Consider the following 72,089-nt stretch of genomic DNA (forward strand, 5'->3'; position numbering starts at 1 on the left):
AGCAAGGGGAAACTACGGCCGTAATTTTTTCCCGTGGGCATGCAGCTTTACTGTATGGTTAAATAATGATGGCGTCCTCTTGCGTAAAATATTCCGGAAGTAAAATAGTCCCCCATTCGGATCTCCGGGCGAAGACTACTCAAGAGGATATCGTTATCAGGAGAAAGAAAACTGGCGTTCTACGGATCGGAGCGTGGAATATCATATCCCTTAATCGGGCAGGTAGGTTAGAAATTTTAAAAAGGGTAATGGATAGGTTAGAGTTAGATATAATGGGAATTAGTGAAGTTCGGTGGCAGGAGGAACAAGATATCTGGTCAGGTGACTACAGGGTTATAAACACAAAATCAAATAGGGGTAATGCAGGGGTAGGTTTAATAATGAATAGGAAAATAGGAATGCGGGTAAGCCACTACAAACAGCGTAGTGAACGCATTATTGTGGCCAAGATAGGTACGAAGCCCACGCCTACTACAGTAGTACAAGTTTATATGCCAACCAGCTCTGCAGATGACGAAGAGATTGAAGAAATGTATGATGAAATAAAAGAAATTATTCAGGTAGTGAAGGGAGACGAAAATTTAATAGTCATGGGTGACTGGAATTCGTCAGTAGGAAAAGGGAGAGAAGGAAATGTAGTAGGTGAATATGGATTGAGGGTAAGAAATGAAAGAGGAAGCCACCTGGTAGAATTTTGCACAGAGCACAACTTAATCATAGCTAACACTTGGTTCAAGAATCATGAAAGAAGGTTGTATACATGGAAGAAGGCAGGAGATACTGACAGGCTTCAGATGGATTATATAATGGTAAGACAAAGATTTAGGAACCAGGTTTTAAATTGTAAGACATTTCCAGGGGCAGATGTGGATTCTGACCACAATCTATTGGTTCTGACCTGTAGATTAAAACTGAAGAAACTACAAAAAGATGGGAATTTAAGGAGATGGGACCTGGATAAACTGAAAGAACCAGAGGTTGTAGAGAGTTTCAGGGAGAGCACAAGGGAACAATTGACAGGAATGGGAGAACGAAATACGGTAGAAGAGGAATGGGTAGCTTTCAGGGATGAAGTAGTGAAGGCAGCAGAGGATCAAGTAGGTAAAAAGACGAGGGCTAGTAGAAATCCTTGGGTGACAGAAGAAATACTGAATTTAATTGATGAAAGGAGAAAATACAAAAATACAGTAAATGAACCAGGCAAAAAGGAATACAAACGTCTCAAAAATGAGATCGACAAGAAGTGCAAAATGGCTAAGCAGGCATGGCTAGAGGACAAATGTAGGGATGTAGAGGCTTATCTCACTAGGGGTAAGATAGATGCTGCCTACTGGAAAATTAAATAGACCTTTGGAGAAAAGAGAACCACTTGTATGAATATCAAGAGCTCAGATGGAAACGCGGTTCTAAGCAAAGAAGGGAAAGCAGATAGGTGGAAGGAGTATATAGAGGGTCTATACAAGGGTGATGTACTTGAGGACAATATTATTGAAATGGAAGAGGTTGTAGATGAATATGAAATGTAAAATATAATACTGCGTGAAGAGTTTGACAGAGCACAGAAAGACCAGAGTCGAAACAAGACCCCGGGAGAGGACAACATTCAATTAGAACTACTGACAGCCTTGGGAGAGCCAGTCCTGACGAAACGCTACCATCTGGTGAGCAAGATGTGTGAAACAGGCGAAATACCCTCAGACTTCAAGAAGAATATAATAATTCCAATCCCAAAGAAAGTAGGTGTTGACAAATGTGAAAATTACCGAACTATCAGTTTAATAAGTCACGGCTGCAAAATACTAACGCGGATTCTTTACAGACGAATGGAAAAACTAGTAGAAGCCGACCTTGGGGAAGATCCGTTTGGATTCCATAGAAATGTTGGGACACGTGAGGCAATACTGACCCTACGACTTATCTTAGAAGCTGGATTAAGGAAAGGCAAACCTACGTTTCTAGCATTTGTAGACTTAGAGAAAGCTTTTGACAATGTTGACTGGAATACTCTCTTTCAAATTCTGAAGGTGGCAGGGGTAAAATACAGGGAGCGAAAGGCTATTTACAATTTGTACAGAAACCAGATGGCATTTATAAGAGTGGAGGGGCATGAAAGGGAAGCAGTGGTTGGGAAGGGAGTGAGACAGGATTGTAGTCTCTCCCCGATGTTATTCAATCTGTATATTGAGCAAGAAGTGAAGGAAACAAAAGAAAAATTCGTAGTAGGTATTAAAATCCATGGAGAAGAAATAAAAACGTTGATGTTCGCCGATGACATTGTAATTCTGTCAGAAACAGCAAAGGACTTGGAAGAGCATTTGAATGGAATGGATAGTGTCTTGAAAGGAGGGTATAAGATGAACATCAACAAAGCAAAACGACGATAATGGAATGTAATCGAATTAAGTCTGGTGATGCTGAATGAATTAGATTAGGAAATGAGACACTTCAAGTAGTAAAGGAATTTTGCTATTTGAGGAGCAAAATAACTGATGATGGTCGAAGTAGAGAGGATATAAAATGTAAACTGGCAATGGCAAGGAAAGCGTTTCTGAAGAAGAGAAATTTGTTAACATCGAGTATTAATTTAAGTGCCAGGAAATCATTTCTGAAAGTATTTGTATGGAGTGTAGCCATGTATGGAAGTGAAACATGGACGATAAATAGTTTGGACAAGAAGAGAATAGAAACTTTTGAAATGTGGTGTTACAGAAGAATGCTGAAGATTAGATGGGTAGATCACATAACTAATGAGGAGGTATTGAATAGGATTGGGGGGAAGAGACATTTGTGGCAAAACTTGACTAGAAGTAGGGATCGGTTAGTAGGACATGTGTTGAGGCATCAAGGGGTCACCAATTTAGTATTGGAGGGCAGCGTGGAGAGTAAAAATCGTAGAGGGAGAACAAGAGATGAATATACTAAGCGGATTCAGAAGGATGTAGGTTGCAGTAGGTACTGGGAGATGAAGAAGCTTGCACAGGATAGTGTAGCATGGAGAGCTGCATCAAACCAGTCTCAGGACTGAAGACTACAACAACAACAACATACAAGAAAAGAAGTAAAATAGACTGTGGTAATTACGGAGTTACCAGCTTGCTGAATGAAATTTATAAGGTACTGTTTATCATTAGCCTCATAAAAATACAACCATTCATAGAGAACAACTTGCAGTAATACCAAGTTGGCTTTCCAACAAACCGAACGACAACAATCACATTTTTATTTAAGATACTTGTTTGAAGGCGGCCGCTGGTGGCCGAGCGGTTCTAGGCGCTTCAGTCTGGAACTGCGCGACCGCTACGGTCGCAGGTTCGAATCCTGCCTCAGGCATGGATGTGTGTGATGTCCTTAGGTTAGCTAGGTTTAAGGAGTTCTAAATTCTAGGGGATTGATGACCTGAGATGTTAAGTCCCATAGTGCTCAGAGCCATTTGAACCATTTGAACTTGTTTGAAAAGCAGTGTTTGTATAATTTCTACGTACTTACGACAGCATCCACCGCAATAGCCCATAAAATGCACTGCGTGACTTTAGAATCGATGACAGGCTAGTGATAATGGTGCAGACTTGTATGGATGGGTTTAGGGCGGAAGTTAGATTCAGAGAGATCACTTCAGAAACTTTTGAGATTGACGCAGCTCTCAGATAATGGCGTATTTTCTGTTCAGTGTCGTCTTAGAGAATTTACTAAGGGAAAGTAAGCAACCGGATTGGGCTGCAATACTGATGGTTGGTAGTTTGTATGGTCTCGCATACGCAGATGGTATAGTACGACTAAACGAATCATACAGTGAGTGGAAAGAAATCCACCACAGAAATATAGGCTCAGAATGTTGGCCTAAATGTGAATCAAGCCAAAACGGAATTCGTGCAAGTAGGAAGAAGGCAAGAGCAGGAAGAATTTCGTGGCATTGAGGACATAGGGTTCAAGAGAGTTCGCCATTTCAAATGCTTGGGATCTTGGCTTACCATTTACAATTACATAGAAATGGGCATCAAGGAAATGATAGTCTTACGAATTAAATGCGTGTATTCCTTCATGGAGACGCTAAGCTCAAAATCAGTATCAGCGAACACTGGCATGAGAATCCACAACACAGTGATCAGAAGTTGTGTACGGTCAAAATCCTGGTGCATGACTAAAGGAGGAAAGGGAAGACTATTGTTATTTTGAAAGAAGAGTAATGAGGTATACATGGGAAACAATCTTAGAGGTGGAGAAAAGAGGTGGAGGAAGGACGAGAATATCTCTTGCTTCGTGCAGCAACCAACAACTCTACAGAAGCTGAAGAGCAAAAGAACCCAATGGGGGGCTATGTAGCCCCTACACCAGAAACAAGAAAGGTGGAAAAGGCACTTGAGGGAAAACCAATCACAAGACACCCCATACGACGAGCAAGGCAGCGCTGAATGGGTAATGTGGTAATAAAAAACGTGACACTCCTTGGGACAGACGACCCCTGGAGGAACCGAACACAAAACTGGGAGCAATGGAGGCAGTTTGTGGAAGCAGCGAGTGGTATGAAGGACCTGTTATCGCTGAGTAAGTCACATGGTATTTCCCAGTAATCCATGGCCTAAATTCATCTTTGCACTGTAGTAATGGAACCTGCGAACTCCTTAAACTCGTTGTACACTCCACCAGTGCTAGCTCTGTTTTGGGAAGTTCCCTTGGACATCTCAGGTGCATAGACTCTAGCTGATTCTGACTGGAGGATCAGCTATTAGTCGTCATCTCTTTGATACTTTCTGATAGTCGTCTTAAACTTTATTAGATGATCATGGTACTTTTCACAAGGTTCAAACACTGGTGGAAGTTTCTTGTTTGTTCCTCCCCCTCCCCCCTCCCCCCCGCCCAGACTAACCATCAATGCACTAGATCTAGAAGGATTAAGGCTGAGAGGAAGCTGCGCAAAATCAGTGTCCACAATATGAGGCATTTTAACTGGGCTGCTCCTGGGTTCAGGTGGAACTGCCAATAAACGACATACGAAAAATATATTCATTTTACCCCTATAGGAAAGAGTTCCCTAATGAAAAATCACTGTAAACTCTTTGGGAGGATGCTATCATTAGAATGGAGAAGATTTTGTAGTCCGTGCAGACACAGCCTGGATATATTATTCTGAAGACCGCTTCAGTTCTGAGTGCTTTATTTATAAGCAAGATTGGTTTCGGAGCATTTTAGCTGCATCATCAGGTTCAATAATATCAAGCGATTCACTGATCGAAAGAAGGCAATGGGTCGACCCAGCACTCATAGTCAGCAAATTTCCCGCTATGAACGCAGGATTAACATGATCTGATATTGTTTCACCGATTGAGACAGCTAGAATGCTGCGAAACCGGTCGTGCTTGTAAGTAAAGAACTTACAGCTGAAGCGCTCTTATCTTAAAAATTAAATATCCTAAGAAAGTTTAGAGATATGGTGATAACGAATGTGTTGTAGCGTCCAGAAATCATTAACTAGACACTAGCATGAACAGCTAAGAGGTAAAGCTTTACGTATGCACAAAGAATTCTTTCGCATTTTCGGAAGTTCATAATTCTACGGTTTGTAAAATTTAAAGAAAGTAGCCAGTCATTGCATTACTTTTCAATATTATGAAGATTTGATATTCTTCAAGTTTTTTTCAGATAGCCATTCATATTACAATAATGTGGTGTGTGTGTGTGTGTGTGTGTGTGTGTGTGTGTGTGTGTGTGTGTGTGTGTGTGTTCCACATCACCTCCTGAACCAGCAGACTGATTTCAACTAAATTGATACACGTATCTCTTACTGTCAGGCAAGAATTGCTCTCATGGTAAGAACCTACTTATCATATTTCATAATATATGAGATCATAAACACTGAGATACGTGAAAAACTTCCGAGTTGCTCACGTCGTTTAAATTTGTTGCTTCTTTGCAACGTATTTCGCAGGTAGTATCCGTATATGCCGCTGAATGTACCTGCACAAATACGTGGTGAACATTAATAAAACCGACGAACAGCAGGTGCCGATCCCCGACTGGAAATGGAGGAAAAATGTTCCTATGAACAAGTGCCCAGAAAATCATCGTTGTCTCGGCAGATGGTGCTGGCGAATGACAGTCCCCCTGATCACATACTGTGTGTTCCTTGAGTGTCGCTGACTGTGTGACAGACGTAGCATACGGCGAACAGCAGAACTGTGCGGTATTCTTGTAACAAGCGGAGTTGCTGTTTCTGTACGGCAAAGTAGATGCAAACGATCGACAGGTAGCACAACTATATAAAAACAGGTATCCTCAGAGACACCAACCACATCAAACAACATTTCAAGCCCTTCTTGGGCCTTTATGTGATCACAGGAATTTCAGAGAGACGTACGTGCACGGACGCGGCGGACTATGCGTTCAAAAATTCCGAGGACTGGATGCTGCAGGATGTTGAGACGAATCCTAGTACAAGCTCCAAACAAGTAGCCTTTCAGCATATTGTAAACTGAAGTAAGATTTAGTGTATCCTGCATGACAACCGCTACTATTTCTGTCACCTGCAATTCCATGGAGGCCACTTTGAGCATCTGTTGGGACTTAGAAGCGATGCGGCTCTGTACTGTGTTCCGAAACGAACTGTTGTCATTGCACGTACACCTCCCATTTCCGGACACATGTTCATACGACCTTTTTCCTCCAATCCCAGTCAGGAATCCGTCCCTGCAGTTTGTCGGTTTCATTAATGTTCACACTGTATATCGTTGTACGACGCTAATGTCAAGAGATACCACGTCATGAACAATGCGTGAAAAATTGCCGCATCATGCATGAAATTTAATTTGTTTATTCTTTACTACTAATACACTCCTACAATCAAAATGGTTCAAATGGCTCCGAGCACTATGGTACTTAACATATGAGGACATCAGTCCCCTAGTACTTAGAACTACTTAAGCCTAAGTAACCTAAGGACATCACACACATCCATGCCCGAGGCAGGATTCGAACCTGTGACCGTAGCAGTCGCGCAGTTCCAGACTGAAGCGCATAGAACCGCTCGGCCACCGCGGCCGGCACTTCTACAATCAAGTGAGCTTAAGGAAATCGCCGACACCTGTCAGCGCTTTTGACTGGTTTCGCATGCGAAGCGCAAATGTCTGTAGGCGAAACCACTAGACGTCCCTACAGCTATGAAGTGATGTTGGCATAGAGACGTTTACAATATCACATTGTACATATTCGAAGCAGCTGCTCTTAAGCATCTATATATTATGCATATTTGTTTGTACGACTGATTCATAGTTTCAAAGGTGTTTTCAAAAATACATGAAAATTATATTACGCTATAAAGGCAGTTCATTCTTTTTCCATTTCTGATAGAAAATTGGCAAAATGAATATCCGGGCAATGCAGGGTTTGTCAGGTAGTTATGGATGCATGATCTGGAAAAAGTCTTAGGTTTCTGTCAATATTGTCTATTCATTAATATACAGCCTGGTCAACAAGGGTCCCAATCGGCTCCTCTGAGGCATACCTTGAGTCACTTCCACATCTGTCGATAACTCTCCATCCAAGATAGCGTGCCGTGACCTCCCAAGTAAGAACTCCTCGATCCAGTCGCAAAATTCGCTTGTGCCCCATACTATCTCACTTTAGATACTGAGTATAGTTATAGGTTAAGTGCTTTTCGGAAGTCAAGAACTATGAATATTGCTTCCATGTAACTGGTGTGTTTCGTACGATCAGCGTTTCCGAAATCTGTGCTGGTGTCTTGGAAGAGATGATTCTGTTATGGTTGAACACACAATATGTTCAAAAAAATAATACAGCTGTTGGTTATCATTTATATTGGACGGTAGTTTTGCGGAAGACTTCTTTCAGTTGTTTCTCAACGCCGCAGATAATATTTATTTCCCTCATATTTGCAACGGAGCAGTGATGAAATGAATGACACAAGACAGGGCCGGCCGCTGTGGCCGAGCGATTCTAGGCGCTTCAGTCCACAACCGCGCTGCTACTACGGTCGCAGATACGAATCCTGCCTCGGGCATGGATGTGTGTGATGTCTTTAGGTTAGTTAGGTCTAAGTAGCTTTAAGTCTAGGCGACTGATGACCTCCCTCAGTGCTTAGAGCCATTTGAAGCATTTTTTGAACACAATACAGGAAGACATCTGACAATGGAAATAATGATGAAACCCACCATGTATATAGTAAAATATATTGACTGACATAAATATGGAAGATACGTTAATGCATTTCAGGCTATTACAGGTAGCTGCGATTTTGTTCCAAAAAATTTTGCACGCGTCTCAGTCGTTTCAGCAGATTGCACAGGAAGCAGTTTTGAGTTTGGGGGCGGTGGCGCGCAGCTAGTAGGAGTCGTGCTCGCAGACGTAGGGCAGCGGCGTGGAGCAGGGCACGTCGTTGAAGGCGCCGTCGCGGCTCACCGTCACGCAGTTCTCGCCCAGGTGGTGCGCGTTGTCCGGCTGGCCCGGCATCCAGCGCACGTAGCCCGTGTCCTCCAGCAGGCCGCCTGCGGGCACACAAGCGTCACTCCTAACGGCTCGCCGCACTGGCCGCGTAGTCACAATGAACACATCTAGCGTCATGTATCCCACAGGGATCGATATTAGGTCCCAACATCTCCCCTGTTCTACTGTGCGTACAACAGGTATGCCGATAACCTCCAGCTATCATTTAGTCGACTTGGTACCAGCTATCGACAAAGCCAATACTCATCTGTGTAAATAAAGTCGGTATAGAATATACGAAGTGATTGATATTGACTTTTAAAAAACCCCAACTGGTGTAGATGACTATGAGACAAGTGTTTTCATATAAGACAATGGGGCCACAAATGTTGGGAAATACCATGTCTAAAATGTGGCTTCACCAGATGGCACATCCAGCGGTAGAGCCTGTCGATCCTATCCCCCCCCCCCCCCCCCCCCCCCGTAGCGGCAGTGCTGCATATCGCTTCGCTAGGGTACTCTATTTTCGTTCTTTCATTATCCTGTGTGACACGGTAGTAGTCGCGGTAGCGGTAATACAAGACTGCGATGAATCGCTTTACATTTACGGAAACAGAATTCCTTAGCGGAGCGATATGTAGCACTAGCCCCTTTCCAGCGACAAATCCAACCGCTGAAAGTGCGTCCGGTTTCGTCATTCGGTGACGTCACACGTCCAACGTTTGTCATCCAGTTTTGGGGTATATCCCGACATTTGCGAAGCCCCCAGGGTCTTATCTTAAATTACTTGTCCCAGCGCCGTCTATGCCGCTTCGGGGGTTTTTAAACGTTAATAAGAATCACCCTTTATGGTGAAAGCTTAGTCCGACTAAAACCCAAACTGCCCAGGATGGTCATTCTAGGATCATTAGCCTGAAATTTTGAGAATCCTGGCAATCTTTAATCCTAACTGGGACAAACATGAATATCTCCCCCTCAGCAAGGAGTCTACGAGCAGAGTTACAAAGTCTACCATAGGCTGCTGTAGACTACCATACGTAAGCTTAGACTACTGTATCTTTCATAGTAGGTTTCCTTAGTTAAGGTCGTACCCAAGTTACCTTTACGTTAGGTGTGTTGCATAAGTGTCGGGCGCTACCTCATAACGATCGCTTTCTTTACTTATGCAATCAGTATATTTATAGAATGCCCTAAAAATTGGAAGCGATGAACTGTCTAGAAACTGAGTGAGGATATATTAAGGGCCAGGTAACATATGGAACATTTTTGTTCTTCATTATCCTTCTGTCTGGTACTTACAAATAAACAGTATTTAGAGCAAAACTGAAACTGTCAATGTTTAATTCCGATTTTATTCGACAATTTTTGATCTGTAACATGAAACATAAGGAGGCTGTAGCAAAAATAAAGAGAAGCGTACAAATTGATCGTATAGCACTGGAAATCGCGGTTTCCTAAGCAAAAAGGAAAAAAATAGCAAAACAAAAATACCGGGTGATCAAAAAGTCAGTATAAATTTCGAAACTTAATAAACCACGGAATAATGTAGATAGAGAGGTAAACATTGACACACATGCCTGGAATGACATGGTGTTTTATTAGAACCTAAAAAAAACAACGAAGTATTACTAGACGCGTGAAAGATCTCTTGCGCGCGTCGTTTGGTGATGATCGTGTGCTCAGCCGCCACTTTCGTCATGCTTGGCCTTCCAGGTCCCCAGACCTCAGTCAGTGCGATTATTGGCTTTGGGGCTACCTGAAGCCACAAGTGTATCGTGATCGACCGACATCTCTAGGGATGCTGAAAGACAACATCCGACGCCAATGCCTCACCATAACTCCGGACATGCTTTACAGTGCTGTTCACAACATTATTCCTCGACTACAGCTATTGTTGAGGAATGATGGTGTACATATTGAGCATTTCCTGTAAAGAACATCAACTTTGCTTTGTCTTACTTTGTTATGCTAATTATTGCTATTCTGATCAGCTGAAGCGCCATCTGTCGGACATTTTTTGAACGTTTGTATTTTTTTTTTTTGTTCTAATAAAACTCCATGTCATTCCAAGCATGTGTGTCAATTTGTACCTCTCTATCTACATTATTCCGTGATTTATTTAGTATTGAAAGTTATACTGACTTTTTGATCACCCAGTATGTCAATCATCCCTTCAATACATCGTCAAAGTTACGTAACACATGTTACTCTTATTCATAAGCAAATTTCACATTTATCAACAATAAGGAAACTCTTGTCTTTGATCATGATAAAGAACCTTCTACCTAGTGCGAAATAATATATATATATATATATATATAATATATAATATATATATATATATATATATATATATATATATATATATATAATGTAACCAAAGCAGTCACTTTTGGTACAAGTACAATTTGCTTGCACAAATTTTGCAGACGGTAGAACGACACACACACACACACACACACACACATATATATATATATATATATATATATATATATATATATATATATATATATATATTTGTGCAGGCAAATTGCACTTGCATCAAAAGTAACTGCTTTGGTTACATAAAAGTACAGAAGTTGGGCGATCAACCAAATGTCGTTGCTCATAAAACTCAATTTATAGTCTCTAAGGATATAAAATACACAATGGACAGACAACCAACAAATGCAGCTCTAATTATGGGCAAAAGAAAAAAGAGGCAAAGAGAAGTCGTCGGCTACCATTTTCTCTCTTACACAGTCATTTATGTCTCTATCCCCATCAATGCTACCAATACGACCGGTAATCCTACTTCGTCGTTTAGGTAGTGTACCAAAAGTACCGAACCGCAGTTTTGGTAGAGGGCGACTCTGTCTAAGTGTAATAATGGATGAAAATACACTCCTGGAAATTGAAATAAGAACACCGTGAATTCATTGTCCCAGGAAGGGGAAACTTTATTGACACATTCCTGGGGTCAGATACATCACATGATCACACTGACAGAACCACAGGCACATAGACACAGGCAACAGAGCATGCACAATGTCGGCACTAGTACAGTGTATATCCACCTTTCGCAGCAATGTAGGCTGCTATTCTCCCATGGAGACGATCGTAGAGATGCTGGATGTAGTCCTGTGGAACGGCTTGCCATGCCATTTCCACCTGGCGCCTCAGATGGACCAGCGTTCGTGCTGGACGTGCAGACCGCGTGAGACAACACTTCATCCAGTCCCAAACATGCTCAATGGGGGACAGATCCGGAGATCTTGCTGGCCAGGGTAGTTGACTTACACCTTCTAGAGCACGTTGGGTGGCACGGGATACATGCGGACGTGCATTGTCCTGTTGGAACAGCAAGTTCCCTTGCCGGTCTAGGAATGGTAGAACGATTGGTTCGATGACGGGTTGGATGTACCGTGCACTATTCAGTGTCCCCTCGACGATCACCAGTGGTGTACGACCAGTGTAGGAGATCGCTCCCCACACTATGATGCCGGGTGTTGACCCTGTGTGCCTCGGTCGTATGCAGTCCTGATTGTGGCGCTCACCTGCACGGCGCCAAACACGCATACGACCATCATTGGCACCAAGGCAGAAGCGACTCTCATCGCTGAAGACGACACGTCTCCATTCGTCCCTCCATTCACGCCTGTCGCGACACCACTGGAGGCGGGCTGCACGATGTTGGGGCGTGAGCGGAAGACGGCCTAACGGTGTGCGGGACCGTAGCCCAGCTGCATGGAGACGGTTGCGAATGGTCCTCGCCGATACCCCAGGAGCAACAGTGTCCCTAATTTGCTGGGAAGTGGCGGTGCGGTCCCCTACGGCACTGCGTAGGATCCTACGGTCTTGGCGTGCATCCGTGCGTCGCTGCGGTCCGGTCCCAGGTCGACGGGCACGTGCACCTTCCGCCGACCACTGGCGACAACATCGATGTACTGTGGAGACCTCACGCCCCACGTGTTGAGCAATTCGGCGGTACGTCCACCCGGCCTCCCGCATGCCCACTATACGCCCTCGCTCAAAGTCCGTCAACTGCACATACGGTTCACGTCCACGCTGTCGCGGCATGCTACCAGTGTTAAAAACTGCGATGGAGCTCCGTATGCCACGGCAAACTGGCTGACACTGACGGCGGCGGTGCACAAATGCTGCGCAGCTAGCGCTATTCGACGGCCAACACCGCGGTTCCTGGTGTGTCCGCTGTGCCGTGCGTGTGATCATTGCTTGTACAGCCCTCTCGCAGTGTCCGGAGCAAGTATGGTGGGTCTGACACACCGATGTCAATGTGTTCTTTTTTCCAATTCCAGGAGTGTATAAACTGTATTGATCACATATTAATAATTAGCAAGAAAACATCAGCAACTCGTCTTACACTAAAAACACATGAAAAGGTCTTCCCTTTGTATCTTAAAATAATGGATGAAAATTTATATTAGGTTGACTACATGAAAGAAAATTTCTAAGAAGGTTTGGGTTGGGTTGTTTGGGAGACGAGACCAGACAACGAGGTTATCGGTCTCATCGGGTTATGGAAGAAAAGGGAAGGAAGTCGGTCGTGCCCTTTCAAAGCAACCATCGCGGCATTAGCCAGGAGCGATTTAGGGATATCACGGAAAACCTAAATCAGAATAGCCGGACGCGGGATTGAACCGTCGTCCTCCCGAATACGAGTCCAGTGTGCTAATCACTGCACCACCTCGCCCAGTTTTCCAAGACGATATAAGCAGCCTTCTACGCTTTATAAAAAAAACGAAAAGTTCACGCTTTGGGCCTGAAGAAAGTAAACGAGAATTAGTGCAAACACTTCCACTTCCAGTTGCCGATTACAGTGACGTCATCCCCCATGGTCTTCCTCTAGGTAGGTCACGGCGTTTGGAGGTGGTCATGAACCCGCATACAATGTACCACTTATTTCACCACCATATCCACAGCTAATCGTGTTTACGTGCAGACAAGCGTCAGCTTTACTGTAGGGATGACGATTATCGCTGAGACAACCGGTTTTCTGTTATATCGTTTTCCTTCCATGCCAGTTTAACCTGACTGTTAACCCGCTCAAAATAATCAGTTTCTGTAATAACAGATTTACGGTTCATATTCCTATTATTTCCTGTAATAAATGCGGAAATCGAACAGAGATTCACAAATTTTCACTCCTTCAGTTTCAAGACACATAGACAAAAAATATGAAATGAAAAGGTTAATAAAACTTAGTTCGTCCATCGTTCGCTGCTTTAATCTAAAAGTAATAAGTGGTTGAATACTACAAAAAATCACTAGTATTCTCCTCTTGATTCTAAGTTACTGAAACTCTGCTTAAAAGTCATATCGGGGACTGTACCACTGTTTGACCTTGCCAATGTTTAGTGCTAAATAGTGAAAACTGAGGTTGAAGAACTTTATTTTTAGTCTTAATTTTACCGTTCTCAAGGACTATAAGCAGATAAAAGCATATTATTTAGCCACACGCACGGATTAGGTACTTTCTATTTTTATTGTATACTATGAATGTACTCAATTTTTTTATTTATTACTGTTATCACAGTTTCCTTCCTCTTCTACTATTTCACAGAAATGTCAGGCATACCTTTAATCGTTCACACCATATTAAGCATTGTACTTCATTGTTATGTCACTTTGTAAAAATATTTCCAGACTAGGACTGATCCCTTTCTGCAATACACCGGATGTCCGCCGACGACAGCGAGAAGCTACCATATAGACAAATTAGGGTTAAGTCTTACACACGGCACGTACACTATGTGATCAAAAGTATCCGGACACCCCCAGTGAAAACATTGAAGCCATCGAGCAAAGGAATACCGTTCAAAGTGTCCTCCATGGACATAAGCGAAGCCTACGTGACCATCAGCCATCGAGCTGTCGGTGTAAACCACTTCATGGCATCGGTACATATCAAGAATCGAGAGGAAGTGACAGCGGAGACCCGCGGGGTTAACTGAGTCCTTAGGACCATGTGAAAGGTCCAGGCGAAGCCGCTGCCTAGTGTACACCACGGAGGTGCACGTGAGTGGACCTCGAATATAGGTAGTAAAGGCAAGGACTCTCGTTCGTATAGTAGGAATAGGACGCGAACGGCAATCGTAAGGCCTGACCTGGGCCGCAGATGCGGGAGATGAACAGCCGTGGGAGGGAAAAGGAGACGGTAATTCGAATGCGCAGAAGAACTACGAACGTGTGTAATGTAACTGGCGAGCAGTCGTGCACGCTTAACCTTCAATGAGGACGCTCGTCACCGGACTCGTCCTAAAAGCTACCGTCGCTAGTCTAACGCCACAGTGGTGCACTGGGTCGAGTAAACGCAATGCTGAGAGCGCCGCCGAACCATAAACCAGACTCCCATAGTCAAGGTTCTGTAGAGCTGCAGCAGCGTAGAGCGATCTGCACTCCAGTTGGTGTTGCTCAGGCAGCAGAGTGCATTGAGTGCTTAAGCTGACGAAGGTGAGGAAGCCAAGTCAAGAAGGCGTCGGAAACCATCCTGTGAATCGATATGCCTCCACTACAGTGAGTGGATCGTCATTAAGGTAGAGTTCTGGTCCCGGATGAACGGTACGACGCCGACAGAAGTGCATAAAACACGACTTTGCGGCTGCCTAGGCGCCGCTCACCAACACCAGTACTTGAGCAACAGTACGAAACGAAGAAGTCGTCTGCATACAGAGAAGGTGAGACGGACGGCCCTACAGCTGCTGCTAGGCCATTAATAGCCAATAAAATAGAGATACCCTGAATACAGAACACTGCGGGACTCCAGTCTCCTGGATATGGGGTGAACTATGGAAGGCTCCACCTGGACATGGAAAGTACGGAGCGACAGTAAATTTTGGATAAAAATCGGGAGCTGGCCCCGGTGACCCCACTCATACAATGTGGCAAGGATATGATGTCGCCAGGTCGTGTTGTAAGTTTTTCGTAAAAAAAAGGTGTTGTTTTCGTAAATCAAAAAAGACGGCAACAAGGTGTTGGCGTCGGGAAAAGGCTGTTTGGATGGCCGACACGAGGGACACGAGATCATCAGTGCAGTGGTAGAGCGACCCTGGCGGAAACCGCCCTGGCATGGAGCCAGTAGGCCACGTGACTCCAGGACCCGAACCAACCCAACCGCTGACACACCATACGTTCTAGCAGCTTACAAAGAACGATGGTGAGGCTGATGGGCCGATAGCTATCCACATCAAGCGAGTTTTTTTCCGGGTTTGAGCACTGGTATGATGGTGCTCTCCCACCATTGCGATGGAAAGACGCTATCACACTCGATCCGGTTGAAGAAGACGAGGAGATGTCGCTTCTAGTCAGACGAGAGATGTTTAATCATCTGACTGTGGATTCGATCTGGCCCAGGAGGTGTGTGGGGGCAATGTGCAAGGGCACTGAGAAGCTCTCACTCTGTAAAAGGGGCTTTATAGGTTTCACTGTGTCATATAGTGAACAAGAGGACTTTCCCTTCCTTCCATCCGCCATTTGAGAGTGCGAAAGGCTGGGGTGGGGATGTAATTCTCCGATGCAGAGGATCGAGCATAGTGCTCGGCAATCGCTTAAACGTCGGTAGATAACCCGCGTAGGTGGTAACGCCAGTGACAACTGTTAGGGTCTGGTACCCAAAAACACGTCCGATCTTCATCCAGACTTAGGAAGGTGACGTATGGATCCTATGGTCAAGACATACCTCTCCAAACACTCCTGTTTCCGTGTTTTTATAAGCTGGCGAACGCGGACACGGAGCCGTTTAACGGCTATTAGGTGCTCTAGGGAAGGGTGCCGCTTATACTGCTGTAGAGCTCGCCGACGCTCCTTAATTGCCTCAGCGTCTTTCGGCGACCGTCAAGGTACTGACTTTCGCTGGGGGCATCCAAAATAACGAGGGATCGCGTTTTCCACCGCAGAAACTATCGTTGTAGCGACCTGCTCAACCACAACATCGATTGCACCATGTGGGGGAGATTCAACGGTGACAGCAGAGGTGAAGGCTCCGCAGTCTGCCTTGTTAAAAGGCCATTGGGTAGGCGTCCATGTGCATGACGCTGAGGAAGTGACAGGAAGATGGTGAAGTGGTCACTACCACACAAGTCGTCATGTGCGCTCCAGTGGGCAGGTGGGAGAAGTCCTGGGCTGCAGAGGGGTAAATCAACGGCCGAGTAAGTGCCGTGAGCCACACTGAAAAGTATAGGGTGCCCAGTATTTAAGAGGCAGTGGTCGGACTGAGTAAAGTTTCGACATCCCTGCCTCTGCCAGTAAATACTGTGCTACTCCACAAGGGGTTATGGGCGTTAAAATCTCCCAAACGTAGGAAAGGTATAGGGAGTTAAGGAATCAGTGCAACCAATACGTGCAGGGGTACTGCACCATCTGGAGGAAGATATATATTGCAGACAGTTATTTCATGTGTCATCTGTACACTGACAGCCACAGCTTCAAGAGGAGTCTGAAGGGACACCACATACCAAGTTCAGGACATAGACGCCTACTCCACCTGACTCTTTATTATATTCGCTAGGGTTCCTGTAATATACCCTGTAGCCATGAAGGGCAAGGGTCCACATTGCTAGGAACCATGTTTCCTGGAGGTCAATGCAGAAAGCAGGTCTAAAGATTACCAACTACCATAGCTCAGCCAGGTGGTGAAAATAACCGCAGCAACTCCACTGCAGGATGACGTTATCGTGAGGCAGGGAAGGCATGAAACGCTCAATGAGGCAGTTTACGCCTCAGGGTCATCTGCTGCCACCGACTGAGTGCCTGTGCGATCGACATCTATTGTGTCTGAGGGCACAGAGAGATCTGGGTGCTCAGCGGATGCCAGAACCTCGACTTCATCCTCAGATGCAGAGCTTGTAGGTAGCATTGGTATGGGTGCCACTGCAAGGTCTGGGTTCTTGGAGGTATTCTTCCTTTTGGTTTTCACTCACTGCTTTTTTGGTTTTATTGGCTGGGAGGGCTCCTGAGTCAGTCTCAGAGACTGAGGAGGACAATGAAGCCCTATGACCAGCTTGGTGTGGTTGCTTCAGCCACTGGCAGGTGTCTGCCACTGGTAGGAACCTGGGAATGGCTTCTCTGGCTGAGAAGTGGGGACTGATGTCCCTGATTGTTTGGGGGGGGGGGCGAGTTGCTCCCATGGTAGATAGTTCAGGAGCCACAGGGAGGGAAGTGCTCCCCACCATCAAGGGTCTGATTGAGTCTGATGGCTCTTAGAGCCAACTGCACATGGCAGAATGGAAGGTGCTAGAACCATTGTCGTAGCGGCGGCATAAGTGGAGGTCATATGCACAGGATGGAGCCTCTCATGTTTCCTCCTAGCCTCGGTGTAGGCCAGTGGGTCCAGCGTCTTGTGTTCCATGATTTTCCTCTCTTTCTGTAAAATCCTGCAGTCTGGCAAGCAAGGTGAATGAAGCTCTCTGCAGTTAACACAGATGGGAGACGGGGAACATGGAGTATTGGGATGTGAAGGACGTCTACAATCACGACGTGTGACACTGGTAATACTGGGGGAAGACATATGCCCAAACTTCCAACACTGCATCAGAAGAGGGGTATCTGGTTTCACATCATAGTAGTAAACCATCACCTTGACCTTTCTGGGTAATAGGTCACCCTCGACGGCCAAGATGAATGCACCGGTGTAAACCTGATTATCCCTCGCACCCTGATGGACATGACAGACAAAATGGACACCTCGTCACTCTATGTTGGCGTGCAGCTCATCATCAGACAAAAAAGAATGTCCCTGTGGAATATAATACCCTGGACCATATTTAAGCTCTTATGGGGTGTGATGGTAACAGAAACATCCTCCAGCTTGTGACAAGCAAGTAATGCCCATGACTGGGCAGAGGATGCAGTTTGGACAAACCCTGCACCTCCCAAAACTTGTCCTCTAAATGCTCCACAAAGAACTGAGGCTTCATGGAAGATTCCCCATCAACTCTCGTACATATGAGGAACCAAGGTGAATAAGCTTCGCTGCCATCCTAGTGTTCCTCCCATGGCGTGGCCAGGGAGGGGAATGATTTGGGGCTGTATTTCTTAGCATTGAAATTAGACCTTGACCAGTTAGAGACTGCTGGGCGGGGGGGGGGGGGCGGGGGGGGGGGGCACCAGCAAGAGATGTCGTACTACGCATCATGGCGTGTCATCCGCCACGATGCCAACCAGGCCGACCAGGAGCCCTGCCCACAGGCGACACCCAGCCACAGGAAAGGCCACCTGGCAGGATGGCCATTGCCGGGAATCCAGATGCCCCAGGGTGATGGGCATCTACTCCTTTGGGCGAGGGGAGTTAACGGCCCAGGCATCAACAGAGCGATCCCTGTGTAGTTGGGGGGCTACAACCATCAGGGTGCATGGCGGCCCCGCCACAACAGACTGGCTACCGTGCTGGATATAAGGGCAAACAAGGAAACAAGTCCATTATCATGGTCAGTGCAGAAAAAGATACTGCTCAGTGGACGGAGGAAAACACACCCAGGATGGGGATCTCGCCCAACAGCTCGAGAAGGAGCGGATGTGCAGATCCACGTCGACGAAGGATGTGAGAGATCTCAGTGCATGATGAACACGTTGCACCATTTAAGGCGTCCTTCCCCAATTGGCTCGCTCTTCGCGAAAATTTTTAAGAATGGAGGTCAAACACCGCAGCAGACCATCACATAAAGGCCGAAAGTGTGAGACTCCTTTTAGTCAGTCGCTTCTTACGACGGGCAGCAATACCTCGGGCCTATTCTAAACCCCGAACCCGCAGGGGGAGGGGGGGGACAATTATAACGGAAAGATTCTTCTTATATTAAGGAAACAAGATAGCAGCATACAAGGACAAACTATCGAGAACTATTAATACATTAAAATAATGTATATTTTCAGGTAGTCCTCATTCACATCTCATTTATTATACGTTGGATTCGCCCTTGTTTACGACAGTACTAGAACACTTTTACGCAGTGATCTCCATCTATGGTATCATACTTTTATTACTTTGGTAGTAAGAAAAATGTTACGAAATAAAAAAGAAGCTAACTAGAAACGTTTGGAGTATTCTCAGTCCTAAATACAAGAAAGGACACAAATAGTTGTGGAATTTCATCGATAGGACTTATGAAGTAATTCCTCAGCAATACATCAAAGCGATTTCTTCATTCGTTACTTTCACTTGAAAGTGGTATGATATATACGTTCAGGGAAAGTACACATTCTAATGACAGAGTCATAACTGAATGACAAATCATATCGCCATTACCCATGCTAATGGCTGCTCTTCTGTGGTGCTTGCAAGTGCTTACGCAACTACGTAATGGCCATTTTAAACATAGCAAGCTAATGGGGGCAGCCCCTATCTCGCTCTGTCTCTGTTCTCAGTCGTATTCCCAAGAACTAGACAGCAAAAGGCGCAATCAGCTGAGAGTGATCTCTCCTCGAACTCTGCCTGAGGTGGATTCTTCACTTAAAGGTCGTCAATGATATAAACTTAAGTAATATAAGCGATTTATTGTATTTTCCGTCATGTAGACTCGATCGGTTTGTGAACTATCTCATACACTCTACAACAATTCAGAAGTTAAATAGCACACTACTGGCCATTAAAATTGTTACACCACGATGATGACGTGCTGCAGACGCGAAATTTAACTGACAGGAAAAAGATACTGTGATATGCAAATGATTAGCTTTTCAGAGCATTCTCACAAGGTTGGCGCCGGTGGCGACACCCACAAGGTGCTGACATGAGGAAAGTTTCCAACCGATTTCTCATACACAAACAGCAGTTGACCGGTGCTGCCTGGTGAAACGTTGTTGTGATGCCTCGTGTAAGGAGGAGAAATGCGTACTATCACGTTTCTGACTTTGATAAAGGTCGGATGGTAGCCTATCGCGATTGCGGTTTATCGTATCGCGACATTGCTGCTCACGTTGGTCGAGATCCAATCACTGTTATCAGAATATGGAATCGGTGGGTTCAGGAGGGTAATGCGGAACGCCGTGCTGGATCCCAACAGCCTCGTATCACTAGCAGTCGAGATGACAGGCATCTTATCCGCATGGCTGTAACGGATCGTGCAGCCACGTCTCGATCCCTGAGTCAACAGATGGGCACGTTTGCAAGACAACAACCATCTGCACTAACAGTTCGACGACGTTTGTAACAGCATGGACTATCAGCTCGGAGACCGTGGCTGCCATTACCCTTGACGCTGCATCACAGACAGGAGCGTCAGCGATGGTGTACTCAACGACGAACCTGGGTGCACGAATGGCAAAACGTAATTTTTTCGGATGAATCAAGGTTCTGTTTACAGCATCATGATGGTCGCATTCGTGTTTGGCGACATAGCAGTGAACGCACATTGGAAGCGTGTATTAGTCATCGCCATACTGGCGTATCACACGCTGTGATGGTATGGGGTGCCATTGGTTACACGTCTCGGTCACCTCTTGTTCGTACTGACGGCACTTTGAACAGTGGACGTTACATTTCAGATGTGTTATGACCCGTGGCTCTACCCTTCATTCGATCCCTACGAAACCCTACATTTCAGCAGGATAATGCACGAACGCATGTTGCAGGTCCTGTACGGGCCTTTCTGGATACAGAAAATGTTCGACTGCTGCCCTGGCCAGCACATTCTCTAGATCTCTCACCAATTAAAAACGTCTGTTCAATGGTGGCCGAGCAACTGGCTCGTCACAGTACGCCAGTCACTACTCTTGATGAACTGTGGTGAACTGTGGTATCGTGTTGAAGCTGCATGGGCAGCTGTACCTGTACACGCCATCCATGCTCTGTTTGTCTCAATTCCCAGGCGTATCAAGGCCGTTATTTCGGCAAGAGGTGGTTGTACTGGGTACTGATTTCTCAGCATTTATGCACCCAAATTGCGTGAAAATGTAATCACATGTCAGCTCTAGTATAATATATTTGTCCAAAGAATACCCGTTTATCATCTGCATTTTTTCTTGGTGTAGCAATTTTAATGGCCAGTAGTGTAGTTAGCGCTGGGCTGTCTCAAGTAGGAAGCACCATCATTTCTGCTTTTAACTCGATTATTGTTTATCCTCCTTTAACGACAACCGAAACGACTGGAGAAAGAATTACTCAGTTCTTATAAGAAGAGCTACCACTAAGGAGTTGGACTGAATCTCCAGTCCAGAGCTCAACGCACACAGAAATAGAGCTGCTATCAGCACTGCTGCAAAACGCGACCGCAAATGAGCGAATTTCATGACCATTTACCTTTTATATGGCCTACTTCTCCAACTACAGTTTTTGACAGCACTATATCTTTTCGTTGGAAAGCTACTGAAATGTATGCGAACAAATGAGCGCTACAGCAGAAACGTTCTGGGCTGTTGAGTCATCTGTTGTAGGGACTACTTCCCGAGATGAGATGTAACCCCTTTGTTCTTTTCTTATCGAAAGAAGCTCTTAGGAAGCATTTTGACAGTGTCCTACAGCAGATGACGTGCGAAATAGATTAATCAAGTATCGGTACATTCTCTAGAGTTACCTAAAATAGAAAACTGCCAACAGAAACGGAAAAATTCGTTATGGCTTCAGGATTAATCAGAGAATTGACAGCAAATGGTGGAGATTGATAACTTCCGCAACAAGAAAAACCTACCAGTGACAAACTAAAGTATAAAAGAGAGGCGCAAACAAAGCAATGAAGAGAAAAATTACAGAAAAGAGCACCAACAGCTACAAGAGTAGACTTCCAACTAGAGTGAGCGTGGATAAGCAGGAATACATGACGAAAACGAAACGTATATTACTAAAATATAATATCGAACTACTAAGATCCGGTTCAATTAAAATGTTACGAATGAATATGAAAAATACGGTAAAAATTTGAATAACCTGTTTTAACATACACTGAAACAAAAATTAATCCAGGGAAATCAGTCGACACCAACTGTTGGAGTCAGACCAAAATAAAAGAAGACAGTATCCCCTGGAGGTGACGTATCAAGTTCATAGATGCTCCTGCATACTGTACTCTAAACGTTTGACGCTGCTGTTTAGCTGAACGTTACGAACTAAATATTAGAAGCGTCATAAAAGGCTCCAGACAGTTAACCTGAACAATAAAAGATATAAACACACCAATAGCAGTACTAATGTTCTTTGGCATCATAGACTTCCGCACTTCAATTCCACATGAGTCTATAACAAAAAATTTCAAAAGAACACTGAGCAGCAAGTCCTGAAATCTCAAATACCTCCATAGAGAAATTGATATAAATCATAAAAGTAATCACGGAGTTAAACTGCTTTCAATTTAACAATTCATTTTATTTACAAAAAGGAGGCCTCCCAATGAGAAGTCCAATTTCGTATCTTAATTAATAACATTTGATCTAGGACTTTTTCCGAAATAAAAGAAGCCAAAAACATAGTATCTTACAGTCATAGATAACGCAAATGGAAACAAGAGTATCAGTTCTCTTTCTTAAACACAAAATCACACAATACAACGATATGTTACATACTTCCAGGAAAGAAAAGGTGCATACATCGAATCAAACTAGTTATTTTTTGTTTTTTAATCTGACACCCAATAGGTGTACGTAATACAGACCATGCAGAACATCTTCAAACAAAGTAACTATCAAAAAAGGCTAAACGCATCCCATAACGCAGAGAAAAAATGGCAATCTGTAATAAATCAACAAAATCTCACACATAAAACTAGGAACGTCTTTATAAAACATGGAATATAAGCGCATTAAAACCAAATAGGACAATTCAAGAGTAACAGTGGCAGCGGAAGAAGATAATTACGTAGTTCCTTGATTCACGAATTAAAACGTATTAATTGAAAATCTAAATACATGGGACTGACTACTAGACACTTCAATGTTAGATATCAACAACATTGATCACTCAGTTTACCCAGTCCTCATGTGCAGGACATTTAATACGAGAAAATTGTCACCTCATTAGGATAAGAAATGGCATGGAAGACATATCAAAATAACCGAAAACCGGAAGAGTATTACAATACCATAAACAACGAAGAACATACTCTCAGTGACCAGGAAAGAATTCACAGAAGAACAGTATTCCCACTGAATCTCTCTCTCTCCCACGGAGCAAGAGAGAGAGAGAGAGAGAGACAGAGAGAGAGAGAAAGAGATGAACATGGCCATAGTACAACCACTACCACGCTATTCACTTGTCTTTCCTCTCCAACCAGCAGCTCACTCCACTGCTCTCTATAGCTACCATGACACGTCAGTTAACCCAGCGGTAAGAGTGAAGTACAGTACAGAGCAAAAACGTAGCTCAGTGGGCGTGGGCAGTGAAATGGAAGACTTATATACATGGTTGATAGAAAGATTGCCACAGAAGTGTGTGTCCAAAAGCACTTCCTGAGAAGCAATGAATACACCTATAATGTTTCAAACATTAGAGTTCCCAAATTTCAGGAAATGTCGTTTTTAACTCCGCGAACTGAGCTGTTTAAGCGTACTAGGTATGGGAATAATTGCAATGGAAACACCTACATTAAGAAGCCAAACAAGCTGATGATAGTAAAATTATAAAAATCGACACAGAAGGAGAGAACTTTTTCCTAAAATCATTTTGCGAAACCATACTGGCAAATTACCACCACTATATTGTAGCTTGTATGACGCTGAAGCAATGAAAGAAGCGAAAGAAAATTAAGGTCAGTAATACAGAGACTAGGAGAAACTAAGCTAGTGCTTATGTTCATACACGATAAATATCCTGTTACAACCTTAACATAAAATTTGAACCAATTACCAATTCGTTAAATCATCAGTTCACTGAACAAAATAATATCGAACCTAAATTACTGCAAATAAGGAAGATATTTATTTTCTTAATGATTGATTAAAACGACCTGTTTCTTGCACATTATGGTGTTACGGTTGGTTTCATTCTTAGAACATTTACCTGTGGCGAGTTATGCTAAAATCACAATGTATATGGTCTGGTTGCCGTGTATAATCTTAAAGACCAAATCCAGAAACAGTGATCATTTTGGTCCTTAATATGATATACGGCAACCAGGCCATTTATATAAAGGTTTTAGCACAACTCAGCAAACGGCAGGTGTTCTAAGAATGAAACCGGTAATAACAAAAACAAATGTTTAATATTACAGCTGAAGTGAATTTCATTAAAATTAGTGTTAGTTCAGCTGTGGTGCACAACGTTATCAAGAAAATACTTGTATTGTACAGTATTTCCGTCTGTGTTCATCTGTCAATGTTCTTATGATATCTCTAAATGTCCCACAAAAATAAGAAAAAATTGCCCTTTCAGTTTTTTATCATAACACAATGCTTCAATAAGACGAATACCAGCACAGGTAATACAGAAGCAATCACTTGGAAATGAGGTATGAGTCATACAAAAGTGATTTACGAAACTAATGGTTTTAATTTAGGTGAACACTGCGAAACACAGACAATGTAAGCTCACATTTACGTAACATCAGAATTGGTGATGATACAGACGAGACGATTTGATGTAATTGTTTGTCCTGAAAGACCATAACTGACAGTCGAAGCGAAGATCTCATTAGGATGTGAATGACAGAACATTTTTATCTTGTTCAAAAATTATTTTTACCTCTACCAAACACTGCAAACAGAAACTGATGAAAATGAAAAACGCAATCTGCTGATATTTGAAAAACTTTAATCAGTTACGATCGCATAATGATGTATTTTGCTGGTATCTGATTATTATTTCTAAAGCTACTGATATGAAATATATTCGAGAATAATTAAATGTCATTCTATAATTTATGTTGAGATTTTGGATTGTGGATTATTAAATATTTGGATATTCGCAGTTTCTTCTTAATTTTCGGCGAATCATACTATAGCAAATAGCGTGTTAAGGATGCATCAGAATATGCCCATAACAGGCCGATACCGTTGAAGTATGTATTTAAAATCCGATCGTGACGGAATGGAATTCGTAAATTAATTTATAAAACCTTTTGTGACTGTTTTAATGCCAGTAATGTTTTTCTGACTGTATTAATGTCAGCGATGTGGGAAAGCAGTAGAGGCATGTAAACGAAACATTTGAAACGTGATTTAAAAGATAAGCCGTCAGATGCAGAGGCCTAATGAGTGGGCAGGGACAGAAGCATCTGTGAAATCCCCATACGAGTAGGGAACTTCTTTATGGGAAACGTCAAGAAGCAATTGGAGACGGAAGATGGAGAAATATACGTTGTGTAGAAAGATTCATTGATGTGTGAATGAAGCGTCAAAGGGTCAAAGGGCCCTCTAAGACCAACAGTTCGGCCACACACTCATTGCTCACCTTTATTGAAAATTTTAAAAATGTACCTTTGCAGAAACAAACTTTAAAATACTCCTAAGCGCCTCCAGGCAGCCAGCTGGAACTGGAGGGGTGTCAAGGGGTTGCCTGCCTATAGGCGCTTAGGGAATGTTATCTCTGTAAAGGTAATTTTTTAAAGTTCTCGACAAATCTGGACGGGTTTGCCAGGGTTGCTGCCGACATGGGAGGTCTTAGAGGGATTCTCTGCCATTTCATTCTCACATGTGTCAATGTTACACCCCTCCATGATCAGGCGACTCAAGGGTGCGAAACAGGAGGACCGAATAAGCATAAGCACCCTTAGGAGGCTTCATATCACGCTTACGTTCATACGTTCATCAAATTATTCTGAACTGACGCTATTGGCTCCAACCTGTACACAAGACTAAAAATTGCGGGTCGCGCTGCATGTTCAGGGGGGGGGGGGGGGGGGAAGGAGTAGCTGAGCAACGTCCCGAAAGAGGGGCTGAAATGTCTGGAGAAGTCAGTAGTTTCGAAAGTTCTCAAGAACGTCCTGTTGCTGTTCGCACTGAGAACCGTCGTTTCTGACAGCGGAAATCAACGCCCCAAGGAAGGGGGTTGTTTCAGTGACACTGTTCACGCCACTCCCTAAGGGCTTTTCACGTATATTATGAAAGGTGGTGTGTCTGAATTTTTTCCCTCGGTCACTGATAAGAAAACCACTGATTCAATGCCGCGTGTCACCGTCCTGACCTCCATATGACAGGCGTCAAAACAAGGGTCAAATGTGGGTTAGAGGGGGTGTGGCGACTTTCCCATTGTGTGACACGTCGGCAGTGGCGGTGGGCAGAATTATGGTAAACGTTGGTGGCAACGTGACATCATTCACATAAATTTCTGAGCCTTGGCATTTTTTTTTCTGCGTATGTCGACATCTTGAAGCGTAGCGAAGCCCTAGGGTGACTTCGCAGGACACCATCATTTTGCACTGCTACAGAGGAAGACTGTCGGCATTTTTGAGCCGAATTTCAGACTTATACGTAGTAATGGGAGCCAATAACGCGGTTTCGAAAAAGTGAGCCAGTAATTGCGTTGTGCAGCGCAGATTGCTGAGGTCGTTGAAGGTGACAGGGGTGCAGTGAGGAAGGATTCTTATAGGAAAGGAAAGACCTAGTGACAGCGATTACACTTACCGAGCACAGTCTCAAAGTGGTTCTCCTTGCGCATGTCGTGGACGCCGATGTAGGAGTAGTAGTTGAAATGCGAGTCGAGCAGCTCGGGGCAGCGCCTCATCAGACTGTCCACGACGTTCCACTCCTCCTCCGAGTTGAGGACCAGCAGGTGGGCACCCTCCTTCTCACACTTGCGCCGCGCTTCTTCCCACGGCAGCGCCGCCCGGTGGAAGCGGTAGATGCCCACTCCGGGGAACACCTCGTAGTTGGCAGGGACCTGGAAACCTGCGGCACCGCGGTCAACGGATGGTTACGACAAGGTATTCTAACAATAAGTAAAACCTACACCTGTAGTCATTTCGCAGCAGTGCGTTAAATGGAGTATCCTAGCACAGGCTGTATACCTGGTACAAGTAAAATAATAATTCCAATGCCAACGAAAGCAGGTGCTGACAGGTGTGAATATTACCGAAAATATTAATACGAATTGTTTACAGAAGAGAGGAAAAGCACGTAGAAGTCGACCTTGGGGTACATCACTTTGGTTTCCAGAGAAATGTAGGTACATGGAAGCTAGTAATGACCCTACGGTTTATCTTAGAAAATAGGTAAAGGAAAGACAACTCTCCGTTTATAGCATTTGTAGACTTGCAGAACGCTTTTGAGAATGTGTACTGAAATACATTCTTTCAATTCTGAAGGTAGCAGGAGTTAAATACAGGAAGTGAAAGGCTGTTTACAATTTGTACTGAAACCAGACGGCAGTAATAAGAGTCGAAGGGTATGAAAGGGAAGCAGTGGTTGAGAAAGGAGTGAGAGAGTTGTAGCATCTCCCTGATGTTGTCCAAGCTGTACACCGAGCAAGCAGTAAGAGCAACGAAAGAAAAATTTGCAGAAAGAGTTAAAATTCTACGAGAAGAAATAAAATCTTTGAGGTTTGTCGATGACATCGTAATTTTGACAGAGACAGCAAAGTTCTTGGAAGAACAGTAGAACAGTATGGACTGGTGGATATGATGAACATCAACAAAAGCAAAACAAGGGTAATTGGATGTAATCGAATTAAATCAGGTGATGGTGAGGGAATTCGACTAGAAAGCGACAAAGTAGTGGGTAAGTTTTCGTGGTAGAGAGGATATAAAATGTAGACTGTCAATAGCAAGAAAGGCGTTTCTGAAGAAGAGAAATTTTTTGACATCCTATATAGATTTAAGTGTCAGGAAGTCCTTCATGAAAGTATTTGTATGGATTGTAGCCATGTATGGAAGTGAAACGTGGACGATAAACAGTTTAGACAAGAAGAGAATAGAAGTGTTTGAAATGTGACTTGATGCAAGGCTGCTTAAGATTATATGGGCAGCTCAGGGAGCTAATGAGGTGGTACTGAATAGGAGCCGGTCGAAGTGGCCGTGCGGTTCTAGGCGCTGCAGTCTGGAACCGCGAGACCACTACGGTCACAGGTTCGAATCCTGCCTCGGGCATGGATGTGTGTGATGTCCTTAGGTTAGTTAGGTTTAACTAGTTCTCAGTTCTAGGGGACTAATGACCTCAGAAGTTGAGTCCCATAGTGCTCAGAGCCATTTGAACCACTGAATAGAACTGGGAAGAAAAGATACTTGTGGCACAACGTGTGTAGAAGAAGGAATCGGTTGACAGGGTACATTCTGAGACATCAAGGGATCACCAATTTAGCACAGGACGGAAATGTGTTGGGCTTGGGTAAAAATCATAGAGGGAGGCCAAGACATGGATTCAGTATGCAGTTTCAGAAGGATGTAAGTTGCAGTAGTTATTCAGAGATGAAGATGCTTGCACAGGAGAGAACAGGATGGAGAGCTGCATCAAACCAGAAGACCACCACCACAACTACTACAACAACAAGTATAATACGTGGTGCTGAATTCTGTTCAAAACGATGTACAACCTGGTAATATTGAGCAGAGATACTCTCACGTATGAGCCAGGAGATTTGATTCCGGTTATAGAAGTATGTATAAGGAACGGTTTGGGAGCACCTGTACACAGGGTGACCCAGGAGGAATGGTTTACATTCAGGGATATAACAGCAACAAGCATTCAAAGCAAAATGCTTCGTGTGATCACTTGCCCTATTCCAAATCGTTTTCGAAACAGAACGCATTTAATCTATATTGTTATTTATTTTCTGTATCCCTTAGTGCATTGTCCCGTTTAGACATGGGCACATGTTCAATAGTTACATGCAGTTTACAAAGTAACAACTGAGAAATTATATTTTTTTAACATATTCACCTTGGAGGATTAATGTACACGTCATATCAACTGTTGTACACTTTACAACATATGCTAATATATCCCACTCTCAGCTATAATTCGTTTGAACAATCTTGGGAGAACATCTTGTGTTCCTTGTCTGAGTGCTTTTGCATGTTGCGTAATGAGGGCAGTAGCGTTCATGACGTGACCAAGCAGTTCGTCACCCGTACTCACGTTTCGTTTGTAAGCCTAAGACTTAGAGAGATATTTATTCATTGATACCTCATTCCAAAAATATCTCGCTAGAATAAAGCGTCGAAGAATTAGGGCGGGTAAGACACATGGGTCCGCCCCACTCGCCCAAAACTAAATGTACGTTAAGTGTATTCCACCTCGGAAACCATTCGGAATATGCCACATAGCCATATAAAGTTTTTGTTGCATCGAATGAGATCCGTCATATACCTCAATATTGACTGCTCGTCCTGGGATATCCTGTATATTATACAAGGTGTTTCATGTACTATGACCATCCCAAATAACATTTTGTCCCGAAACAAAATAAAAGATGTATCAAATAAATGTTGTTAAACTACAAGAGGAACATTAAGCAGCATGGCAGCCTTTCTTGTATCTTTGTTCGTCGCGAGGGTATGAACAGCAGTGCGTCTTTTTTAAATGGCAACTTATATTTTGTGGGTGATTCACTTCCTCTCCTCAAGACTTGTTCAAAAACGTATCAAAGTCTACCATAGGCGCAAATATGTCTTTAGTGTGCTAGAAAAGCTCATAGTTTAGATAGCGGGTAAACGGGAATGTAAAGATGTATTTAAGAAAGAATATGACATCTCTTGGTACATATGTAAGCACATACCAGTTTTGATCAAATAGGTACAAAGCCACATGCGTCTACGGACAGACAGATTTCCGATTTTGACTGATAGTGAGATTAAATTTTATATTCAATGGTCGTAAGACTGGAGAAATGGTTCCATGTTCTATAAAAGTGGCGTTTGTGCTTGTTAAGCAACTGCATTAGAGATTAACCCTTGCTAAAGACAGAAAAGAACTTCATTTCACCAAATGCACTAAAATCAGAAAGCCACAACGTACTCTCAATACAAAAATTAAAGGTACACAAAAAGCAGTCTAGGAATTTTCAGGTATTTACTACCAAACTTTGTAAACGTAAAAAACATCCAACGAATATTAAGAAGTGATTACATTCCCATATTACAAAAGTAAGGCACACGCCTGTTTTCCAACTACTTAATTCTTGCCATCACATGTATAAAGAAACACGGAATAAGAACTGATATCAATTACAAAAGGACTCTAAAGTTAAAGAACAACATGATATCAGGATAGGGAACTGCGTGCAGAACTTAACGACAAGGATTTTGACAGAGTTCAAATCGGGCCTTAGGGATACGTCAGCAAGGGCAGGAATTCTGAGACACTTTATTAACGAACAGGATAAAATAATGCTACTTCAAACTTCGCAGATTTACTTTCACGATAACAGTACAGTGCACATGGCACCACAAAGTCAGAGGAGGAACAGAAAGTATTTCAGAGTGTGTCAGTACCGTTTCTCATAGGTGACTGAGAAAAGCTCTGTCGATATTCATATATCCAAACGAAATCAGTGTACAGAATGATCGTAAGGGAAATCAGAAATCAGACAGGCCTAAGTCCAGAGCATCGTAGATGTAACAATGAAACACAAAAATTTGTTGTAGCAATACTTGTAACACATGTGCGAATTCAAAATAATCAATTATAGAAGCAAAGCAGACAGGTAATATAGAGCAGACGAAGACGAACACGGAAAAGTTGATGTTTGGAGTCATAATCCGGATCACGCCTGTACGTTGCGAGTAGCACTTTCCGAGTAGCTGCTAGCAGTGACCTGAATTGGACGTCACACAGAGAGTTGGTGACACCAAAGATGCTCTCAATGCACTGAGATTGGTTGGCGTAGGGATAGTAGCCACCAGAACTGAGATCTAATGACATTACAGCCCCGAAACTACTGTATAATATTTGTTTTATGTAAGTAAAGATTGTAAATGAAAGCCACTAAGATTGCTGCTCACACCTACAGCAGTGTGCAAATAAACTGAGAGAAGACGATTAAACTTTACCTGTGCACATTTATTAGTATATGTATAATGCAGTTGCTAGCTTAATGAATATTAATAAATAATGTGTCCTTTAGCTTTAATAAGCTTCTGAACATGTTGTGGCATACGTTCGACCAGGTTAGGTAAATTTTTCTTACTACTCTGTCATGAGACCATACTTTTACCACATATACTACTATGCGTTCTTTTGTTGAACAGACCATTTTACCAAGACACCTCACAATTATGTACCAATTCTGCATGCGGTTTATGTCTGGTTAGTTACCAGATCACTGATGCACATTAATGTTGTTTACTTACGTGAACTTCTTGACTGCTTTAGGAGTGTGATAACGAGCCAGATAATGTTGAAATGTTCCTTCCTCCGCCCTCTGAAACGGTATGTAGGAATGGCACAATCCTGTGCCTAAGGATTTCGACGTATTTGGCTTAATTCATCATGCCATCAACTGGAACTAGTGCCTGAGGGCTACTTGCAAAGAACAAGCCCTAAAACAATATCGTGGGATGGTAAAGTCTGTTCAAGGTGCTCAGCTCTCACGACATCATGAGCGCTTTTCCTGACAACTCTTACTCTGTATCCTTGAACACTAAAATGTTACTCTTCATTGGAAGTTAGACATTTATAATCACTCGAAGTGCAAGATTTATATATTTAGGAGCATGCCAGCCGTTTTTGAATCTCTGCTGAAGATGGATAATGGGAAATATGTAAAACCTACAGGAAGATGTGTCATTCATGTGGGTATAAGTGTCCACACACAGCCCTTAGAATTCGTCGACTTACAAGAGTGTAGTCATGACGTAATTCTCGGATGGGACTTTTTGAAAGCTTTTTAGTCAATTATAGATTGTGGTTGCTCGAAGACTATGCTAGACGAAATGAGATACTGTGGACAGGAAGATGCGCATCAGAGTGTGTGGAGACTGTGTGCTGAATGAAGTGATCATTCCTGCAGTCAGCACTGTCACGTGTCATGCCATTCATCAACCCATGGATCTTGTAGTGGAATGTAAGAGAAGCATACCACTGAAGCTAGGTCATCGCAGCCTCTGTTGCCTCGTTTAAGAACGGCTTCGGTAAACTGTGGATAGTTAACTATCGCCGAGAACTACAGATCCTTCCAAGACACATGTGCGTGGCAAACGTTGAGCCGTTAATTACGGAACAGCTGAGCGTCATAGAAACCCCCCATGCCGAGTCTCTGGCGAGACAAACTCTTCTAGCTCGACTATCACCAGATGTCACTAAGGAACAACAGAAGAAGGTCGTCACTAGTGGTGGTCATCAGGAAGAAGGGTGGCAGTTGACGCTTTTGTGTTGATTACAGGAAGCTGAATAAGGTAACTAGAAAGGACGTTTGCCCTCTTCCACGAATTGACGATACACTAGACTGTCTAAAGGGGGCTAAGTTTTTTTCAACCATGGACATGTACTTGGGATACTGGCAAATCGATGTAGGTGAGGCTGATAGTGAGAAAGCTGCATTCATCACCTCTGAGGGCCTATATGAGTTTAAGGTAATGCCATTTGGTTTGTATAATGCACCAGCAACTTTTAAATGGATGATCTTCTAAGTCACCTGAAGTGGACAATGTGCCTTTGTTATTTAGATGACATTACAGTGTTCTCAGAGACATTTAATGAACATATAAAAAGACTGAAGGCTGCTCTTAAGTGTCTCCAACAAGGCGGACTGAAACTTAGTCCATGAAAGTGTCGTTTTGGAGCAAAAGAAATAAAAATACTTGGACACCTTGTGTCAAACGAAGGTGAGTGGCCAGACCCAGAAAAGGTGAGATCTATAATGGAATTTCCTACTCCCAAAAGTATTAGAGATGTGAGAAGCTTCCTCAGATTATGTTCTTATTAACGTCGTTTTATCAAAGACATTTGTATCAAAACCAGGCCACTCCAAGAGTTGTTAAAAGCCAATGCTAAATTTATCTGGGGTGGTGCTCTACAAAATTCTTTCGATGTGAATCAAAAAGTTCTTACGACTGACCCTGTACATCATCTGTATGATGAGAGAGCACCTACAGAACTACACACAGATGCCAGTGGGTATGGGATCGGTGCTGTTCTGGTGCAAATTTCGAATGTAGCCTGTGCTTCTAGGACACTCACAAAAGCCGAGAGAAACTACTCAACTACAGAAAGAGAATGCCTTGCTGTAATCTGGGCCATGTCCAAATTTCGACAGTATCTCTATGGAAGGCCATTCACAGTTGTTACAGACCATCATTCACTTTGTTGGCTGACGGGTCTTAAGGATCCAACAGGACGACATGCCAGGTGGGCACGACGTCTTCAAGAGTATGACATTACCATAGTGTCCAAAAGTGGAAGAAAACACCAAGATGCCGACAGTCTGTCAAGAAACCCTGTGCAAGACCTTGAAGACTTTTATGAAGGTAGTGACTGTCTCGCTGCACTCCAGGATCTCTCGGCTGAGAGGGAGAAGGACGCCAAGATATCTCAAATTATGCTTTCCTTAAATCGGTCAGAGGATGTGAAAGTACAATTTAAGGTGGTTAACGGATTACTTTGCAAGAAAAACTTTGAACCGCTAGGTAAGAGGTGGCACCAGTGATTCCTAAACACATGCGCTTAGATGTTCTACAGAAATTCTATGGCACAACTGAGGCCGGACATTTAGTATTTATTAAGACATACGATAGAATCCGCAACAGATTTTTCTGGAAAGGTTTATTTAGGAGTGTCCATCACTATGTGTCGCGCTGTCGTGAGTGCCAGAGGAGAAAGGCAGTTCCTCAGAAACCACCTGACAGACTCATACCAGTTCCACCAGCCGAAACGCCTTTCCAGCGTGTTGGGATTGACCTCCTCGGACGATTTCCAACGTCTGCTAGTGGCAATAGATGGATTATTGTTTGCACTGATTATCGGACACCCTATGCCATTACAAAAGCCGTGAAAATAGCCGAAGCATTCGAGGTAGCCAAATTCATTGTAGAAGACATAGTATTAAAACACGGTGCCCCATGGTCGTTAATTACGGATCGAGTGAATGTTTTTCAATCTAATCTTATGACAGAGATAAACTGTCGGTGTAACTTACTCATCACATGATGACTGTCTACCATCCCCAGTCCTAAATAAACCTGGCCAGAAAAATCTCTTGCGGATTCTATCTTATGTCTTAACTAGCGGACCCGACAGACGTTATCCTGCATGACATTTCAAGCGATTAAGATATTAAACGCAGTATGAAATGAAAGAAAAATAATATAATAATTTCATTATTCTTTATTTTTAAATAACATCAATTTTTCTAAAAACAATTCGTTATAATCAATAATGTCTGTTTAATTTTATCTTAATGCGAGTTGATGAACAATATTTTTAGTCAATTCCTGAGGAGCATAAATCAATAAACTTGATGGTTTCCCATCGCGAGAACACGCCACATATAATTGGCCATGTGAAAAGACCAGATTTTCTAGATCCAACCTACAAATCGACATTGTTTGACCTTGTGACTTATTAATAGTCATGGCAAATGCCAAGCGAATTGGAAATTGCAGACGTCTGAATGGAATGGGTGAGTCTGACAGGATCATTTGGATTCGTGGCAGGAGAACAACTTCACCTTCAAATTCGCCGATCAAAATTGTAGCTTCAAGAACATTGCCCATAATTTTTTTATGACTAATCTTGTATCGTGGCATAGCTAAGGTGCATTTAAATTCCGAAGCAAAATGATAGGTGAGCCAATTTTTAATCGCAAGTTATGTGGTGGCATTCCTGGTAAATCCAGCGAATTCAAAATTTTAACAGGACAGTTGACCGCTTCGTCAGGATCGGTAACAGAGTCGATCGATTTGAGCAATATCTCATTGCCGGGCAATGACTGTTGTATTTTGAAGTTAATAGCGTCAACATCGATATTTTTTGCGGCTAAAATAGCTCGTTTCCGAACCCACGCACTGTATTATCTCTGCGTTGGATTCGTTTACCTCGACGTTCCAATGCGTCGTCAACCATAACAACTGCAACTTCATTAATGGTCGGTGCATTTTATCGGCTTGCGTCCTGCCCAGATGGTACTTTGTCTGATGTGATGACAATCATATAGTTGTCGTTTTGCAGTCTGTTTGAAACGGTATTGAACTGGACCAACTGGTTGTGATTCTGTAAAAACGGTTCTAAAATACCCACAATTTCTCGCTCCTCCTTCTGCTCGATATGGTTGTGCTGGCAGCGTGCGGCCGGTCTTTGTCTCAATGCATTAGCTCGAAGGCGTTCGTTGCGTTGTTCTTGACTTTCATTAGCATGTCTGATTGCAGCATGGTTTCTTACATTTTCATTGTCCGTCAGTCCGTCAATTGATCTTCTGCCGATCTATTTAACCGACGGTTCTGGACTAATTGTGAATTCCGAGTCCGCCAACCAATATATCCTCCTCGTCCACGAAGACGTGGCATTGTTTTATGTACGTAACTTTATGTGAATATAACACACTTAATATTCATTGAAATGCGACACCTTAAATATCCAAAGACGCTGTACAAAGAAATTAAAATGGCAAAATAACGAAATACACATAATATAATACACTCAAATGAAAATATCGAAAAATAAACGAAATCCTATGCACGTAACTTATATCTGAATATAATACGTTCAATACTGCACACAAAAATGCAACGCCACCTACCGTGCAGATTTAAGAATGTTAATTTTCCAGGCCCCAACTTGAATGCATTCACAAAAATTCATTCAAATCGATCCAGCCGTTTAGTTGCAGTATAGATAAATAACCTAGATACCGACTGCAGCGCCATCTGCCGGGCAGATTTGTGAATCTAAACCATCCAGGTCGCCACCCAAACACAAACAACAAAATTCATTCAAATTGGTCCAGCCGTTTAGGAGGAGTTCAGTGACATACACACGTACAGTAGAATTATATATATAAAGATAAATCCTAAATGTCTGGCCTCAGGTGTGTCATGGAATTTCTGTAGAACATCTGAGCGCATGTGTTTAGGAATCAGGGGTGGCCACCTCTTTCCAAACGGATCAAAGTTTTTCTCAAAAGTAATTCATTAACTGCCTTAAATGGTCCATTCACATCCTCTGACCGATTTAAGGAAAGCGTAATTTGAGATATCTTGGCGTCCTCCTTCTGCTCAGCAGAGAGATCCTGGAGTGCAGGTGGAAGTCAGTCCTCGCCAGACCACACTGCTATCGCGTGGACGGGTTTACATCGATTCTAGGTCGGTGGTCATTATGTTCTCACTGATCAGTGTATGAGCTTATCTCAATTAATTTGCAGACTGCTGTAGATTACGTTTATGATATTTATTAGCAGCGATTGGTACAAACCGAGTTGGAACGTTTTCTGAGCAAGCGAAGTGTACAATTCTGGCCAGCTGGAGTGGCCGAGCGGTTCTAGGCACTACAGTCTGGAAGCGCGCGACTGCTACGGTCGCAGGTTCGAATCCTGCCTCGGGCATGGATGAGTGTGATGTCGTTAGGTTAGTTAGGTTTAAGTAGTTCTAAGTTCTAGGGGACTGATGACCTCAGAAGTTAAGTCCCATAATGCTCAGAGCGGTTTGAACCATCTATTTTCAAAATTCTGCAACCAAAATCTTCGCAAGCTAATCCATTGTTGTCACAAATGTGTCACATCGAAGGACAAAAAACAGAGCGAGACTAAGTTTCATGGTATAACTCAATAATTTCGAATTAGTATCTAAAATTTTACGACTATCCATTGTGCATGCAACGATCTTCCTATTATTTCTGGATCCTCAATGTCTTACATGTTACTTTGTGAAACGTCAGGAACCGACGAGTCTTGAGCAAGCTACAAGAAAATACAGGATGCCGTAATACGAGCAGAATATGAAAACTGTAACCTTACCAGTGTCCTGCAGATTGGTGACTTCGATGTCGCCAGCCTGGTCGGCGCAGTACTTTGCCTCGTACTCTTTGCGTTCTTTTTCCACTCTCTCTCTTTCCTTCTCTTCTGCTGTCTTCTCTGCCTCGTCAAATCTTGGCCCCAGATGTGTGAATTCGTAGCTGCCGTAATCCTCGTAATTGAATGTGTACAGCATTTCCCCGGGATCTTCCGTGTTCACCGAAGTTGTTGATGACTCAGTAGTCAGTGGTAGCCTCGTTGCCAATGTCGCTGCAGTAGTTGTAGCAGGCGTCGGCGCCAACCTCTTGCGAATTGGTACCGGCACCACTGGATCGTCTGTCAGTGTCAGCTGAAACCGAAGGAACTCTTAAACGTGTTAACTCGTTTCGTGAAGGCTGCTTCGTTAATCATGCAGTAAATTAACAAATTAGCCTCATATCTACACTGAAGAGCCGAAGAAACACTGGTACACCTGCCTAACATCGTGTGCCCCCCCCCCCTTCCGTGAGCACGCAGGAGTGCCGCAACATGACGTGGCAGCTACTCGACTAATCTCTGACATAGTGATGGAGAGGCTGTCCATAAATCCGTAAGAATAAGAGGGGTGGAGATATTTTCGGAGCAGCACGTTGCGAGGCATCCCAGATATGCTCAATAACGTTCATGTCTGGGGAGTTTGGAGGCCAGCGGAAGTGTTTAAACTCAGAAAAGTGATCCTAGAGCCACTCTCTAGCAATTACGGACGTGTACGGTGTCGCTTTGTCCTGCTGGAATTGTCCAAGTTCGTCGGAATGCATAATGTACATGAATCGATGTAGGTGATCAGGCAGGATGCTTACGTACATGTGACCTGTCAGAGTCGTATTTAGACGTATCAGGGGTCTCATATCACTCCAACTACACACGCCCCATACCACTGCAGAGCGTCCACAAGGTAAAAAAATTCCCCTGCTGACATGGAGAGTGCATGGATTCACGAGGTTGTGTGCATACGCATACACGTCCATCCACTCGAAATAATTCGAAACGAGACTCGTCCGACCAGGTAACATGTCACCAGTCATGAAAAGTCCAACTACGGAATTGACGGGCCCAGACGAGGCGTAAAGCTTCGTGTCGTGCACTCATCAAAGATACACCGGTAGCCCTTCAGTTCCGAAAGCTCAAATCGATGATGTTTTGTTGAATGCTTCGCACGCTGGCACTTGTTGATGGCCCAGTACCGAAATTTGCAGCATTTTGCGGAAAGGTTGAACTTTTGTCACGTTGAACGATTCTCTTCAGTCATCGTTGGTTCCGTTCTTGCAGGATCTACTTCCGGCCGCATCGATGTTGGAGATTTGATGTTTTACCGGATTCCTGATATTCACGTAACACTCATGAAATGGTCGTACAGGAAAATTCCCTCTTCATCGCTACGACGGAGATTATGTCTCCCATCGCTCGTGCGCCGATTATAACACCACGTTCAAACTCATATAAATCTTGATAACCTGCCATTGTAGCAGCAGTAAACGATCTAACGACTGCGCCAGAAACTGGTCATCTAGGCGCTGCCGACCGTAGCGCTATATTCTGCCTGTTTACGTATTTCTGTATTTGAATACGCATGCCTATACCAGTTTCTTTGGCGCTTCAGTGTATAAAATACTATTAATGGGAAAAATATAGCGCCGTCCGTTATGACATTTCGATATGCACGGGAAAGTCGCTTGTTGGAAATACAAATAACCTATCACACGATGATTCCTCTTACACTACTCCGATTAGCCCTCGGTTTATTATTGACTGAATTCTCTGACTGTGCTTGGCAGTATATGACAATAATATTAAAAGGAAACACTGTCCCGATAAACTGCAGATATTCATCAGGATGGTGCTTCCTGTTAATATCGAACGTTTTTTGTAGTAGCAACGACCACGTGTGATCGCAACAGCCAGCCGCGTGTGAAACATTCTGGTCCGTGTTGACAATATGCGGCGGATACATGCAAGGAGAATTTGCCGCGTTCTCTATACGACATTTGCCAGGTAACGCTGCCAAGTAAGCCCGGAAGAAGTACAGTGTTTCCAAACTTACGATTCCCATGGTTCTGGTGGTTTGGTAATGAAATTCACGTGCTTTTTACAGCCAATTATATTTCCTTTACACCAAGCAGATGCCAGAATTTATTGTTAATGTCGCGTTCATTACCTGTATGAATAAGTAAGTTGTACAATTCTTCCAACTTTTTCTGTTACGATCTACAAAAAAGTATCATTCGCTCCGTTAATATTGAGTTGCGTAGGAAATGGCGAATATATTTTCAATTCGTTTCAGAATTATCTGGATTTTCGCAAAATACAAGATGGCAATGGCTTGGCTGCTATTGCGCGGCCAATGATAACATAACATTCTATTCTAAGAAGTTAAGCCATGAGAGAGTGGACCAGTGCTGTGGCGTGTTTTTGTGTAGTGAATGAAGTCATCCTGAATATCTTAGTAAAGGAAGAACCGCGACAGCTGTTACATGATCCTTTATAAAGAATAATTTAATAGCTGTTGCAGTTCTTCATTTGACAAGATGTATTTCTACAGCTCTGGTTGCCCGGATTATAAAATGTTTTGTACCCTCAACGTATTATATGAAGGAATAGCTACATTTTTCACCTACAGGAGCCGCTTCAGCTGAGTCATTAATCTGCATAACATTCTACGTATTTATAACAGAATTCAGATAAAGAGAACGTTTGAGAGCCAGTGCATAGTACTTCGTCTAAAATAAAATCTATTTGGTTAGAAAGAGTTTAGTTGGTGAAAAATGTAAATGTCTACATACTGGTATTAAAATTGAAACGTTATTGTTTTGTATAATCCTGTGAAAAAACACGTCATGGTACTAGCAACAGACTGAATAATTTTGTACCAGCAGTCCACCCTAGCTTCGCACGAGCAGCGTAGGTATCTGTAACCGGGCGCCTTGTCTGGCATAGTGGTAATTTCGTTTTCGGGTGGCTGCATAGAGATATGATTAAAGCTCACAGAACAACGTTAGATAACTGAATGACGTTCCTCTGAAACAATTTAAGCAGCACAGTATAGCGCAGAAGGAAATTGAAAGTAAAACGCAACGAGACACACACAGAAACTATTCATTCAATGAGAATAAGTACACTGAAGTCACCGCGATTTATAGTGGTCCCTTGGATATTACAAAATGCAGGAGAGGGTTCTTAATAGGGTGTGTGATCACCACGGACGGCAGTCTATCCTCTGCAACGTGCTCCCGTGCAAACGATAAGGTTGGTAACGAGTTGGCCGCAAGGGATTAGCCGAGCGGTCTAGGGCGCTGCAGTCGTGGACTGTGCGGCTGGCCCGGCGGAGTTTCGAGTCCTCCCTCAGGCATGGGTGTGTGTGTTTGTCCATAGGATAATTTAGGTAAAGCAGCGTGTAAGTTTAGGGACTGATGACCTTAGCAGTTAAGTCCCATAAGATTTCACACACATTTGAACATTTTTGGTAAGGAGCTCTTGTGGTGGGGCCTACCACTCCCCAACCAACGCTGTCCACAGCTAGTGGATAGTCGTTTGTGCATGCGGAGGTGTTGTAATACTTCCACCCAACGCTTTCCACATGTGCTCAGTGGCATTTAACCGTCCACCCAACGCTTTCCACATGTGCGCAGTGGCATTTAAGTGGAGGAAATGGACAGGCTAGTCCATCTGCCGAGTATCCACTCGTTCCAAGAGCTTCGTTCTGGTCGAAGAATCGAACGTCCTGTCACAAAAACTACTTACCAGCCTTGTGGCCAGTGTGGCAACACGTTGCCGACCGTGCGTTGCCATATGTGATTATCACAATTATTACGAAGAATGTCCCGCCTTTTTTTAACGTTCAGTGGACCAACATAAATCGTGATGAGTTCAGTGTAAGTATTATATTTGAATAAGTCATTTCTGTTCGTCACACTTTGTATTTCTTTCAGTTGCCTTGTACACTAAGCACCAGTTCTTTCTGTGTGTGGCCCAAGTTTCGTAAAGCTATGCCCCTTGCAGTAACATCATGCGAAAGTTACTTACGTCCTTATGTTTGGCACACCAGTATACAGGGTGGCCCATTGATAGTGACCGGGCCAAATATCTCACGAAATAAGCGTCAAACGAAAAACCTACAAAGAACGAAACTCGTCTAGCTTGAAGTGGGAAACCAAATGGCGCTATGGTTGGCCCGCTAGATGGCGCTGCCATAGGTCAAATGGATATTAACTGCGTTTTTTTTAAAATAGGAACCCCAATTTTATTACATATTCGTGTAGTAAGTAAAGAAATATGAATGTTTTAGTTGGACCACTTTTTTCGCTTTGTGACAGACGGCGCTGTAATAGCCACAAACTTACAAGTACGTGGTATCACGTAACATTCTTCCAATGCGGACGGTATTTGCTTCGTGATACATTACCCGTGTTAAAATGGACCGTTTACCAATTGCGGAAAAGGTCGATATCGTGTTGATGCGTGGCTATTGTGATGCCAACGGGCGTATGCTGCTCGGTATCCTGCACGACATCATCCAAGTGTCCGGACCGTTCGCCGTATAGTTACATCATTTAAGGAAACAGGAAGTGTTCAGCTACATGTGAAACGTCAACCACGACTTTCAACACATGATGATGCCAAAGTAGGTGTTTTAGCTGCTGTCGTGGCTAATGCGCACATCAGTAGCAGACAAATTACGCGAGAATTGGGAATCTCAAAAATGTCGGTTTTGAGAATGCTACTTCAACATCGATTGCAGCCGTACCATATTTATGTGCACCAGGAATTGCATGGCGACGACTTTGAACGTCGTGTACAGTTCTGCCACTGGGCACAAGAGAAATTACGGGACGCTGACAGATTTTTTGCACGTGTTCTATTTAGCGACGAAGCGTCTTTCACCAACAGTGGTAACGTAAACCGGCATAATATGCACTATTGGTCAACGGAAATTCCACGATGGCTGCGACAAGTGGAACATTAGCGCCCTTGGCGGGTTAAAGTACGGTGGGTCATTACGAGAGGAAGGATAGGCCCCTATTTTATCGATGGCAATCTAAATGGTGCAATGTATGCTGATTTCCTACGTAATGTTCTACCGATGTTACGACAAGATGTTTCATTGCATGACAGAATGGCGATGTACTTCCAACATGATGCATATCCGGCAGATAGCTCGCGTGCGGTTGAAGCGGTATTGAATAGCATATTTCAATACAAGTGGATTGGTCGTCGAAGCACTTTACCATGGTCCACACGTTCACCGGATTTGACGTCCCCGTATATCTTTCTGTGGGGAAAGTTAATGGATATTTGCTATTGTGATTCACCGACAACGCTTGGAAACATGCGTCATCACATTGTCAGTACATGTGCGAAAATTACGGAAGGCGAACTACTTGCTGTTGAGAGGAATGTCGTTACGCGCATTGCCAAATGAATTGAGGTTGCCGGACATCATTTTGAGCATTTATTACATTAATGTGCTGTAACTTCATGCGTTCTCAGAAATAATAAGTTCACAAAGGCGCATGTATCACGTTGGTTCAACCGAAATAAAATGTTCAAACTTACCTACGTTCAGTATTTTAATTTAGAAAACCTACCTGTTACCAACTGTTCGTCTAAAATTGTGAGCCATACGTTCGTGGCTATTACAGCGCCATCTATCACAAAGCGAAAAAAGTGGTCCAACTAAAACATTCATATATCTTGACGTACTACACGAATATGTAATAAAAATGGGGGTTCCTATTTTTAAAAAAATGCAGTTGATATCCGTTTGACCTATGGCAGCGCCATCTAGTGGGCCAACCGTAGCGCCACCTGGTTTGCCCCTTCAAGCTAGACAAGTTTCGTTCTTAGTAGTTTATTCGTTTGACGCTTATTTCGTGAGATATTTGGCCCGATCACGATCAATGGACCACCCTGTATAAAGACGAAAGTAAGCGACATATTGTCGACCGGGCGCCGTGTCATCCTCTGCCATTTGGTTGCGGTATAGAGGGGCATGGGATCCCTCCCGACTTTTGTTGACTTTTCATACCTTAGTGCCGCTACTTCTCTTTCAACTAGAATTGGCTCCACGAGGCGGACTGCACCCCGCACCAGTCCTCCCACCAAGGAACAATCACAGGCAGTACCGGAAACTGAACCCGAGCCCTCCGCATGAGAATCAGACGCGTTGATCACTCGGCTTTGGAGGCGGAGAAGAGTCAGTTATAGTAAAACACCGTCGTGGAAATCAGTATAAAGGCATGGATATACGTAGGAAAATTAACGTGGTCGGTTGGAATAGTTGTGTGGAATGTATATGCCGTAGTATGAGATCCAGTATAGAGACGATGACAATCCTGTGGTATCACATTTGATGTGAGTAGTAGAGTATATAATAAGAAATCAACGATCCAGGTGATAGAGAATGGAACTCGGCATAAGGATAGTCGCTCTGTGTGGTGTTGATGTGAGCGTACGTCCCTTTACTGCAGACAGGAAACAGAAGTCTTTGGTGGCATGGTTTGTTATGTATGTAAGCCACGACTGTGACAGTGCTACGCGGAAAACAGTTAGCACGTGACGAGAAGGCAAAAATCGGTATACGCATGTAAATTGGACCCTCTAATCGCCAAGAACTTCAACGATTGATGTGCAGTTGTTGATAATTTCTTTAGATTGGACACGCGGTATGGGCACAACGGAAAATATCGTCAAAGTAGAAAATTATCTGAGGAATTGAAACGGTTAATTTTCGGCAAAACAAGAGCCACAAACCGTTATTCTTCTCAGTTTGGCCGGCCGGTGTGGCCGAGCGTTTCTAGGCGCTAGACTGGAACCGCGGTACCGCTACGGTAGCAGGTTCGAATCCTGCCGCGGGCATGGATGTGTGTGATGTCTTTAGGTTAGTTAGGTCTAAGTAGTTCTAAGTTCTATGGGACTAATGACCTCAGAAGTTAAGTCCCATAGTGCTCAGAGACATTTTAACCATTTTTTCTCAGTTTGTTGGTGAGTCACAGTTTTTAGTAACTGGCAGACGTGTACGACAAAATTGTCAAATTACAAATATCTTGTATTCAACAAACAACTGCAGAAGCCTCTATAAACACTTGAATATAAACAGGCTAGATTGGAATTTACTGAAAAACATATTTCATGGTCTGCAGAATGAGATAAAGTGATCCTCAGTGAAGAGGAAAAATATAATTTAAATATGATTGACGTGGTTCGAGAACACAGCAATTTTGGTGCGGGAAATGTTATGATTTGGGCAGTCTTCTGTGCTAAATGCAACTCTCGCATTGGTGGCTGAACGATAAAATGAACTTTAATATGTACACTGCGATGTTAGAGACAGAATTTATTAGAAGACATAGGGGACGAAAGTCCAGTGTTTGAAGATATATAGTATCTGCGTATGTTTGTGCTAAAATGGAAAAGTGTTTTGAAGAGAACGGATCGATGTCTTTTCCTGACCTGTACGTAACCCGAATTTAAGCCCATGGAAAATCTTTGGGGAACACTTGCAAGGCGTGTGTATCGAAATGGGAGGCAATTTGATAGCGTATGTGAGCTGAAAAGAGCAATACGAGTAGTGTGGGTGACAATGTCACTACAAGAACTGCAAACCCGAACAAAATCAATGCCGTAGATAATTTTTGAGGTGCTTACGTAGAATAGGGGTTGAACAAAGTACTAACATGTAAGAACACAACAGGACAGTAAGTGCCTAAATACCGGTTTCCACCCAGGAAAACCGAGCGAGGTGGCGCAGTGGTTAGACACTGGACTCGCATTCGGGAGGACGACGGTTCAATCCCGCGCCCGGCCATCCTGATTTAGGTTTTCCGTGATTTCCCTAAATCGCTCCAGGCAAATGCCGGGATGGTTCCCTTCAAAGGGCACGGCCGACTTCCTTCCCCATCCTTCCCTAATCCGATGAGACCGATGACCTCGCTGTCTGGTCTCCTTCCCCAAAACAACCCAACCCAACCCCACCCTTACCACCCACCCAGGAAATGCAATCGATTTATTTCGTTACTCGTGTTACAAAAGAAACTATGTAGTTCCATCATGACTGTTTGTCTTATACGTATCTACTGTCTTGATAATAAAAACGACGTATGAATACATCAGTCATCGTACTACTATTATTGCAGAACCCTTGCCTTTATACCCGTATGATTTCCACTATTGTAAATTGCCATAAGACTAGCAGTCGTCATACAGGTAATAAAATTAATAACCAGGTGGGTGTTGAGGCGGCGTTTTCGTTGTTGTTTCTGCTAATTTTTGTAGGATGTGAGGTCCGCCGGTTCTGCAAAACACCATTTTTTCTCAGTACTACAATTTTAACTGCAAACACGGTCAACACAAGGACCTGCAAATCCAAATGATGAATATCTGCTGATTATCTTTGCTTACGATTTCCAACAACTTAAACAAACTCATTAAGTGCGTAATTGTGTAAAAACCACTCACTATTCTAATTGCTTTTTGTTACGGAATGACACTTTGTCTAAACTAAGTAATATCCAAAGTGTTACTGTAGCAGGAAACGAAGTACATAAAGCCTACTACTTCAGTGTCCCAAGAATTGTCAAGAATGTTACGGTAGCTTGAAGCATGTTAGACGGCGTGCGTTACCTTGAGGGCCGCGGAGACATCACCGCCGCAAAACGAGGAGCTCTCAAGGCCGGCGCAGGAGCTCTCGGCTGGAGAGAACGCGCTGCACGCCAACAGCAGCGCTGCCAGAAGCTGGCCGGTGAAGTACATGGCTCAAAATCTCGACAGCACTTGGCTTACTGCCGTGACACTGGAACTGGGAGTACGTTACGGTTACTAAAGGTTTCCACGATTTGTTAGAAAACAAACTAAACTACTCACTAAACTCTAGTCGTACTTAACACTCAAAGGCACGAAACATGTGCGGTGTTTACTTCAAATCAGATCATTAAGGAAGTAATGATATGGGAGTCCCAATATACACTCTGAAAAAGACGCACCCGATGTAATTATCCTAATGGGACACAAGGAACACCCGCAACTCAGAATTACACCAGAGGCAGAATATATTGCAGTTCTCTGCGCTTGGTGGTAATACACAACGTTCTGTACTAGTCCACCGCAGCGGTCGGGGACACAGAACGAACTAATAACACCTGAATATGGGCGTATAAGAGCCCGTAACTGGCCGTATTCTAAATAAAAGATCCTTACAATTGTAGCTGTATTTTCAACCTCTGGGCCGGCCTGTGTGGCCGTGCGGTTCTAGGCGCTTCACTCTGGTTCGCGCGACCGCTACGTCACAGGTTCGAATCCTGGCTCGAGCATGGATGTATGTGATGTCCTTAGGTTAGTTAGGTTTAAGTAGTTCTAAGTTCTAGGGGATTGATGACCTCAGATGTTAAGTCCCATAGTGCTCAGAGCCATTTGAACCATTTTTCAAAAAAAATATTCAAATGTGTGTGAAAATTTATGGGACTTAACTGCTAAGGTCATCAGCCACTAAGCTTACACACTACTTAACCTAAATTATCCTAAGTACAAACACACACACCCATGCCCGAGGGAGGACTCGAACCCCCCTCCCCCCCCCCCTCCCCCCGGGACCAGCGGCACAGAACCATTTTTCAACCTCTGGTATCTTAATGGGACAGATATCGGTAGATACGATGTACATGTATAGACAAACAAATGATTACCGTCGCATAAAAATTAGATCATTTATTCAGGAGAAAGAGCGACACAAATCGAGTAAGTCAATAACGTGTTGGTCCACGTCTGTGTCTTATCCAAGCAGTTATTCGGTTTGGCATTGTTTGATAGAGTTGTTCCATGTCATCCTGACGTATATCATGACAAATAATACCTAACTGCCGCATTAGACCGTTTACATCCTGCGCTTGTTGGAGAGTCCTGCCAAAAATACATCAGAAATTCTCAGAGAGGTTTGCTGACCCTGCTGGCCAGGGTATGTTTGGCAAACATGAAGACAAGCACTTGAATCACTTGCCCTGTGCAGGCAGGCATTATCTTCTTGGAATATAGTTTGACAAGACGGGCAAGGAAACTGGGAGTAGAAAGCCGTTGACGTACCGCCGTGCCGTGATAGTGCCGCGGATGACAGCCAAAGGGGTACTGCTATGGAAAAAAATGACACCTCAGACCACCACTCCTGGCTGTCGGACAGAATGGCGTACGACTGTCAGAGTGGTATCCCACCACTGTACGTGACGTCTCCAGACACGTCTTAGGCCTGAAATTTTATTGACTGGAGTAGAAATGTCTTCAGCAATGAGCCTCAGTTCGAAGTCAGCCCCAATGACAAGCGAAGACGTGTTTGGAGATGCCCTGGACACCAGTTGAACACCAACTTGCCTGTCGTCCATCACACTGCCCGACAATCAGCGGTGATGGTCTGGGGCGCCATTCCATTTCACAGCAGGAACCCTTTGGTTGTCTTTCTACTCACAGTTATGTTGCCCTTCGTGGCAAGACATCCCAGGCTTACATTTCAGCAAGATAATGTCCGCCCATGCACGGCGATTGTTACTAATGCTTGTCTTCGTTCTTGCCAAACCCTACTTTGACAATCAAGGTCGCATCTCTCCCCGACTGATAAGTTTTGGAGGATTATGGGGACGGCCCTGAAACCAGCTAGATATTTTGATGATCTAACACGCCCATTGGACATAATTTGGCACGGTGTCCCTCAACAAGACGTCTAACAACACTATCAAAAAATTGCGCTCCAAAAAACTGCTTGTATAAGGATCAGAGGCGGACCAATGAGTTACTTTCGTTTTTATTGGAGCGTATATTCTGTAATACTTACACTATTACTTCAGTTGGGTACATGTAGTTATATACTACTTGTTCGTTTGATGTAGAACGAGTAAGTTGAATGACCATTAACTGATGCCGCATTTTTACTTGAGTATGAACTGTAATATGAAATACCTAACATTGACAACAGTTACTTCATCTCATTCTGTCACACTCACTGTGTAAGAAGTTTGAAAATAATAAATTGCAGTGGTTCGCATCGAAAAGAAAGAGTTTAGATTTGTGTTTATAAATAATTCTGTTGCATGTCAGATATTACGCATCATTTGGCAGCATATTCACCTGCGATTCATCAAGGAACTTTAGAAAAATGATCATTTTACAAGTGCATGAGTGTCAAAGATGTATGATAAAACATCGATATATCATAGCATCTTTGACCCTCATGTATTTGCAAATACTTTGCATCTATCAAAACATGTGACGCATGTTAGAAATGTATTCTATGACAAATATAAAGTGCTCAGTGATACAAATTCATGTGTGTAACGATAAGAACGTGGAGAAAACTAGGAACATAATTTGTTGGACGAAAACTGTGACAACAAATACTCCAGACCGACATTTCACGTACGTCACATCCCAGTGCAAATCTGTAACGCAACCATCTGTGGGGCGCGCTTGTAGTTATGTATTATTTATACTTTAGGACGACTAATCAATAAAGAAGCGCACTATATGTTCTAATGAAAGCATGAAAGCCGCCTGACGATGAACTGTAATGATTCGAAACCGTTAATGGTACCATTCGAATAACGGCACTTGAAATAAATTTGTGGCTGGTTGCTGTCTCAACACCATCAAAATTTATTTTCAAATAACAGCCACGGTCTCCAACCATGTCATCATGTGACAAAACTGCATGATCATTTTACTTGTTCTGCCACGGCTATTGACATACTTACTACATTTGGAATAAAGTGAATTATATCCCATAAATTTCTTTTTAGACATATCGGTTGTAAGACTGTTGTTGAAATTTCTAAATATACACGAGAAGATTGTGAGTGATCATTATTATACGATATTCATGGCGAGCTTTTGTAGATTTAAAGCTTCCATTCTAAGAGATACTGTACTCTAGGAGGTTATTCATTCGATATTGGCAAATAAAGTTTGCAAATTTGGTACACAATAACTACTTTTTGCGAGCTAAACGTCTTGTATGTACTCAAAACTAAAGCAAATGAAAATAGCAGTCTACTTAACTCATCCTCATTTTAATAATTTATTATTGGTGTGGTGCGCGTTTTTCAAAGTTGAAAGCCACTGACATTTTTTGATCTGTTTAAAAGAAGGCTACGAGTATTCCCGTAGCTCTCCAAGAAATTTCAGAGTAGCTTAAAGCACAGAAATTGTACAGTTCCAGTCAGAAAAACTGTATGGATCTAATAAATAATATGATGGGAAAGATGACAGAATAAATTCCAAATAGAATTAATGCATAATTCATGGTTTTCAAATGAACACATAGTTCCGAAAACCAAACAATAAGACTTTAAAGTGCGAAATGGCAAAGCAGGAATGACAAAGAGGAAATACAGCCACGGAGACGCATGTGTGGTTTCCTACTGGCGATACACTAGTAAAATATTGCTGGGAGTCTGTTGGCTTGTAACTCACTCAAATGTACTGAAGATGGTTATTTACAGCTGAAATCTGGACATCCAAGAACAATAAAAAACAAATGGGATTGCCACTGATTGCTGCACTCCTATCCTTCCTTACAGTAATATACAGTCGTTGTGCACAAGGGTCTCACATGGAATCAAAGTTGGTGAAAACCTTTGCTGACATGACAGTACTAAATACCGAACGGACGCTAAATGGTGCACGTACAGAACGGCCATATAAGGAAAACAAACTTGAGGACAGTATTACAGAAAGGGAAGAAATGGATAAAGATGAGGTGGGAGATATAATATTGCTAGAAGAATTTGATGGAGTAGTGAAAAACTGCAGATGACGAAGAAATTGAAGAAATGTATGATGAAATAAAAGAAATTATTCAGATAGTGAAGGGAGACGAAAATTTAATAGTCATGGGTGACTGGAATTCGAGTGTAGGAAAAGGGAGAGAAGGAAACATAGTAGGTGAATATGGATTGGGGGACAGAAATGAAAGAGGAAGCCGCCTGGTAGAATTTTGCACAGAGCACAACATAATCATAACTAACACTTGGTTTAAGAATCATGAAAGAAGGTTGTATACATGGAAGAACCCTGGAGATACTAAAAGGTATCAGATAGATTATATAATGGTAAGACAGAGATTTAGGAACCAGGTTTTAAATTGTAAGACATTTCCAGGGGCAGATGTGGACTCTGACCACAATCTATTGGTTATGACCTGTAGATTAAAACTGAAGAAACTGCAAAAAGGTGGGAATTTAAGGAGATGGGACCTGGATAAACTAAAAGAACCAGAGGTTGTACAGAGATTCAGGGAGAGCATAAGGGAGCAATTGACAGGAATGGGGGAAATAAATACAGTAGAAGAAGAATGGGTAGCTTTGAGGGATGAAGTAGTGAAGGCAGCAGAGGATCAAGTAGGTAAAAAGACGAGGGCTAGTAGAAATCCTTGGGTAACAGAAGAAATATTGAATTTAATTGATGAAAGGAGAAAATATAAAAATGCAGTAAGCGAAACAGGCAAAAAGGAATACAAACGTCTCAAAAATGAGATCGACAGGAAGTGCAAAATGGCTAAGCAGGGATGGCTAGAGGACAAATGTAAGGATGTAGAGGCCTATCTCACTAGGGGTAAGATAGATACCGCCTACAGGAAAATTAAAGAGACCTTTGGAGATAAGAGAACGACTTGTATGAATATCAAGAGCTCAGACGGAAACCCAGTTCTAAGCAAAGAAGGGAAAGCAGAAAGGTGGAAGGAGTATATAGAGGGTCTATACAAGGGCGATGTACTTGAGGACAATATTATGGAAATGGAAGAGGATGTAGATGAAGATGAAATGGGAGATACGATACTGCGTGAAGAGTTTGACAGAGCACTGGAAGACCTGAGTCGAAACAAGGCCCCCGGAGTAGACAATATTCCATTGGAACTACTGACGGCCGTGGGAGAGCCAGTCCTGACAAAACTCTACCATCTGGTGAGCAAGATGTATGAAACAGGCGAAATACCCTCAGACTTCAAGAAGAATATAATAATTCCAATCCCAAAGAAAGCAGGTGTTGACAGATGTGAAAATTACCGAACTATCAGCTTAATAAGTCACAGCTGCAAAATACTAACACGAATTCTTTACAGACGAATGGAAAAACTAGTAGAAGCCAACCTCGGGGAAGATCAGTTTGGATTCCGTAGAAACACTGGAACACGTGAGGCAATACTGACCTTACGACTTATCTTAGAAGAAAGATTAAGGAAAGGCAAACCTACGTTTCTAGCATTTGTAGACTTAGAGAAAGCTTTTGACAATGTTGACTGGAATACTCTCTTTCAAATTCTAAAGGTGGCAGGGGTAAAATACAGGGAGCGAAAGGCTATTTACAATTTGTACAGAAACCAGATGGCAGTTATAAGAGTCGAGGGACATGAAAGGGAAGCAGTGGTTGGGAAGGGAGTAAGACAGGGTTGTAGCCTCTCCCCGATGTTGTTCAATCTGTATATTGAGCAAGCAGTAAAGGAAACAAAAGAAAAATTCGGAGTAGGTATTAAAATTCATGGAGAAGAAATAAAAACTTTGAGGTTCGCCGATGACATTGTAATTCTGTCAGATTCAGCAAAGGCTTTGGAAGAGCAGTTGAATGGAATGGGCAGTGTCTTGAAAGGAGGATATAAGATGAACATCAACAAAAGCAAAACAAGGATAATGGAATGTAGTCTAATTAAGTCGGGTGATGCTGAGGGAATTAGATTAGGAAATGAGGCACTTAAAGTAGTAAAGGAGTTTTGCTATTTGGGGAGCAAAATAACTGATGATGGTCGAAGTAGAGAGGATATAAAATATAGGCTGGCAATGGCAAGGAAAGCGTTTCTGAAGAAGAGAAATTTGTTAACATCCAGTATTGATTTAAGTGTCAGGAAGTCATTTCTGAAAGTATTCGTATGGAGTGTAGCCATGTATGGAAGTGAAACATGGACGATAAATAGTTTGGACAAGAAGAGAATAGAAGCTTTTGAAATGTGGTGCTACAGAAGAATGCTGAAGATTAGATGGGTAGATCACATAACTAATGAGGAAGTATTGAATAGGATTGGGGAGAAGAGAAGTTTGTGGCACAACTTGACCAGAAGAAGGGATCGGTTGGTAGGACATGTTCTGAGGCATCAAGGGATCACCAACTTAGTATTGGAGGGCAGCGTGGAGGGTAAAAATCGTAGAGGGAGACCAAGAGATGAATACACTAAGCAGATTCAGAAGGATGTAGGTTGCAGTAGGTACTGGGAGATGAAAAAGCTTGCACAGGATAGAGTAGCATGGAGAGCTGCATCAAACCAGTCTCAGGACTGAAGACCACAACAACAACAAACAACAGTGAAAAACCAAAGTCAAAACAATGCTCCTGTGTTAACAGCTTTCCAACTAACTAAATTCTTCATCTGAAATTTCTGAAAGAGCATTTTTGGTTTTATCAACAGAAAAGCAATTGAAAATGTAAAGATACATATTTCACTCTAAACGGGTTTTCATTCGAAATAATTAAAGAAAAAGAAAGCTATAAATTTTACACAAAAGCTTATTATTTGTCGGTGATTTCTATGGAATCATAAAAGAGAAAGTTATGGCAACAGTAATAAATTACAACTTAACAAGTCATTCACAGTTCACTATAAAAATAGAAAGTAGCTGATCTTCTGCATTCGTCAACATTACACGCCTTTATCTGGTTGTAGCATTGGAAATTGACAACATAAAACGAAGAATAGAGTTTTCCAGACACAGTTTTTACCCTTACGCACTGACTTTTCGTAATGGCAAAATAGTGGTATAATCCTCCACTAAAACATGTTTTGAGCTGAGATTTAAAAAATTAGAATTTTTTTTATATTCACCCCAACGTTACTTTTAGAGAAAAGCAGCGAACCGCGAATGCATTAAGTTTTCATTAATTTACATATTTTATTTTATGTTCGATTCCATATGTCTTGAACCTTATATGCAAAAGGCTGTGGTAGTCTTTTAATTTTTCGGTCTTTTTTGATTTCTATCTCCATTGCTGTACATAACAGCAATAAAAAACCGAATATCGGACATCGAGCTACATAGGGAGGAACGATCACCACGATAAAATAAGGGAAATCAAAGCTCGTACAGAAAGATACAGGTGTTCATTCTTTCCACTTCCTATACGAGATTGGAATAATAGAGAATTATGAAGTTGGTTCGATGAACCCTCTGGCAGGCACTTGAATGTGATTTGCAGATTATCCATGCAGATGTAGAGGTTATGTCAGATGAGCGTTATTTTGAGCGATTTTATGTCAGATTAAACTGGAGATGAAAAAAAACCGGTATAACCGAAAACCGGTTATTTAAGTGATATCCGGCATCCCTGAGACACTGACCAATGACCTAACTAAAAGTGTTTACAGTAGTTTAACTGCAGACTAGTTGAAAATGATAGAAATTGAACTAATTAAGTAGAGATTGGTCACCAGGTAACAGCAAAAGAAGAGGCAGAAATGCCACAGATAACATGGAAAGTAAGCCGGCTTATAGTATATAGAGGGATAGAGATGAGAGAGAGAAGTGTGAAGAAATTAAATATTAGTGATTGTAGAAAAAGTCGAAAACGTTTACAGGAAGATTAAACCTATTTTTGAAAAAGTAAAATGTAAGTGTCTTAATTTACGACACGCAAATGTAAACCCAGAGGAAAAATAGACGCCTGGAGTGTGTCGAATACCTGTACGATGGCGAAGGACAGTCCCAAAGCACGTCAAAAGTGGAAAGAATATATATGCTGCCAGAATATGACCTCTAAAGAGTTGGGTTCAAACGGGTCAACAGGCAACGATGCTATTCCTCTGCAGCGTCGGCAGTCTGTTTGCGGATAGGCAATAGTGGATGATGTCAAACTTGTGTGAAACGGGTGTGTTACCATCAGATTTACAGAAAAGTGCTGTCTTCACGTTGTCAGAGACGACAAATGCAGATACATATGAGAACAATTAGGTAATGAGTATGGTTCCAAGCTTGTAAACTCTTATCAAATCCATAAACAGAAAAACAAAAATGATACTGCAGGAACACCAGTGAGGACTGAGGAAAGGAAAAGGTACCGGAAAAGCCTTTGTCTTTACACTCTGTAATGGAAAGAAAATCAGTATAACGTCTTAGCGTTTGCGAACCTGCAGAGAGCCTCAAACCATGTAAGGTAAATTGAGATGACTCAATCCTGAGGAGTTGAGCGTCTGGATATGTATGAGACGAGTGAGGTAGAAGATCTACGGAGATCAAGCGCGAGAACCAAGCTTGATTGTCAAGATCGTGCTAAGAAAGTTTAAACTAGGATTACAGTTTGTCACCGCTATTATTCAACTTGTACTCCGAAAATGTAATAAGGACACTGAAAAAGAAAAGAAAAAAGGATTTGAAAAAATATTAAAGGTGAAATGGAACCAATACCAACTCCAGGATTGACGGATGGCGTGGGTCTTCTGACGGAAACTAAGGACTTAAAAGACCTGTTGAATGGATTGCACACCGCACTTATCAAACAAAGAACGTGGGTTGCATATAAATAAAAATTCTGTGGATGTTTTGTGAATTGGAGAAGCAAAACAGCGACTTGCTCAAACGGTTCAAATGGCTCTGAGCACTATGGGACTTAACTTCTGAGGTAATCAGTCCCCTAGAACTTAGAACTACTTAAACCTAACTAACCCAAGGACATCACACACGTCCATGCCCGAGGCAGGATTCGAACCTGCGACCGTAGTGGTCGCACGGTTCTAGACTGAAGCGCCTAGAACAGTTCGGCCACAACGGCCGACATTTGTGTCAACAGAATGCACTTTTAAAAAAGATTCGATTCCATGAAAACCACACGTAAGACGTGGGCTCTAAAGTAGTGTAGGTATGTGTGGTGCGTCCAACAGTTTTATTTTTTGTTTATTTCTTATGTAATAAGTTTAAAATACACTCCTGGAAATGGAAAAAAGAACACACTGACACCGGTGTGTCAGACCCACCATACTTGCTCCGGACACTGCGAGAGGGCTGTACAAGCAATGATCACACGCACGGCACAGCGGACACACCAGGAACCGCGGTGTTGGCCGTCGAATGGCGCTAGCTGCGCAGCATTTGTGCACCGCCGCCGTCAGTGTCAGCCAGTTTGCCGTGGCATACGGAGCTCCATCGCAGTCTTTAACACTGGTAGCATGCCGCGACAGCGTGGACGTGAACCGTATGTGCAGTTGACGGACTTTGAGCGAGGGCGTATAGTGGGCATGCGGGAGGCCGGGTGGACGTACTGCCGAATTGCTCAACACGTGGGGCGTGAGGTCTCCACAGTACATCGATGTTGTCGTCAGCGGTCGGCGGAAGGTGTACATGCCCGTCGACCTGGGACCGGACTGCAGCGACGCACGGATGCACGCCAAGACCGTAGGATCCTACGCAGTGCCGTAGGGGACCGCACCGCCACTTCCCAGCAAATTAGGGACACTGTTGCTCCTGGGGTATCGGCGAGGACCATTCGCAACCGTCTCCATGAAGCTGGGCTACGGTCCCGCACACCGTTAGGCCGTCTTCCGCTCACGCCCCAACATCGTGCAGCCCGCCTTCAGTGGTGTCGCGACAGGCGTGAATGGAGGGACGAATGGAGACGTGTCGTCTTCAGCGATGAGAGTCGCTTCTGCCTTGGTGCCAATGATGGTCGTATGCGTGTTTGGCGCCGTGCAGGTGAGCGCCACAATCAGGACTGCATACGACCGAGGCACACGGGGCCAACACCCGGCATCATGGTGTGGGGAGCGATCTCCTACATTGGCCGTACACCACTCGTGATCGTCGAGGGGACACTGAATAGTGCACGGTACATCCAAACCGTCATCGAACCCATCGTTCTACCATTCCTAGACCGGCAAGGGAACTTGCTGTTCCAACAGGACAATGCACGTCCGCATGTATCCCGTGCCACCCAACGTGCTCTAGAAGGTGTAAGTCAACTACCCTGGCCAGCAAGATCTCCGGATCTGTCCCCCATTGAGCATGTTTGGGACTGGATGAAGCGTCGTCTCACGCGGTCTGCACGTCCAGCACGAACGCTGGTCCAACTGAGGCGCCAGGTGGAAATGGCATGGCAAGCCATTCCACAGGACTACATCCAGCATCTCTACGATCGTCTCCATGGGAGAATAGCAGCCTGCATTGCTGCGAAAGGTGGATATACACTGTACTAGTGCCGACATTGTGCATGCTCTGTTGCCTGTGTCTATGTGCCTGTGGTTCTGTCAGTGTGATCATGTGATGTATCTGACCCCAGGAATGTGTCAATAAAGTTTCCCCTTCCTGGGACAATGAATTCACGGTGTTCTTATTTCAATTTCCAGGAGTGTATATATAGTGTCCTTTTTTCATCCTAAAATTTAGAAAGTGACTTTTCGTTTTGCATTCCAAAATATCGTAACTACCTGCATCACATCTACCGATTTCCATCCCATCTGCATAATTCGTTCTGTATGAAGCAATTTGTACGTTTAGGCACCAAGCCGTCGTAACCACTTTCGGTTAACAACACGGTGTGTGGTTTCATATGGGCGAGTCAGCTCGTAACGACTGTAGCAATAAATTGTATACTCATGCAACTGTGACGACCAAAATAAGAATTTACAAATTGTCTTCAGTAAAACGTCTTTATTGCCCCCCCTCCCACACACACACACACACACACACACACACACACACACACACACACACACAACAATATCGGCATAAACGTTCCCATGTAATGTTTGGATGGAAATTCCGCATGGATTCCGTACCCTTTAGATATCCGTAATTGATTTGTGTTTCGTCACGGTTGCAACACCGTAGTGGCATCGTTATTTGGCTACATTTGATGTAGTAGATAAATGGTAAAATCGTAATGGCTGTGGTTTATTTCAGTAGTGACACGTCGCTGGATGCATTTGCATCGTTGAAAGGTGAACATAAAACAGGAGACAAATACATTCTTTCCGCATACGGTAAATGAATAACTGAAAGCAATGATCATTGTCAATGATAAAATCCGCTACGGCTGTAAATATTATTGATTTCTGAAAAAGCAAAGTAGTATCCGGTTTCAGGATATACGTCACACCTTCAGGTGCATATTAAAATGTGAGCCTACAAGGATGGATAACTAAGGTTAAAATGGGTTAAAATATGTTAAAATAGTGCATCCCTGGTACCTGACATCCAAGAGAATATCCTGTTCAGTCCTATGTCTGCCAGAAAGCCTCTCATACACAGCGGTCCGTGCTTAGTGGCGTGCCACACAAATTTGGGTTGGGTGTCGTGCTGGTCTGATGGGTGTCATGAGGCACTGTGTTAGAAAAACCACCCATCTTTCATGCGGAGCCATGTGTGGCGCGTCCGTAAGCCTGCACCGTTTTCCTCCTTTGCAAGAGACTTCCTCGAAGACCTAGAATTGAAGACGTTATTCTTTCGCAAGTCATGTGCCAGGGATGCTCTATTTTAATAGATTTTTAACTTACTTTAACCTTAGTTGCGCATCCTTATGGACTCATTTTAGATGCACCTGAAGATCGAAAACATGTCCTGAAACTGGGTAGCGCTTTCTTTTTTCAGAAAAAATAATGTGTACACCTGTAGAGGATATTACAATTGAGAAAGAGTAAGAGTGGTGAATGTCCCGTGAAAAGGAACGAGAAAGCAAAGAGTCTGCGTATGGTGACGGGGCGACTGCAGAGCTGGTGGAGCACTGCCAACACAAATACAGGCGGCAGCGTGTGGTGGACTGAACTCTAATGAAAGCAGCGCGGCGCGTAACTTACTGGAAGCTATGGCTGCAGCGGCCGGTCGTCGGGGAGTCGCCGTGGTTGCTGGCGCGTGTGTCGGCTGCCGGCACTGGCGCTGCAGGTGCTATTGTTGCGGTGACGGCGAGGGATTAGAGGCGTTGTCATTCGCGGCGCCGCCGCCAGCTGCCTCTGCCGCCTGCAGCCGGATTACGCGCTAAGCTCTTCCCTCGCCGCGACCCCGCCGTGCATCCGCCCGCCGACTGCCGCGCAGTAGGACGGCCGGCCGAGGCGCACGCGGCGGGCCCCCTCCCGGCCTCGCAAGGACGCAGTGACGCGCGTGCCGACAGGTTTCTGGCTGTCTACCTGGCATTAAAACGCCTCTCTCTTCCGCGAAACACCAGCGGCGCTCGTCCGCGTTTCACGTCACTCGACGCTAATTCTTCCCGCTTCCCTTAGCAACTACGTCAGTGGAAAATGTAATCGTACTCTTTTTCCACTGGTTGCCTCTCAAGCAAGACGACGTGGGATGAAGACGTTTCTCAGGCCCTGGCTCTAAATATTGCACTACGTGTATGGAACAAATCTGCAGAATTTGAAATAAAAGTAAGGCGACCAGTTAGGAATAATCGTACACATAATGAGTCGCTTTAAGACGTAACGAAGTCAATATACTGCTTTTAAGAGTTTGCAGCATTTGTTACATTCAACTTACAATTGTAAATAATACATCAAATGATACAGCAAATAAAAGAGTTTCAATGAGAGCACCATTCGCTCATATGGAGTCGATATGCGAGTTCCTCCCAAATCTGTAACAGTGCGTCTGGCGTAATTGTTGCAACAACGCTGTTTCTAAAGTCGGGTAAATTAGCTGGTAACGGAGGAACATACACATGTTTCAAAAATGGTTCAATTGGCTCTGAGCACTATGGACATAACATCTGAGATCGTCAGTTCCCTGGAAAGTCGGGTAAATTAGCTGGTAACGGAGGCACATACACATGGTTCAAAAGTGGTTCAATTGGCTCTGAGCACTATGGGACTTAACATCTGAGATCATCAGTTCCCTAGAACTTAGAATTACTTAAATCTAACTAACCTAAGGACATCACACACATACAAGCCGGAGGCAAGATACGATCCTGCGACCATAGCGGTCGCGCTGTTCCGAACTGTAGCGCCTAGAACCGCTCGGCGACACCGACCGGCCATAAGCATGGTCCTTCATGAACCCTTAAAGGTAAAAATCACATGGTGTCAGCCGGCCGTTGTGGCCGAGCGGTTCTAGGCGCTTCAGTCTGGAACCGCGAGACTGCTGCGGTCGCAGGCTCGAATCCTGCCTCGGGCATGGATGTGTGTGATGTCCTTAGATTAGTTAGGTTTAAGTAGCTCTAAGTTCTAGGGGACTGATGACCTCAGATGTAAAGTCCCATAGTGCTCAGAGCCATTTGAACCATTCACATGGCGTCAATTAATATGTGAACGTGGTGGTTATGCGAAGCAAGCCCATCATTCGGGCCCTTGTGACCAATCTAGCGGTCGGCTGCAACGTCATTTAACCAATCTCATTGTGAGTTACGCCAGTGTGGTGTCACTCCATCTTGCTGGCAAAGTTTGGTGGTTCAGCTTCTACCAATTGAGGAAAAAGCCATAGCTCTAGCGCATCAAGATAATAAGCACCGGTTTCAGTTGCTTCACCGGAAAGGAAAGTCCAAGTCTTTCACCCGGCAGATGGCACAAAAGAGAAAAAGAAAACTCAATTTCGAAGAGTCTCCTTGCAGCTGTATGATGCCGTGAGGATTTGCTGAAAAAATTTTCGAGAAGATTCAACTCCAACATTAACAATTGTTCTATCAGTATACTCGTCTTTTCAAGAACTTCCTCCTGCCGTTAACAAAGTATATAATTCCATTTAAAGATGCATATTTGCTTGAATATCTCGGTTGTTACAGGAGGAAGAAAAACAAACAAGAATATTACAAGACCCTTTGTGTATTATAATTTGTTTAGATTTCTTGAGCCATCACGACACAAGAAGAGTGTTGCATCTTACGTGACTCACAATATATACAGCTTGAAGCACCTAAGAGACGGCACCCCAAATTTATCAGTAATGAATAAATTTATCGATGTGCTATTTTCGTCAAGTTGTATCGGACTTTATGGCAAATTCCCTGACGTTCGAAAGTAATTTTTATAATTTATGGTCACTGGATTACGTCACCGACTTTGCTTTATGCTAATGGAACTTTTTTTTTCTGTGGCGTTTGTAATGGACTCCTACGAGAACTTGAGTGACATAGCGTGTATGGAATCTGAGCAAATAGTATCAAGACAACAGAAGCTCAAACCACTGTTCCGCCGATCGGAAAAGAGACAAGATATCAGCCCTATTATATCGAATTCAAGTCAAATACGTAACACAGGTAAAGTCCGTGGGTTTACTATCGCGGCTGTTATAAAAAGTGCTCAAAATGAACTTAGGCATTGCTACCCGCTACAAAGTGATTCTGAGAAATAATATTTCACGATGAATTTCGTCTGGAGTTAACGGCAGCACAGGCCCCTGTTATAATGCATTACATGACTTCAGAAGACGTAGATGTTTCCCAATAGACGTCTTGTTTTTATTTTAGACACAGATGAAAATATGTAAATATTAAGTCTGGTGAGTGTGCAGCCCATTTTGCATTTTCTGAACGACCGTTCTATGCTCTTCGTTATACGTGTGGACGCGAAGGGACATCCGCCATGTTTGTACCACATTGACTACCTCATGTCCAGTGGAACGTCTTCCGCAACTGCGGCAGCTGCGTATCTTAGGCTCCCCCGTCAGTGCATCGAGTCCTCCCTCGTGCATGGGTGTGTGTGTTGTCTTTATCGTAAGCTGGTTTAAGTTAGAACAAGTAGTGTGTAAGCTTGGGGATCGATAACCTCTGCAGTTTTGTCGCATAAGACCTTACGACGAATTTTCAAGCCGGCCGCTGTAGCCAAGCGGTTCTAAGCGCTTCCGTCCGGAACCGCCCAACTTCTACTGTCTCAGGTTCAAATCCTGCCTCGGGCATGGATATGTGTGACGTCCTTGGGTTAGTTAGGTTTAAGTAGTTCTAAGTCTAGGGGACTGATGACCTGAGATTTTAAGTCCCACAGTGCTTAGAGCCATTTGAACCATTTGCGTATCTTAGGAACTCGAGGTACTTGATACTGACACGTTTATTGAAAGGCAATAACTGCAGTGAAGTCACCGCCATTAATAATGTTCCCCTGGATATTATAAACGGCGGAACATGATTCTTAATGGCTGGCTGCAAGATTGGTGACGTGGTCTTGTGGCAGGGCATTCCATTCCTCGGCCAGCGCTGTTGACGACTGCTGGGTGGTCTATGGAGCATGTGGACGTGCTGCAACAAGTCTTCCAAAAGAATCTCACACGTGCTCGACGTGATATAAGTCGGGGAACGAGCAGTGCCGTCCATTCGCTGCATATTTTTTTGTTCCAGCAGTTCCTCCGCCAGCGCTATTAGATGCGGTCGCCCGTTGTCAGCCATAAGAATGAAGTCAGGGCCGAAAGCACTCCTGAAAATGGGGACAATGCACGTCGATGCACCACATATTCACATCTCGCACTGTGTAAGGCTACGTCCAGCATTGTCGGACATGATCGTCTTGGTAGTTCAGGTGTTATGGTTCGGAGTCAACCTAATGTTGTATAGGCGCCCTGACCTTAAAATGTTTGAGGACTGTATACTGAACTGTCAACGTAGTTTTACAGTGTACACTTTCCCCATGTGCGTCTATTAAGGGGTGCTTTCGCCCCTTGCTTCAATTTTATGCATAACAATGCGCAACCGCTTCGAACTTAATATCAGGATTAATGGTCACGAAGAAGGCGAAGTTAAGGAATTCTGCTACCTAGACAGTAAAATAAGCAATGACGCACCGAGCAAGGAGGTCATCAAAAGCACACTAACACTGACAAAAAGGGAATTTCTGGCCAAGGGAAGCCTAATAGTATCAAACATAGGCCTCAATTCGAAGATGAAATTTCTGAGAAGCTGAGTTTGGAGTACAGAATTGTATGGTATTGAAACACGGACTGTGGGAAAACCGGAACAGAAGAGAATCGAAGCATTCGAAATGTGATGTTACAGACGAATGTTGAAAATTAAGTGGACTGGTAAGGTAAGGAATGAGGGGGTTCTGCGCAGAATCGGAGAGGAAATAATATGTGGAAAACACTAACAAGGAGAAGGGACAGGATGATAGGACATCTCTTAAAACATCAAGCAATAACTTCCAAGGTGTTAGAGTGAGTTGTGGGGCGTAAAAACTGTAGAGAGAAACAGAGATTGGAACACATCCAGCAAACAATTGAGGACATAGGTTAGAAGTGCTACTCTGAGATGAAGAAGTTGCCACAGGAGAGGAATTCGTGACTGGATGTATCAAACCAGTCAGACGACTGATGACTCAAAAAAGTATCTGACATTGCCAGTTGGAGATGGAGCAAGAATTAGTGTAAAGAAAGCTTCAGGTTGAAGTTTTTATTGCCTTTAACGCTCAGAGGAACAGTGGATGATTACTAGTTTCGGCAGACTAAGCTATCATTTTCAGATCCTCGGTGTACAGTTTACGAAAACATGCTGTGCTACAAACCGTACGTTTGTTTGCGTACCATCGTAACGGACGCATAACGAAACGAGAGCAGAACATTAAAAAAATATCTCTCTTTTTGCTCACGGCAGTACGGAGTCATTCAGGTGTGGAAAATCAAGAAGTGCCGCATGTGTCATCGTTGACAGAAACAAAGCTCCTTAGAGTCCTACATACCTCCCAATCTGTCACCTGTATAAAAAAAATGGCTCTGAGCACTATGGGACTTAACAGCTCAGGTCATCAGTCCCCTAGATCTTAGAACTACTTAAACCTAACTAACCTAAGGACATCACACAACACCCAGCCATCACGAGGCAGAGAAAATCCCTGACCCCGCCGGGAACCGAACCCGGGAACCCGGGCGTGGGAAGCGAGAACGCTACCGCACGACCACGAGATGCGTGCTGGCACCTGTATAGATGCAGGTAACAACGGCATGTTTTATCTTCAAGTTAACTGAGATTAATAATCTTAGTATTAAGTAAAAATGACGCTTTATTGAACATGTATCTTAAATATCACTGTCTATACAAGTTTGTAACTAGAATGAAAAATACTCCTATCGTCGCACAAAATAAGGTGAATATGCATAGTTACGGACATAAGAGAAAGGAACTAGTTTTTCGATATATATGGTAGCCTCAAAGACATTTAAATCAAAACCTCTTGTTGCATTCGCTTCGCGATTTTGTAATTGTTACTTTTACTAGCCATGTCATGTAGTTACATTGCGTCAAGTAAAGTAACACGATACGTGCTGTCATGTCGTATAACATGACACATGCCATCATGTCATCCAACATAGTATTTGACATGTCACGCAATATGACACAACCTGTCAATACAGATTAGGAAGCATGCGTCCCCACTCTAGGCTTCTCATTATAAATGCACCACCACCCTCAGATACATTTTGCTGTAGATGCATCCTGCTCTAGAAGCACATAAATTAGTCTATTTTTCTTGTACCCCTCGCCATACGTATAAAATGAGGTAGGTCTAAGAGAGCTCACTGCGCCGGGGAATTAGGGTTAACGCGTGAAAAAGCGCAAAAATGTCAAAATATTTTGATTTAAATTTCTTTGAAGCTGCACGTAAGTCGAAAAGTTATTCCCTTCTTTTACATCCCTAACTCTGTCCACGACATATTCGCGTACAATAGAATATTTTTCTTTCTGGTTCCCAGCTTTTACTATACCACAATTTTGACATTAGACTGCCATAGCTTGGTAACCGACGTAGATTTTTGTTGACTCGGGCTACAACTGAACCGGTACAGAATTTTCCCATTGTCTTTCGAACCATGTTGCTTATACCGTGGCAACGGATAAGTCTTTTTCAAAGCAAAGGAGTGACCATTAATCGCATGTACTTGCCTACTTTCTTACAGCATTTGCACCGAGTTGCACAAGTCCGAAACAAAAACTTGGCATATGCTAAAAAAATAAAAAAGCTTGGTTTTTCCCCTATAATCCGAATCAAGCTAGATTTTTGAAAGCCAGTTTTCAATTTTATCGTAAGAATGTTTTTTTTTTAAATATTTGATTCATTTTAAATCGTTTCCATGCACGCAATTCATTTAAGAACGAATTTTACGTGCTATACTTACCTCGACTTTAAACCATGTAGCTCCACAACCGATAGAAATTATTGGTTAGAAACAGTTTTGACTTTGCCCATTTATTTACCTTCTTGCAAAATTTGAACCGATTCTCACAAGTTTAATGTACAGAAGTGGCGTCTCTCAAAATCCTCCCAGGAAAACGTGTTTTTTGCTGTTTAAATCCAAACAAAGAAAGATTTTTCAAACGCTCAAAATTTTTCTTAGCCTAATATCCGATATACCCATGGATCAAATATGAATCTTCAGTATCGCTGCATTTCGAAGTTATTTAAGGGTAATCGCTTTCACACGTAAAATTCGAGAGGTGCACTTATAAATGTTGGCATTAACTGAGGATTAATTTCAGCTCATTTAAAATCGTTTCAAAGAGAATTAATCGATTCGAGCAATTTTTCATGGCGCCAGCTCCGGTTCATCGTTCAAATCTTGCAATATACTGCAAAACAGAGTACGACAGATGTTGGAATGATTATACAAATGGGCGCTTGTCCGGGCTAAGCTAAAAATTTTGATCCCCCTTGTTCCCATCTCAAACAGCAACCGAGAACCAAGACCCCGGTGTTTCCAGACGAATTTTTTACACCACATTCGCGCTGTAACGACATGCTTCAGGAGCTTAGTTGGGTTGGGAAGCATAAGTTTGCTGATGTAAAGATTACGCGCTATGAGAGTGCTACCATATGCATATGCATTTCTCGTAGAATTTGCAGTCTAAATTGTTTCTTATTCGATCACCGATTATTCCTACTGACCGCTGCGACCTATTTAATTCCGATGTGCTGCATTTTAACACGGTCAACCATCACCCAACTTATAGCTCTCCTACAGCGATCCCTGCACCTTGTTTCATAACAACGAGAAAACTAAAGTGAAGTGCGAGGAATTATCTACAGTGGGAGTCTGCTCAAAAAATACCGTTATTGAAAACTAAACATTATCATTTTCACTACCGCTGCAGCCTTTGTGATTTTCGCACATCAGAGCAATGTAATCTAGAATTTCATCCTTATTCAGTCTACATTTCTTAAGAGTAATATCACGTAACCTAATAAAAACTGAGAACATACTTTGAGTGCGGAGAGCCATATATACCCAGCGAGGTGGCACAGTGGTTACCACACTGGACTCGCATTCGGGAGGACGACAGTTCAATCCCGCGTCCGGCCATCCTGATTTAGGTTTTCCGTGATTTCCCTAAAACGCTTCAGGCAAATGCCGGGATGATTCCTTTGAAAGGGCACGGCCGACTTCCTTCCCCGTCCTTCCCTAATCCAAAGAGACTGATGACCTCGCTGTCTGGTCTCTTCCCCCAAACACAACAACAGAGCCATATATATCGTTCTCCAAAACCAAACGCAATGCGCTGCACAACTCTGAGTAGACCTGTTGTCGATAATGGTAATCAACCAAAAAAAAAAGTTATAACTTCGAATCTTGCTCCAAGAGAGCAAAAATTATGTGAGTTTGAAAAACGTTATATTTTGATGGTTCTAATAAAATTAGCAACAGATTTTTGAAATACTTAATTTTTTCTTTAATTTGTGGTAAGTTCCTATGGGACCTAGCAGCCAAGGTCATCGGTCCCTAGGCTTACACACTACGAAACCTAACTTAAAATAACTTACGCTAAGGACAACACACACACACACACACACACACACACACACACACCCGTGGCAGAGGGAGGACGTGCGGACCGTGGCAAGGCGCTTCACGTAGCTTTTTTTCTTTTTAATCAGAGTGCTATCATGGAATTTCAGCAACGGGCTTGCCGCAGTGGATACAGCGTTTCCCGTTAGATCACCGAACGCTGTCGGGCGTGGCCGGCACTTGGATGGGTGACCATCCGGGCCGCCATGCGCTGTTGCCATTTTTCGTGGTGCACTTAGCCTCGTGATGCCAATTGAGGAGCTACTAGATCGAATTGTATCGGTTTCGGTCAAAGAAAACCATCATAACGACCGAGAAAGCGGTGTGCTGACCACATGCCCCTCCCATCCGCATCCTCACCTGAGGATGACACGGCGATTGGATGGTCCCGATGGGCCGATGGCCTGGAGACGCAGTGCTTATCAAGAAAATTCAGTAGACCATAGTCAAATCATCATGTAATATAAGCTGCAAATGGTAGAAAAAATTAGTTATGATAACGAAACAATAATAAAAGAAGAAAGGAGGAAAACCGACAACATAGCCGAAAAACCACCACCAAGCTCTCATGATGTGTATAAACAATTTTTGTTTAGTGTTTTTTATATTTATCTAGTATTTTTAGGATCCAAGTGGCCTTCCTCAGGGGAGGGGTGGGGGAGGGTGGAAGTTCAGGTAACCTTAATGCCTATTTTAGATTCTCTATAAATGTAAAAGTTTTTATATAGAATCTAGAAGCAGGAAGACAACGGATCAGATTATGTTATAAATGGCAAACTAAGAAAAATTCCAATATGATTTCAAAGATACTTCGTCTATACACATTTTACAGTACGATACTGAGTCGAAACACTTAACAAAGTGAACAGGCAAACTAAGAAAGAACAAACCGAAGCGAGTCATATGGGAAACATACATAACAAGGAAAACACCTAACATCAGACAAATGAAATTAACCAACACCTTGCCGACGGAAAACAAGGTTCAACGTGTTGGCGAAGAGGTATAGATCTCGAGACACTCGCAAGCATGTCTAGCAGGCCGTGATCCTGTACTGCATGAAGTTCATGTGATCGTCCCCCTCGCCTTCTACAACATAAAGAACGAAGTGTCTCACTAACCACATAACGGTCTGGGCTTTCGAGCGTGGAAAAAAGGAAGAATCTGGTGGCAATATGATGTTCGTAGTGTGTAAAGACTAAGAAGATCGAGTAAGGAAGGCCAATTGCGTCCTAATCCAAGACCAATTTGCCACATGGCCTCCACAAGTAAAGCGATATCTTATCGTATCAGTAGACATACAACGACTACATAAATCCGTGTCGCTAAGCCTAATACGGAAAAGTCGTTCGTTCGTTGGAATCAAGTTATTTACTATCTTGTACGCTACGCTCAACGGCAATACCGGGAGGCTGATATTGCACCAAACTGTCACCCAGTTTGTTTGCGGCGATCCTCTTTCAACGAGATTCGGGTAAAGGACTGCTTTCCAACGAGTCTGTAGGAATTTCATGGTGAGGACGGGTCTCCATAAAATGTCAGCCCCTAAATAGCGCTCCGCAAGGTAGAAGTCACGAATGTGTTTCAACTTATAATGAAAGCGACCAACATCAATATGGGGTTCAAGACTAGCAGGACGGACTCATACAAATAAACGAGACATGATGTGTGAGTTTCTTGAGTTATCATCAAAACATTACGTCGCAGATATAGTATGTGCGTCTTCCTTCGTATGTCAGCCAGGCCCATCGACACAAAGGAACGAGGCTTCGTGACCACCTCATACCGTAAGCGAAAGATATGTCTTTTCCATAAGAAGCAACCATACAGTCGCCATCATCGAGGAAATCGGTTAAATTGGGGCCACGTAAGAAGCTTCACATAAAACATATGCATCCACTATTCGGACGCTCTGGAGCAGTGTAAGAGATCGCCTTTCATGTTCTAATAACACTCCCTGAATTCTTCCCGTAACAGATTTCCAGTTGAGCGTCACCATTTTGAGTGGACAGCATCAATGACGATACCACGAGATGTAAGCCGATCCACCACGGTAGACCATGGAACAATTGCGTCATCAAAATGTCGCGAACTAAGAAGCTTGCCCTTACCTTCATTAAGCAGTGCACCTGAACTCCGACAATAACCATCGATTACAGAGTAGAACCATCACATCACCCGTGTAAGCACGAACAGCTATAGACCTTCCAGAAAGCGTCCAACGTTCCAGCTAGGATGCTAGCATCAGAAGTAACTGCTCCAGAGACAACACAAACGAATTCATTGACAGCGGGCTTCCTTGAGGCACTTCCCGACTGATATTTATCCGGGGCGTCGGTTGGCTATTAACAACCACCGAAGTTGAAACACCCGTAAACAAATTTGAGAACATTCACCGTGTGTCAACAATGAAACCAACTGCCTCCAGAACCCGAAGCAAAAAGTCGTTATTAACACGATAAAGTGCCTATCGGAGTGTAGGAAATCAAGGGCACAGGGGACGGACGTAACAGCAGCAACCAAAACCGCGTCACGACACTTGACGATTGGAATAAGAATGGTACTAACAGGCAAGCAGCTTTGATGTTTGGCAGCATCAGAGATCCACTATTAACTGCCATAGCCACAGTCTTATAATCTGAGTATAAGAAAGTAATTGTGCGAAAGCTATCAGGGGAAGCCGGTCCAGGGCATTTCGGGCTTAAAATGATTTTTCCCACTTTGAACGAGGACGGCACTACTCTACCCTGTAAAACTTCATTCAACAGAGACGTAAAGGTAGCACCCAGCAGCGGCCAAAAACGCACGTAAAATGTCTTGGGAAGTCCATCGAGACCCGGAGACTTTTTAGAAGGTGGTCCCACAATAAATTTGTAAACTCCCTCAGTCTGGAACGCAGCTAAGAGCGTTTCGTTATGTTCAGGTGTAATTGTCGTATACGAGATGCTGACTAGTGAGTCGTAAAGCATTGCACCGGACTCATCGATATCTTGGATGTCTACATAGTATTCGTGTAAGACATTGTAGCGTCTCCTGGCCAGTCGTCATAAAAAGCGTGTGATAGAATTTTTTTCCGTATGTGTAAGACCAGTTAACATGTATCGATATAGTGCCACGCACACGGCGAAAGAGAAATAATTTAAACACGAATAAAGACGACCAAGTGAAGCAATAAAGCAAGACTGTGTAAACATGTCACGAATGTTCTATGTGTGTATGCAGAAAGTTCATAATTATTTGACATTTTATGCATTTTTTAACTTTGGATCCATGACAATTATTATCATTGAAAATCTTGTTAAATGAATTAGTGATTATGATCTGTGGCTCAGATAAAAAGAACTGTTCAGTACATGTATAAATAGTAAAAAGCATTTTAATAATGTCTTCGTTCCCTTTGGGGTTCGTTACGAGTAAAACTCGCGTGGTAAGCAAACGTATATGCTAGCCGTGAGTCTTTTGTCGCAAAAAATATAACAAATAACTGTGTTATGACTTTATCATTTTCACATTTTGTGGCAAGGTCTGCTCTGTGAAACCAAAGCAATATTTCACGTTTTTTACCTGAGATTAAGAGAACGCGGGCTAGCCGCGCGCCTATTCTAATTAACAGTATTCAAAAATCCACTGCATAACGTAAACAACATTCAGTGCTGTAACGATCTTTTGAATTTCATTACTGACTTTTCTGAAGACGATGCAAGGTAGTGAGTTCAGATACAGTTTTCTTTCTTTCTTGATTACGTTACAGTAGCAAGTGAATGTTCCCTACATGTTTATCCAGAGCAGATGTGGAAAAGCAATAATTTGATCCACGGTGTGCCACATTTATGATAAAAGTGTTTCCTCCCTCTCCCACTCCATGTCTGAACTTAACATACGTGTGCTAGTGTGACTCAGACAGCCAAAGTGAAATATTTATTCAACATTACTCGAAGTTACTTGCTTTTATGAAGAAAGAATTACTAAGTAAAGACAGTGTAATAACATTGAATAAAAACCATAGCTACTTGTTACAAATAATTCTGTGTACTGCCATCAGCTCTCAGTTTCAGTTTTATATCAGCCTGAACATTGCAAATCCAAACTTTAATATCGTAAAGCAAAGTTACTAGTTACCATGTACAAACTTACTTGCTGCTACGCATATATAATCATATCTAAATAAATAAAACCACCAGCCGAATAAAATTAACTCCAGTAGTAAAAAAATGAGAGGTGGAGTAAGGGAGACGGAATAACACGCACTATATCAGCTTGCTCCGATACGATACGTCAATTCTTACGTCACCAATGATCGTGGCTTGGATCATTTTTCAACCTTTCCATTTCTATTCTTCTCAATGTCAATAATTTTGCCTTTACACGCCTATCATCCGCTATTCGCAGAGGGACGTGCAATAGTAATATTCGTAAGTTCTCCGAAAGTCTCGCGCTTTGGCAGTACAGAAAAGTATCAAAGTTTGCCTGAGCCTCTGTTTTACCAGCTGTGTCCACCAATCAAGGATTGAAGAGTACTTTGCAATGGACCGCAGATTACGCTCCCGCCGGCCGAAGTGGCCGTGCGGTTCTAGGCGCTGCAGTCTGGAACCGCGAGACCACTACGGTCACAGGTTCGAATCCTGCCTCGGGCATGGATGTGTGTGATGTCCTTAGGTTAGTTAGGTTTAACTAGTTCTAAGTTCTAGGGGACTACTGACCTCAGAAATTGAGTCCCATAGTGATCAGAGCCATTACGCTCCCACACGACTCAAATGGTTTAAATGGGAGCACTATGCGACTTAACTTCTAATGTCATCAGTCCCCTAGAACTTAGAACTACTTAAACCTAACTAACCAAAGGACATCACACACATCCATGCCCGAGGCAGGATTCCACCGTAGCGGTCACGCGGTTACAGACTGTGGCGCCTAGAACCGCTCGGCCACCACGGCCGGCCCACAGGACTCGCATCACATCATCGAGAGAGGGGTCAGATAGGTGAGCGATGTTTAACATCCACGGAGTGTGAAACAAGTTGACTGGTTGCCATTCTTGACTGAGGGTTGTAGTCATTGCACAGTGATCCGTACAGGTAGCTGGGATGACTTCAAAATTAAGAATGCAATCTCGCAGGCAGTCTGATAAGTAAAATATCCAACTGGCCACTAGAAGTCGCAGGAAAGTTAATAAATTTAACTAACGTCGGGTATTTACATCCCCAGACGTCTTGTAGGCGTAAGGAGCGGACCAGTTCATGTAATTCCCGACAGAAATTAAAATCTGGCGATTGAGGTGCAGGGCGCAACACACAGTTAAAATTACCACCAAACAGAATGCCCGGAGGGCCTTACGCAATAGATAAACAATATTCTCTTTATAAAAACGCGAACGATCCACTGCGTGACCAGTGCCAGAAGGAGCATATAAAAGAACCGAGGTAAGATTAGAAAGTTGACAGCCTATGTCCCTGTCAGAATCCAACATCTCCACCTCAGCAATAGAAATGCCTTCGCGAAGGAATAAATCGGTCCCCGTAGAATATTCGGGTGCTACATTTAAAATGACGCGAAAACCAGGTAAGGAGAAATGCCTAAATAACACCTCCTGTAAGAAGACTACGTCTGCACATGAATCATAAATGAACTGTCGCAGCAAAGCCAATCGCAATTCTGATTCCACACGATTAATGTTTAAGGAAAGGAACGTATAGGCTCGGGTCATTGATGACAGCTATACAGGGGTGTACGGAACGTCCGAGCTGAATTAGACAGACAGCTCAGTGTCAAGGTCCATTGAGGAATACAAACAGGAATCTGACATCAGGGGACCAGAATCCCCGACATCGCAATCTTTCTTTCTTACATTTCTTACGTGCTACAGCACGGTCAGGTTGTATTCGCAGTTTCTGTAAGCTTTGTGGCATGGCGGCCTCTGCAGACGGAGGAGTGGGAGGGGTCATAGGCACAGCTTCCTGCCCCTCAGCGCTAGGGTCATTTAATGCAGTTTCAGTCACTACGGCGGAAGCATTTTGTGGAACTGCCAACGCAACAGGTGATACTAGGTCACTAATTTTATTCTCCGCGTGAGTTGCTGAAGTCGGCAAATTCAGGAAACCGTCGGCAGCTGAACACGAAGGAGCAGGAGGACATTGTATCGTCTCATACTGTAACGGAGGACACAAAGACGAAGGGGAGAACTAAGTTCCCTCTCC

General features: G+C 43.2%; 1 protein-coding gene across 2 annotated transcripts; it reads right to left on the bottom strand.

Moving 5' to 3' along the window:
- Positions 1 to 8,164: 8,164 nt before the first annotated feature.
- On the bottom strand, positions 8,165 to 58,236 carry LOC126457945 (hemolymph lipopolysaccharide-binding protein-like). Of its 2 annotated transcripts, XM_050094674.1 has the most exons (5): positions 58,002 to 58,235; positions 45,824 to 45,998; positions 37,172 to 37,517; positions 26,917 to 27,180; positions 8,165 to 8,495 (listed from the first exon to the last, which is right to left on the bottom strand). In XM_050094674.1, the coding sequence occupies exons 2-5, from the start codon at positions 45,950 to 45,952 to the stop codon at positions 8,332 to 8,334; spliced, it is 903 nt and encodes a 300-aa protein (XP_049950631.1). In that variant the 5' UTR covers positions 45,953 to 45,998; positions 58,002 to 58,235; the 3' UTR covers positions 8,165 to 8,331. The 2 variants fall into 2 exon arrangements, with proteins under 2 accessions (XP_049950631.1, XP_049950632.1); XM_050094675.1 differs by lacking the exon at positions 45,824 to 45,998 and having other exon boundaries at positions 58,002 to 58,236.
- Between the last annotated feature and the right edge of the window lie 13,853 nt (positions 58,237 to 72,089).

The sequence above is a fragment of the Schistocerca serialis genome, chromosome 2 (genome assembly GCF_023864345.2).
Source record: "Schistocerca serialis cubense isolate TAMUIC-IGC-003099 chromosome 2, iqSchSeri2.2, whole genome shotgun sequence".
In the NCBI taxonomy this organism is placed as follows: Eukaryota; Metazoa; Arthropoda; class Insecta; order Orthoptera; family Acrididae; genus Schistocerca; species Schistocerca serialis.

Coding starts and splice junctions, on each gene's coding strand:
- LOC126457945 (XM_050094674.1), bottom strand. CDS start 45,952: ATGTACTTCACCGGCCAGCTTCTGGCAGCGCTGCTGTTGGCGTGCAGC. Junction 37,518..45,823: donor ATGTCTCCGCGGCCCTCAAG/GTAACGCACGCC, acceptor CTTCGGTTTCAG/CTGACACTGACAGACGATCC. Junction 27,181..37,171: donor CACCAATCTGCAGGACACTG/GTAAGGTTACAG, acceptor GCGGTGCCGCAG/GTTTCCAGGTCCCTGCCAAC.